At 36.6% G+C, this 72,089-nt stretch overlaps 6 protein-coding genes across 7 annotated transcripts in view; 2 read left to right on the top strand and 4 right to left on the bottom strand.

The window, feature by feature from the left end:
• The window catches only part of LOC143566351 (calcium-dependent protein kinase 28-like), a 3,964-nt gene extending 3,892 nt beyond the window's left edge, over positions 1-72 (bottom strand). The window contains exon 1 of the mRNA XM_077053082.1: positions 1-72. This exon is cut by the window's left edge and continues 327 nt beyond it. The gene's annotated coding sequence lies outside the window, so the exon portion shown is untranslated.
• Positions 73-2,665: 2,593 nt separating this feature from the next.
• Positions 2,666-19,002, bottom strand: LOC143566350 (uncharacterized). Its single transcript, XM_077053081.1, has 33 exons — positions 18,731-19,002; positions 17,214-17,977; positions 16,979-17,104; positions 16,806-16,891; positions 16,347-16,455; positions 16,131-16,226; positions 15,933-15,995; positions 15,759-15,818; positions 15,490-15,558; positions 15,104-15,185; positions 14,809-14,960; positions 13,490-14,722; positions 12,411-13,412; positions 11,979-12,314; positions 11,630-11,888; positions 11,310-11,532; positions 10,824-11,211; positions 10,591-10,740; positions 10,261-10,482; positions 9,920-10,141; positions 9,112-9,765; positions 8,771-9,031; positions 8,344-8,691; positions 7,852-8,264; positions 6,033-7,773; positions 5,692-5,952; positions 5,321-5,611; positions 4,816-5,238; positions 4,325-4,756; positions 3,967-4,245; positions 3,331-3,882; positions 3,030-3,239; positions 2,666-2,933 (listed from the first exon to the last, which is right to left on the bottom strand). Exons 1-33 carry the CDS (start codon positions 18,786-18,788, stop codon positions 2,814-2,816), a joined length of 11,685 nt encoding a protein of 3,894 aa, XP_076909196.1. The 5' UTR covers positions 18,789-19,002; the 3' UTR covers positions 2,666-2,813.
• Positions 19,003-28,503: 9,501 nt separating this feature from the next.
• Positions 28,504-29,821, bottom strand: LOC143566337 (uncharacterized). Its single transcript, XM_077053071.1, has 4 exons — positions 29,734-29,821; positions 29,394-29,578; positions 29,062-29,311; positions 28,504-29,006 (listed from the first exon to the last, which is right to left on the bottom strand). Exons 1-4 carry the CDS (start codon positions 29,819-29,821, stop codon positions 28,504-28,506), a joined length of 1,026 nt encoding a protein of 341 aa, XP_076909186.1.
• An 18,844-nt stretch (positions 29,822-48,665) lies between these two features.
• LOC143566329 (WEB family protein At1g75720-like) lies at positions 48,666-49,826 on the top strand. The gene is made up of 2 exons (XM_077053068.1): positions 48,666-48,893; positions 49,370-49,826. The coding sequence occupies exons 1-2, from the start codon at positions 48,699-48,701 to the stop codon at positions 49,805-49,807; spliced, it is 633 nt and encodes a 210-aa protein (XP_076909183.1). The 5' UTR covers positions 48,666-48,698; the 3' UTR covers positions 49,808-49,826.
• A 1,439-nt stretch (positions 49,827-51,265) lies between these two features.
• On the top strand, positions 51,266-54,649 carry LOC143566328 (endoglucanase 24-like). The gene is made up of 6 exons (XM_077053067.1): positions 51,266-51,716; positions 52,098-52,384; positions 52,961-53,398; positions 53,481-53,625; positions 54,029-54,195; positions 54,304-54,649. The coding sequence occupies exons 1-6, from the start codon at positions 51,491-51,493 to the stop codon at positions 54,634-54,636; spliced, it is 1,596 nt and encodes a 531-aa protein (XP_076909182.1). The 5' UTR covers positions 51,266-51,490; the 3' UTR covers positions 54,637-54,649.
• A 5,968-nt stretch (positions 54,650-60,617) lies between these two features.
• On the bottom strand, positions 60,618-67,153 carry LOC143566349 (kinesin-like protein KIN-7E). 2 transcript variants are annotated; one of them, XM_077053079.1, is made up of 14 exons: positions 66,772-67,153; positions 65,338-65,635; positions 65,179-65,268; positions 64,431-64,531; positions 64,234-64,347; positions 64,071-64,152; positions 63,913-63,980; positions 63,766-63,831; positions 63,570-63,694; positions 63,142-63,478; positions 62,466-62,570; positions 61,450-62,367; positions 61,040-61,341; positions 60,618-60,941 (listed from the first exon to the last, which is right to left on the bottom strand). In XM_077053079.1, the coding sequence occupies exons 2-14, from the start codon at positions 65,516-65,518 to the stop codon at positions 60,620-60,622; spliced, it is 2,811 nt and encodes a 936-aa protein (XP_076909194.1). In that variant the 5' UTR covers positions 65,519-65,635; positions 66,772-67,153; the 3' UTR covers positions 60,618-60,619. The 2 variants fall into 2 exon arrangements, with proteins under 2 accessions (XP_076909194.1, XP_076909195.1); XM_077053080.1 differs by having other exon boundaries at positions 61,040-61,323.
• Between the last annotated feature and the right edge of the window lie 4,936 nt (positions 67,154-72,089).

The raw sequence follows: 72,089 nt of genomic DNA, 5'->3' as shown, positions 1-72,089 counted from the left end.
TTTGATATGGGTTTTGCGGGATTTATCATAAAATTCATTACAGACAGCAATTGGGTTTATTATGTTTGGTTATGTAGATAAGAAAATCAAGAAAATGTGAAGTAAATGGGAGTAGTTGTGGTGGACGGTGGTGGTCAAAGTCAGACTTTTTCTCAAGAATATGAGAGATGAAAGAGGACCCCATGTTGATAGGGTCCAAAATATAATTTGTTCAATTTTGCCTTTATAATTTAGTTTGCTTAAATATTATTATTAAGGAATTTAAAGTTTATAGATTTTTCATGTGTTCTCCATATTCTTTGCAATGGAAATGGCCCCACATTTTGCATTATTATCATGTCTTTATTCTCATATATTTTCTAGATCCATCACTAATTCAAACATTCTAACACTAGGCACTAATGACAAATCATGGTCGCATGATTTGTCATTAGCGCCTAGTGTTAGAATGTTTGAATTAGTGATGGATCTAGAAAATTTTTTCAAGCATCAGTAAGGGTTTCCTTTTTAGTGGCTTAGGGAGTGATGGTTTCACGGTCGGGCAGACTGCTCTAAAAGCTGCTTCATACAAATTGACTAACTTGAAAATGTTTGTCTTGACAACCAAGGCGTATTTATATCGTTCGTATTTGACACTTTTGGTTTCCTCGCACATGAAGTTGTGGGGCTACTTAGTCGAGTCCAACGGGTCATGCATAGTAATGTTATAACTCCAAGATCTATCGATGTAACGTTTAAAAGATTGGGTTTTGTTATACAAAAAGGAGCTTGTAGTGCAACTTGTTGCCTGTTTGCCTTCTTTCTTGATGTAAACACTATATTTTAAAAAAAATAATTCAACGTCGATTGTATGTCGATGATTTTTAAAAGCAGACTGCTCACATTTGTTTTCACAAATTTACTGATCACGCTTGCCACTTATGTACCAAGTTGTTTTCACAAATTACCACTCATAATCAATTCCTATTGAATCTTAACTTCATGCTTATTTTTATCAATCATGCATTTCTGAAGTAATTTTTAACGCGTTTTTAATAAGAAACAATGAAATTTATTTTCACCAACCAGGCAACACGACTTCTCTCAAGGGCGGTGCCTTTTATACCATGTCCAGATGCCACATATCATATCAAGAGGGCCATGCTCCCTACCCTTGATCACTGACTTCGTCCTTTTGAACCATCTGGTTTAAAGGTGTCTGAAATGAGATTACCTTTGTACAAGTGCATGCTCCACATACTTTATGTCATTAGCCATCCTCACATGTTTCACAAATGTTAATTAAAATCGCATTTCAAATTTCTTATCGAATAAAAGGAACTGAATAACCAAAAGAACATATGAAAGCCTCTACAATTCTAAGTTGTTTTATTTAATTTTTATCATAACTTTGTTGAAGGGACTTTGTATCACTTTCGTGAGCTAAAACAAAATGTATACTAGTTTTTTATGTGTAAAAAGTTTCTTATAGAATAAAAGGAACTAAATAACCAAAAGAACAGATGAAAGCCTCTACAAATTCCAAGTTGTTTTATTTAATTTTTATCATAACTTTGTTGAAGGGACTTTGTATCACTTTTGTGAGCTAAAACAAAATGTATACTAGTTTTTTATGTGTTAAAAGTTGTTAGATGATTTTATGAGAAAAATCCGAAAGTATATTGGTTTTACACGATATTTGCCCTCTTTTAAACTAATTAGGTATACTTATTTTTATTTTTTATTATATATGGGATTTAATCTCTTAGCTCTTGACAATATAAAGCCTAATCTAATGTATATATTAAAACTTGAAATAATTTCTTACTTGCATAAAGCCAAATAATAGAGAAGGCTCCACATTATTGGTTGTAGTTTTCATTAGCGTGCAACTAGCATCATTATTTATTGACAAGCAATCACATATATAGTATCCCTATTAATTTATAATCCATAAACAAAACTAAACGTCTTAAATGTGAGACATTTAAAATATTGGTTTTGCTTTTTTTATATTTTACAGTTTTGTTTTAAGTTTTTATGATTATAGCAAAAGTCAATAGCTTTTTCTTTTTGAATAGTATATATACGTGCTAATCCAACCGTCCCCTTCGAAATTTTGACACTGCCTCCATTAACACGTGTTGAACAACAGAAGAAAGAAGACGAAGAGAGTAAATGAATAAATAATTTATACAATTTCTTCAATCCTTGTAGAGAGCATTCACAACCCATTCTCTATAATTAATATTTCTCTAAATTATGGAGAACAAAACATTCCATTTTATCAACTTTATGTTGTAACTCAAGTCAAACTTAAGACGTATGTTTTGAATTGGTCTTATAACATACAAGTATATAATGTGACCAAAAAAAAGAGAAACACACTAACCTTATACCCCAAATCAAAAATCAACATGCAATAAGAAAAATATTAAAAATAATGTAAGTTGGTTTAGTAAATGCTTGCTCATCATATCATCTTTTGACTTTGATACTTTGAAGGAACGAAAACAAAACATAAAATATAGATATAACCCAAAATTTTGTGAATAAAATATTAAGACAAAAAAATAAATTAATATACATACAGAGAAACATGTTAAAAGAAACTGAAGGGTAGGAAAGCTTCAACATAAAATATGTGATTAAAAGGATTATCATCAAACTACTAATATTGTTCGAATTAGTTACCGAATTCCATGCAACCAATTATAATTTAGTCAAGCTCAAAACAAGAGTTGTAGTTGCTTGCATATGCATAACTTAAAACTAAGATGCTGCATACCGCTAATATTACTAATGCCTTCATATCTACCAGCCTTCTTGCCAACTCAAAACCAGGGATGCCACGTAGGATCCATCATGCACAAGTTTCTTGGAGTTAAAGCTGCTTCGACAAGTTCCGTTACACCTCTTTGCACCGACTGCGGTGGATCCACCGAGTTTTCCTCCTAAAAATCCAATCCCACCCAATAATTAACATCAAAATTCACATGTAAACTACCGATAAAAAGTTAAAATGGTTCAAAACACACACACACACGTACCTCTTCTGATATGAACTGTGGGGCGATCTCATTGATCCGACCAATAACTTGCTCCACATTTGTGGTTATCTTTTGTCGAAATTCAACAGGGTTCAAACTACCGCCACCGACAACCGGGGCCAATGGCATTCCAAGTGGTCTTCTCCATGACCAAGACAACAGCTCATCACGGAAAAACATAGCTAAATGATGCCATAGATGTTGACTTTGCTGCATTTCACATGTAAAAGTAAAACCATATTAGACCCAAAACATCAGTTCTTTCTAGCCTGCCTGATAATATTTAGAAAAGAAGAATAACCTTTGGGGAAACAACAGCTTGAGCAGCTGCACACATGGCAGACACAATAAGGCCCTCGACACCAAAATGTGAGAAAAACGCCTGCAAGTTTCTAGTCAGCCGAAAAGGCACGGGTTCGTTAAACTCAATCATGCCATTGGCGTCGTAAGCTGGATGAAAATCTGTTTGGAATATTTTCCCGGTGTTCTTGGCAAACAGTATTTTATTAGGCGATCTTCCGCCTATCTGCAGCATGAAAGATGTGAAACTTGAAAGTGCCAGCTGGATGGCAAACTGCTTCTTGAAAGCCCACATATGATTCCCACTTAACAATGTTTTGTACATGTATTGTGAGAATATGTTGTCAAACACGTAATCTTTTGTGATGTGGTTGTAAGCTTGAAGACGAAGATCCACCACAGTTTCTGGTGATATTTGACCCGAGATTGCTTGGTTTAACTGCTCCTTAAAATAAGCGATCGGTTGGTCAGCCTCTTTATTGTTTCTTGAACAGTGGTTTTCATAGACCTCAAGAAAAGTACTATATGTTAAGTCATCTTCGACCATCCGCACCTGAAGTGGGGCCCATACATGCGAGTTTAGACTTGCGTATGAAAGAATCGTAAAAACATCTAATGTAGAGTGGCTCAAACATACCTGAGACCAAACAGGGATGATGATGGGTGTGTGAATGCTGATGTGGCGGCGTCTTGACTCTTTGTGCTTATCGAACATGCGATTCATCACACGGAAAAGTTGTAATATTCTTTCATCACTTCTAGCATTTGGTGTCAAAGACGTTTGGACAATAAAATGGCGTTGGGACCCATCTGAGCCAATAAGAGTCAAACGACGGAAACTGCTACCGTGTCTACGCACGATTGGGATATCGGCTCCTACCCTATCTAACTTAACGGTATGATCCGGTGCAACTTCCTGAAATGCGGTAAAAACAGGATATGAGTTAAAATAGATATTGAAAATGGTGAAACACGGAAACCGTATTTTAACTTACTTGATCGGTGAAGTACTGTCCTGGAACCTCGACCTCGACCACATGGAAGTCACGCAACACGCGACTTTCTTCCTCGAGTTTTAACACAGCTGGGAACCGATCTTCAACATTGCTTTGAAGAATGTTTTTCCAGTGTTTAAGTCTTTCGGTTAGGTCAGACAGGGTGGCGGGGAACGTAGCAGCGCTTTCAGGATCAAGATCGCGTTCAAAATCCTGCTTGTATTCTCTAACAAACTCAACATGTTTGTTAACAGCATCTGCTGAAAAACATGCCCTGCAAACACCTGAGAGCTCCCTTTTGAGAGATTGAGGAACCTCTGCAGTTGTGGCGGTTGGATATTTGTAGCAACGGTGGAGCAGAGCGTTAACCACCGCCAATAACCGCTCTTCTGGTAGTGTCACAAATCTTGAACCGATTTCCGTCAGCAAACTCTGCAAATGTCAACAGTTAGCAAACTGGATTAGAAAATAATTTGATAAAACACTTATACCTCAAGTTCACTAGCTAAGTTGGTGTGTTTGCTTCTAAGTGCTTCCATAATATCTTTAGCAGCATCAAAAGCACTAGCAGCAGAAGCAACTAAACCCATAGCATAGTTACGCCTTATAGCACTCTGAGCACTATCATTTATGTTTGTATGATTTTGCTGTTCATCAGCAACTGTGGACCGTTCAGGCTCTTGACTTTGCGAGCCACCACCATCAACAAGACCAGTTGACTGGGTTCCTTGATTAAGTTGACTTTCTGAGGCTGCAGAACCGCCAGCACCACCAGCTTGTCTAGCATTCCCATCAGGTCCGCCATTCATGTTTTGTTGCATCCTTTGTTGCGCCATTGCCATTCTACCAAACTCAGATTTATTTGCCACGTCACGCCTCTCGAGCAGATACGTACGCAGCCAGTAATATAAGGCCTAAAAGTCACAATATGATTTAATCAAATTATAATGAGTCTAAGAACCAAGAGAATGGAGAATGTATGGTGACATGGTCTACCTGAGGATACACAGTTGCGACTTTTAGTAGGACGAGTTTGCAATGTGGGGCTTCAGATCTTTGTAGGGATAATAATAGTTGTGGAATCCAAGAAAGCCAGACCCAGTGAGGTATTTGGTCAACATACTTATCAAACGCTCGTCCCACAGGCTCATTAGGAGTGTCAAAGCTGAGAAGGTAAAGAACACGAGCTAGATGGCTTCTCGAATTAGTAACACCAAATTTAATTCCGTGAAGAAAACAACTCACAGCATACTCCAACCAAATCTCATCATGTGTCTCTTTGAAAGCCTGTAAAAATGATGCAATTTAAGCTTTGACTGATGAATTAGCAACACCGGAAGTTAATAAAGTAACTAATAAATGGGTACCGTGTCACAATAGCTTCCCCAACTTATCCACCCTTTAGGAAGGTTCTTAAAAAGGCTGATGGCATTTGAATATGAAAGATTGGCGCCTTCACAATCATTTAGCTTCAACAAAAAGTCACCTTTGATGCGGAAAATTTCTGCTTTGTGTTTGACATGAAAGTATTCCAGATTAGTATTGTTAATTAAATTAAGACCATGTGTAAGCTCTCCCTTCATTTCCAGATACGCCTTTGCTTGCTCCCTGATCTTAACAAACGCCTCCTACAAACATCACAAATTGCTTATATTCAGATTCTATATCTGTAACAAGAATTAAAGTAACAAAATGCATATCATTATACCTGCACTTCCATAGTAGAGTGACCATACATTTTATCCAAAACGCTCACACAAACATCATTAAGACCCTGCTTACGTGCAATGTGGGCAAGTTTATTAACATTCCATGCCTTGTCACGGTAACCGAGATGATGAAGTTGTTCGTTAGTGTTACTGTTAGTGTTGCCAAAATCTTTGAATGCATCAATCACTGCATTATACATTTCATTTCTCCACTGAAGCAAGTCACACCAAACAGACAACTTATCCCATTCGTTTGGAGTTCTAAGCCTCCATGTTTCAAGAATGTCTTTTAAATCAGCATAGAGACCATTATGTGCGCCAACAGGAGAATTTCCAGTTTGTTTGTTTCCATTAGCAATATCTACTATAACTCGGGTTGATTCTTGAACCTCAACCAATTGTTGGAATTGCTGCAAAAGAGGAATCTTTGCATGAATAGACATCTCAGGTAATTGCCACCATTGTTCCAAAGCAAGGTCAACACCTTTACCAACAAAATTTTCAGCATCACTAACACCATTTGTATTCTTTTCATGTAGAGAAAAATACGCATGGATTATACGAAGCTTTGGAGTTTCTCCAATTTGAGCGTTTGTAATCACATGATCTTTCAAAAATGCCCAATCAGGTTGTTTCCAGAGACTATCATATAAAACTTCGTAATTATCAACAAGTTTACCAAAGTCTGACAACACGTCCCACTGACTGAGTTGACTCGCACAGAGTAACCATTGCTCTTCCCAAAGACACATCTCTGCTTTTGGTACAGTGTTATTGTAAGTACCTTGGGTTGCCTTAACCATGGCTTGGTAAAACAGACTTTGAGCCCGCTGCCAGTAACCATGTTGAACAAGTGAGAGCCCAACCCGTGTTTCACCAGTAATCGATCGTTTCTTCCATAACCCATATCTCATATCTTCCTCATTCAGCAAACGATAAAGTTCAGCAAGAGATTCAGAGCATTTTGTGTCATTCTGAAACAGCATCACGTGACTTTCTAGAAGATTTAATGCAATGTGCCATGCATTGTAAGTCTTTCCTATGTACTTTATTAGCTCACTAGGCATCCGAGGTTGAGGGTGGCTTAATTGGAGTCCTTCCAGAAGAGCTTGCACCACATTTGGCCTGTTACCTTGTTGTTTCTTATGGTAATCTTTTGATAACAGAGAGATTATCGGTTTAGCAAGTTTCACTTGTTCATCTTTGCATAATGTCACCCAGACAATTGGAAACACTAATACCCATAAATGATATGCCACATTTGCATCCGTATGTGCGAGCTCTCTCAATGGAATCACAAGATCACCAACCTGTAGCCGGCTCATTTCACTCATAAACTTGGCATGTTTTGTGACAAGGGAATCAATTGTTATTGGGGTATCTTCTGCCACATCAAACGAATCGGTAACCATAGATTGTTTTCCAGAATGTTCTGGAAGAGAACCTGCAGCCAGAAGAGAGGTAACCTTGGCAGAATTTGGAGGAAGTGTAATAGGCTTATTCTCAACTAAGATGGCAAGAAGAAGATCAAGCCCTTGTTTTAACCAGAATACATCACTCAAAGCCTCCCAATCTTGAACTTGAATAATATACTGCAGCCTTGTGAATAATGTTTTCTGAAGAGATTCGTGATAAAGAGAGAAAAACTTCATCCTCATTTCAGGATCCTTTGCCCTTAAACCGAGTAAAAACTGTCTCTCTACCTTCTGAAAAACTTCTTGGCGCAAGGATAATGGATACCTGCGAAACAAATCATCAATGAAAAGATGCAAGCTTTAATGTGTTGAACTTTATATAAGATTCAAATTTTATGCTTACTTATTCGCATCTGAACAAAGCCCATACAAGAGCTCAAGATACTTCCGGTCCCACTCTTCAACAGAACTTGTGAAAAAACTCTGCTTATCAACTTGAGAAAGCTTTTGAAGGAAAGCTACAACTTCTTTTGGAGGAAGAAAAGAAACTGAGGTGGCAGTCACTCCAGGCGTACCAAAATCATTATCAATCCATCCCTTTATTACATCAAGGATGCAAAGAAGCACTGTATGATCAGTTCCTTTTTCAGAGAGCAAGGAACTTAAAATCTGTGTTATTGACCTTTTGAAATCAGGCCCAGGTATGACCCTTTCACCAATGAGTTTAATGATAGATTTAAGATTGGTGATCACCACTCCAATATCAGAACCTTGACGAGATGAACTGACTGCAGAATCTGGATCTGTTCTTTGGCCCTGAAACATGAAGTTGTTACCAATTAGCTATACACAACATAATAAAGTACAAGTATTGTATCAAAATTCAAAGGTATACTTGTCTTGCGTGAGATCCAGGTGCAGATGCCGAGTCACGTGCTAAACGTTGAAGAACACGGGCCAGATTGAAAGGATCAATGACATTCTTTTGAACTTCTGCTAACGTTTGTATGATATACAGAACAAAGCTAATCATGGAAGCAGAGTTATCTTCACCAGCTGTTTGAGGAGCTGCAACAGATTGAAGATGCTTTTGTATAAGCTCCTCAACTTTTTGGTACAATGCTTTAACATCCGGTGGAGTACTAGCTGCTTCTGAAGGAAAAGCAACAAAAACCATTTTCAACAACGAGCATAACGACTTCCCAGCATCTAACATCTTGTACTTAAAGCAAGGCTCGAGAATCTGCAAAACATTATTGCTTAGCAAGTTAAGATGATTAGACCTTTTATATAAATCTAGACGACGACATTATGATACTTACTTGAGAAATATGAATAATATTATTACGGATGAACAAATGTGGTTGTTTCTCTAAAACTTTATTCATCACATCCAAACCCTGTGCCAGAGCTGTGGACGGGTCCTTTGACTGAGTTGGTGGGATGCTGTTTAGGAGCTTCTCTAAATAATTGAATTTAACATTAGCGTTTGGCCACACTTCCAAAGCTTGTGATAAGAGCTCTAGAGCTTGCTTATACATGAGACTTGCTTCCTTGTCCTTCGGCTCTATCACCAAGGCTACCTGTTAAGCATATATCATATTAACCAACTGCCAGCTGGCCTTAAGTTCAAAAGTTCATATTATATAAAGTAAACACTTACTCTTATCAGAAAGTTGATTATCATTTCCTCCATTGCAGCATTTGGCTTAAATTCTTCATCAGGATGTCCAGTAGATCCTGGTGTTTCTATATTTGGAATTGAGGGTCCACCAGGTGACATGACACCAAGAGATTGAAGACCAGGCTCAACCTTTAACCGCTTAGTTGAGTCTTCAGAAAACGCGGATCCATCCATAGGCCGTGCAGAGTCCGCACCAGCGGAACCCAAATTTGACCCGTCATTATTCTGACTAGTGCTTTCGTTATCATTGACTATTTTCATCTCATTTTGTCTTTGCTTTTCCCAATTGACGACCAACCCAGCAAGTTCAATGGCAAGCCGGCGATTCTCGGAAGTAGTAGTATAAGGTAAACCAAGGCGACTGAGAGAATTAACCATTTGAGGTACAAACTGGGCCCTACAACTGTAGAATAGATCTGAATGGCGAACAATGAGTTGGAATATATGGATGAGATTAGGAATTGAGTGTCCTTCCTCCACAAGAATCTTTTTTGTGTAACGTATCCAAATTGGCATACGGGAATTGTCACCAATTGGCAATCTACGCGGAAGTGCTGGCATTAATATGTCAAGGGCTTGTTTGACCAACATTTTATTCTCTGGTTGACAAGTCCTCAGAAGGGCAACAAACACCTGCAAGTTTAGCTGTGCAATTAGTAAGTTCCTAAAAGTGATATGAGATCTAAAGTAGCTAGATTTAAGCTAGTTTTACGACTTTATCAACTTGCTATCTGTGACAAAGATTCGTTTATTAATCTCAATACGTGTCTCATTTTCACGAATATACCTGTAGTATGATCTTTTCTGGAGCTTGATAGGCCTCCAAGAAGTGGCATACGTTGACAAAGGCCCACTGCTTACTAGCACTCTCTTCACGTTTTAGGTGATTCCACCCAAATTTTATGAGTTCCTTCCTATGATGAACAAGGTCATTTTGGAGATATTTGAGAAGTAAAGTAGCAAGTTGTAGTAGCTCTATCCTCAAAGGCTCATCATAATCAGCAGATACCTATGCAAGATGAGAGAATCAAAATAGAGAACTTAACAACATGAGCTGGCATAATTTATATCACTTACAGACACAGAAAATACTTAACATGAGCTGGCTCATCATAATTTATAACTCACCTCTTCAGGAGGATCCAAAAGCTTGTCAACAATTGTTTTGATGATAGCAGTATCTATAACTTCCCATGTCTGTTCATTCTGGAATGCATGAGCTAGCATTGGAAGAATCAGCATTTGCATGATGACCACCAAGTGATCATGGCCCATTTGTTTTGACTGGAATATGTCTAAAAAGTGCAAAAGGAGAGTTTTCTTCATACTGGGAGGGTAGCCCTCAGCCACCTGGATGAAAATCGCACAATTAGATTTAACAACTTACAAATAGACTTGTTTCTATTCTTAACTATATGAAGTTGCATAAGCAAGAGTCCTCTTTCAAAATACTCATACGTCAATGATGTAAAACTCCTTCAAGAAGGTAAAATCAATGCGTGTGTGGTATAAGAAGATTGAGAGGATTTCAAACAGCACACCGACTTCAGTTTTATCATGGCGTAAATAGTTTAAGAAGCATTTGACCAGCCATTTGCTCTCTTTCACCTGCATTTTGTTACAGTAGAAAAAATATCAGAATATCACACACTATATGATAATTGTGTTTCGAAGATGCATATAATACTCACTTGAACCAAACTCTGTTCCTGCTTATTCTGCAGCCGTGATATCCTTGCAGGGGACTTCCACAAAAGAACCAATGAATCAAAAACAATACGGTTACTCTGCAACCATCCAGGAATGAGTTTGACCAATGTTTTTATAAGAGCAAGGCCCTGGAAATAAGCATCTGGCAAGACATTTGGGGCAGTGGGGTTGGGTTGTGCTTGTGCTTGTGGTTGAGGTTGAGTGTTATCATCACCCCCTAACGAAGAAGTTTCCAGAGACCCCTGGGCCGTTGATGTCTCAGCCTTTGGAATGAACTCAGGAAATGCACTTAAGAGTATCTTCTCTGGTGACTTTGCAAGTTCTTCTCTTAATGGTTGACCAGCATCTGACCGAATGATGTACATTAACCTGGATCATGTCAAAAGAACAAGTTAGATGAGAACTTTACAAAGAAAAAGGGTTTCAAAGTTCAAACTTATAAGGTAAACATGTATTTTGAATCCTACCGGCGGAAATATTTAGGCTCGCATAATCGAGCAAGAAAATAATCTACAGCAGCTTGTGGATAACGATTTAAGAATTTAGTCAGTGGAAGACGATACGGACTATTGATCTCACTATAAAACTGTCCAGATAGAAGAGCTGCTTCTAAATCGATAGTCAAAGTTACAAGTTCATCAAGGAACTTTCCTGCTGCATTGGGGAGTAAGTGAAAAAGCTCGATGATAGCTGCATTAAAAGTTGATAGGAGCATACTTAGATATCAATTACAAATTTTACATTATTTAAAAAGAGAGAGAAAGGGAGAGAGAGAGAGCATCTTCACCAGCTGCTATTTTTGGTTCTTCACCACTTTTCCATGATTTTTGAATCTGTTGAAGCTTTTCTGGTTCCAGCCATCTCTTCAAATGCTCCAAAAGTTTGCCTCCCAAAGCCACATTAAACCAATTTGCTAAGAGTTCGAGAAGGCGGGCCAGACCTTGCAGCAGAGGCATATTGAGGTTCTTGGTATGTGCCAAGTTAACTAGTATAGGCCTCAGGCTGCTCTGTAGAAGTTCCATAGGCATTCGTTGCTGCAAAATAACCTAAAAGGCAAAGAGTCAACAGCCAAATAAGACACATACTAACCACATATAACATAACATTATTAAAATGCACAATAACTAAGGAAATACCTGTCTCAATCCCTCTTTAGCAACAGCTACAATTTCTGGTGTCCGGCTAGTCAAGGACTTGAAAAACATGGAAATGATTTTCGCACGCAGCTCAGAATGATTTTGAGTCTTAAAATCTGCCCATGCCATTGCTGTACATAAAAGTTCAATGCACGCTGTGCGGAGTTTAGTCAGTGACATGGCAACTTTTGGGTTCATAAACTTTGCAACCCAAACAGTCTCATCAGCCTCAGCAATCTGTAATGCTTCTTGAACAAAGTTAACTAATTCCGGAGTCAACTTGATAAGAGGAGGCCTCAAAGCAAGGCAAAAATTCAAAGCAGTCACAGTCCCAACCTATAAAATACAGACAATTAACAAGCATTCTAACAAGCAGTATGACAAAGAAGTTGATTAAGTTAATTAATTACAGGAAGCATGGTGTTTGTTTACCTGTTGTTCAACATTCTTTGACCTAAGAGGGCGCATTAGAAGAGACTGAAGCAAAGGTTGGTGTAACGGTTCAAGCAACTCAGATACTTCACTACCGGTTCGACTAGCCAAAAGTGCCAAACAAGACTGCACTGTTTTACTGACTTTTACAGTTGCATTTGTATTTAACAATTCTGAAGCAAGAAACTCAACAACTCCTTGAAAACTATGCCTGCGGGCTTCACTGTTTGCCTCATCAACATTATTCACCACCCGGAGGACCTGGGTCAAAACCTGACTAGTTTCTTCTTGTTCTTTTGCAGCATAGACAGGGAGTCTTTTAAGAACATATATAAGTCCTCTTACAACACGCACTTGGAAAACACATAAAGTTTCAACAGTGACTTTCCCGACTAACGCACCAAGACCAATAACCCCACCCATTTGAGCTTGCCAAGTGGACCCATAACAGCAGTGCAATAAACGAGGTAATAGATGATCAAAAATGGGAATTCTGACACTAGGAGGAGGTGAATAAACAGGACTCATTGATGGACTGGAAACAATCATAGGTGTACCAGGACCTGATCTTGACATGATTGCATCAGCATGCTTGGAGCGTGCTAGTAACAGAAGGGTTTCAGAAAATATGTTTAAAGCATTGAGGGCGGCTTTGGCATGGAGCCTGTTTTCATCCGCAAGCACTTCCACAAGAGCATCTAAAAAGATCAGAGGGTCCAGTTCCTTTAAATTTGAGCTGTTACCGTTTCTTTGTTTCAAACTGTTACTTGTGTTGGAAGACAGTAAAGGACCACCAAGAGGAATGGCTGAAACAGGGGCATTGGTAGAAGAATTTTCCAAGTGAAATATGATCGCAAAATGGCGACAAATATTAGCAACATATTCATCCTTGGGATCAATTAAATCAGGCTCTGCACTTGCAGCAATTATGGTCATGAGAAGGATCTTGAATACAGATTTTTCAGCCATTAGCTGTGTTTTGGTCTTGACCCCCAAGTCAGTCTGCAAGAAAAGTTTTTTAAGCATCAAATGAGAAGCAAAACATAATGAATCGAAATAGAACTTGTAACTAAACAAACCTTTACTTCGGATGCATCAGATCTTCTCCAAGATGGATCAACTGACGAGACCAGAACGGTTGATAAGTGCTTAGATATTAACCCATCATCAGTTACACGACCAGGCAAATCAAGCTGTGATGATAAGCATACTCGAAGAAACTTCAAAGCTTGTTTCCTATAAAAAGCATCCATGCTACTGTTCTTATTCATAACAGCTGATATAGCAAGATTAATACATCGATCCAAAGGTACCAAAAACGGGGTTTCAGGCTCAAACGTAAGAATTAACCGGAGCCCGTGTTCTGGGTTTTCCTTGCACTCAAGTGCAAGTGGCTCTTTAAGAAACCGTCTATTACGACCACCCAACTTGCCAAGAAGTTGTAAAGATTTACCACCCCATGGGTAGGGTGCGGGCCTTAAGTGGGACCATAATGCTAAAATCACTTCAGACATCACATTAGCCATACTTGGTTCCAAAAAATCAGGATTTAAACTATCAATCCAGAACTCGAGTGTTCTCAATCCTAAACCAACAAGTTCATCACTCCCGTTAAGACACATTACAAGTGGTTTCATCAATCGAGGAAGATGAGGTAACAATGAACTTAACCGTGCAGGGAGTGTTAAGCAAAGCTCTAGTAAAAGGTCTCTCATTTCTTCAGCTGTGGGGCCCTCAAGCATTGCCAACAACATATTCAAGCAGGGCTGTAATGTTGGAATCAAGTCTCTTAACAAAAGCTCAAATTTCCCACCACCTAATGCACGGAACATTGTTCTAAGCAGTTGTAAATAACCAAGTGGTCTCTCAACTTCACTGCCACTTTTCATGCACGCTTCCACAGTAACGAGAACATGAGGCTGTAAAATGCGTTCACAGTCTGCTGGAGCTTTGGCTACAGCACCAAATAAAAACCTAAAAAGATGTAGAACAAGTTTTGCTGCAGGGGAGTCTGGATGTTTCAGAACATCAAGTTTACTGCTAACTAGAAAATTAACCAAGACATCTGCAAATGGTCTGAAAACCTTGGGTGCTTGAAGAAGAGTAGAAACTATGTGCACAAGCTGTGTGTTGGATATCATGCATTCAAAAAGTTCTGGCATGCATAATGAGAACATATCCATAAGGTCTCGAGGTTCCATGATAGCGAAAATCTGGGAGAAAAGATGAATCATTTCTCTCTCCTCATCTTTCTCTTTGAAGAGAGCTAAGCAACGGACACCACTCTTCAAGACACCAGAAGCTCTCCATACCTACACAAAGCCATTTCTTTATTTAGTCTTAATTATCATGGTATTCTATAAAAGCATTAAAGTGTATAAACAATAAACAATAATACCTCTTCTTCTCTCAGCCCTTTAAATGGCTGTCCTGTGGATGAATTAGGCGTGCTTGCTGGAAGCATCTGTGGAGGTGTCCCATGAGTGGAAGGTGGGACCTGTGATCGGGGTAGATGTGCGTGTGTGATGCTCCATATTATTGTTTTCATTCCTGGTAATATAAAAAGATAAGATTTTAAACATTAGAATGCTCATTTTGCAGCAAACTTTTAAAGAACTCCACGGGCATGACAAAATCATTCAAGATAATGCTTAAAATGACAGATCAGATATAAAAGAATTGAAGAAAATTACCCATAACCAATGTCTTGATCAAATGCTTACAATCACTGACTTCTTTTGAATGTTCCACCGGAACCTGAATGTTCAGAACAGCCTGCGAGATAGTTTGTATGTGGAATATAGTGTCAGTGTGTCACGTGCTATCATAAACATGTATTTATAACTCAAATTCTCACTAGATATAACTACCAAAAAATTATATAGACAAAATATGTTTCATGGCTACTGTCTTCTTTTACCGTCTAGTGGGATTTAATCTAGTGGTAACTTGAAGTATTTATGGTAAGAGTTGAATTATCTAGCATTTTCAAAGAATTCTAAATATGTACCATGTACGCCTCATATCAAAAGAAAAACTTGATGCTCATGAAAAAAAAAGGTTAGTTAATCAGTATAACCTGTACTGGTAGCTCAAGCTTTGATTTTAAGGTAGATCGATCCTTTCCTTCCTCTCCATCTTCTAGTAGCTATCAGAGAAAATGAACAAAATTATTGGAATGATGCAAGAGTAATAGGACAGGAAAAGAAGCAAACATGGTCACGTATTTTTACTTTCATTTAGTTAATGCTATTATGCAAGAGTAATAGGACAGGGAAAGAACCCATAACTCGGAGATGGTTATTAGCTAAAAGAAATAAAACAAGGCTGTAGCCATGTAAAGTATACCTGAGGTATAGTACGTTTAAAGGTGCTAAACTTCCCGACAAAAGCATCCAATATACGCCCCTACACGTAGAATAAGAACAGGCTATCATTACTCTAAGAGAAAGGCCTATCTTAATTACAACTCCAGAATGAAGGGAATAGCAAACCAAGTCAAGAAGCCATATAAAATATTACCAATAAAACCCTTGCTTCATCCATGGATGGCAGATCAACGCCTTTCTCAAAAATTGGCTCCACCTAAAAACATATTCATGAAGTACACTTATGATTATTAGACAATGAAAACCAAACTAGAGCTCTGACCCCTGAAGAGGAGAAAAAAATATAGGGATAAAACAGTATTGGTCATTTAAACTGAGACCCAAGATGTACCAGATTTAACATTAACCGTGCACACGTGGTGTGGATGCTGAGAGATAATGATGCATCATGCATATTACTTGAGAATAGGTAGATAATCCTTGACAACTGTAGAAAAATGATAAAATACAACAGTAAGAGATGTAATACAAGAAAACATCACATAACACCTTATTAATACATCAATGCCTCAATATTAATGCATAAACTTTTCAGTAAGCTTCAAACCTGTGGAAGTGAGAGGTCTCCACGAACATGATGAACAATTTCTGCTAAGAGACTATACGCCAATGGTCTCAGCGTCTCAAAACAAGCCCGTCCAATTCCCACGAGAACCCTAACATAGTTCACAAAACTCTTAGAAGCTGTTTTAGATAACATATCGTACGCAAAACACTATCTAGAGAGATCAAAAGTAAGTAATTTTATTAAAAGCATTTTTCACGTATGTCCTGATCAGCGGCAGAATCAAAATTCCAAATACAATTACACCTCTTTATCTCATATTACAATAAGTGCTTGAAAAAATGAAGAGAAAAACACGTCTTATCAAATCCATCATCTTATTTTATAACCATGGACAGATAATGAGTCACATTTCAATTTGAATGAACAATGTCACTGTTGAATTTCAGTAACAAAGAGAGAGCAGATGATGAAGTTAGCAAACTATGCACAAAATATTACCTTTCTTCCAAGAGTGTATCAATCAGAGGAAATAAACCCCTCTTAAAATCTGTTCCAAGGACATGTTTCAATGCTATTAACAACTCCTGCGCATGATAAGTATATTATATATACCAGCTCACATACATATGAGAAGCATTTAACTGGGGACAAACAGATATAGTTCATACTACCTTTCTGATGGAAACAGAGTCTGAACAAGTAACAAGCAGGTTCACGATGCTTTTACATATGCTGTCCTCATGTGCCCTAATATAATCAGCAAAGCTCTTCAATAGGTAAGTCAGGAATGAGACCGTCTGCAACAACAGAGCCAGAAATAGATAAGTATACAAGATAATATTAGCCTTCACAAATGATTCGGTAAATGATTCAGTAAGACGATACAAAGACAATCTCAAAAATTACCTTAACCTGGGCCCCTTTTAGCTCAGTGAAGTGAGTCTTCAAATGTGGAGGAACCTTATCAGGACCAGGGACTGAGATAGCAGTAACCATCAATGGCAATAACTGAGGGATATTGGTTTGGACAAGCCGGTTATACAGCTGAAAGAGAAACATAACCACCAAAGGACTCTCGGTCACAATCTTGAATGACCTAGTACTTGGATTAAGTTGACCAGCCCCAGTGCTTGAGGCAGTGGAAGACCCAACTTGATCTGAAATCTCCATTGGCTTAATGTCTTCACTACCGAGCGAAGGTAATGATGACATTGATGAAGGTGGTGTTGATGGAGCCACAAGTGCACCACTTTCAAAGAAATGAGTAACTGTGTGTCTAAAGTTTTGGTAAATTTTACACACGAAGTCAAGGAAAGGCTGCACTTCAGTCTCTTGGTTTGGTCTGAAATTCCTCAATAGATCAAATATGATGCGAATGCAAATCAAACCGTTCTCCTCATTGTCAGTGGTAAGAACATGCATTGCAACTTTCAGTAGCTCTTGAACAAAAGGCCTCAGCACTTCACTGTGAGGAAGACGGTTTAGAATTTCAATAATAACGTTTCGCAGCTTATGCTCAGGGTTGTCAGTAAACTGAGGCTTTGTTATTTGATATAGGATCACCGAAAACGGGCGGAAATAACACTTAAGGAAATTCAAGTACTCCCCTGTATGTGTTATCTCTAAACTATCCCGCACCTCCATTGCCATTTGTAGCCTGTTTTGAATAGCTGTACCAAACAAAACAAAGATTTAGACTTCAGCCAACAACATAATCCAACTTAAGAAAACAGACTTCTAAAATCTAAATCACAAAACACAACCATCACATTTCTCGAGTTGTCATCACTGTAAACAACGATTCACTATCTTTCAGCCTAGAAAAATAATCTCAAACTTGTAACAAGTTCTGCATATTAACTCTAGCGATATCCGATTCATATCAATTTTAAACTCAAAAGGTCCCAAAAAATTACAAGTTCAGTAAGAGTAAGTGTGACTCATATACAGTGTTGCAAAAATTAGGACTAGTCCGCGATTAATCGCTATTCGGCCAGTGACTGACTAACCTACAGCAAATCGGCCAAATTTATCGCTAACTGGCCAAATCACCCCTAGGCGAACCAAATTGCCAACCTTTGTAAATTACATATAAAAATGTGTGTACGTGTGTGTGTGCGCGCAAAACTGAAAATTACTTAGAAAATATGTGTGTGTGTGTGTATAAAGACAAATTACATAAAATTTCCAATCCAACTAACCGCGAGTAGTTCTACAACAGTGCTCAGTTTGTCTCGTAACAAAACGCCCAAAACAATTAATAATAAAAGTAATTGAAACATCCTAGGGCTAGAAAAAAAAAACTCTTCTATAAATCGTACATCAAAACATTCATCATACACAACTGATCGTCCAAACATCACAATTAACAGAAAGTAAATAAACTAATAGTACAATAGGTAAAGAGAAAGGAAGTGTAATACGGAGGTCGGGTTCCATGAGAAGGCGAGAATGCTGCTCGAAATTCTGAATAGGACTCATGACTCCTCAAACCCTAGCTGAGGATCAAAACTGTACTTGATGATTCAAAGTCAGATTAAGAATAAAAACTGTACAGAATTAGGGCTTGTATAGTGAATTTGGGGAATTAGAAGAAGAAGAAGGCTCATGTAACTGTGTGCGTCGGAAACCTAAGCTTGATTGATTACGTGATCGGTTAGTCAAGCAGGTCTCGCACTACAAACTGCCTGCCTGCCTGCCTGCGTATATACAGCACACACCAACGGAGTTTCAGTTTCACTTGGGGTCTTATTTTATCAGGATTCTTTATATTTTTTTTTTTATTCATGAGTTTTATATAATTTACTATCAAACGATTACAATAAAGTGACAGGCAAACGGGCAACAAGCTGCGCCGCAACCCCCTTTTGAACAGCAAAGTCAATCCTGCTAAAAACGAAGCTTTGGGACTTAGAAGCTGAAGAGGTTCCGTGTACGACGCGCTGAACCCTACTCAAAAATTTCACAGCCTCTGGAGCCAGAAAACCAAATGTATCAAAGGAAAATGATAGAAAGACATGTTGATTATCTAAACAAGCTTTCTCGTGTTTAACAACTTTGCCCGATTCAGCCTTCAACGCAACCTGACCCACAACAAACCCACGGTCCCTGAGCCCAACAAGAGGAGACACTCCTGTAAGATCCACACAGGCGTGTTTCCCCCCTGCCCACCCGAACACAAGAATATCAGCTGGTCGTAAAGTAGACCTCCCTTCAATAGGATCCGTGAGAAAGTTAACAGGGGCCTCTTTATATTATTATATTAACTATTTTAAATTATGAGATTTGGTTATTTTTATTTGTGATAATAAAATGAAGTAATAATAATAATAATAATATTGTAATTTTGCAAGTCTATATTAGTATTTTGTTGAATTTTTGCTTCGTATTGGCGATTTTCGGTATCAAACTCATCCTAATAAAGTTTAATAAATATGACTTTTATTTAACATAAAAGTTGTAATACTTCTGGTATGCTCCCAAATTTCAGCACATTATACTCGTTTGTTAGAAAACGTTTGCATTTATTGGAATGATACTCTTACCGATATTAATGTTTTTCATTATTTGGCCAGCTTTATTAACTATTATGTTTTTTTCTAATAATGACTTGCACACTTATTTATGTCTTACTTTAACTCTACACCATAAGAAAATTTCTCGGGACCAGGATCTGAACCCTGGTATTCTTCATAAAAGGTAAGAATCTTTAACATCCAGGCTGGAATGACTAATAACAATTCTGTAAAGTTTTTAGGATATATTAATCGAGGTTTAAGTTCAAAAAAAAATCAAATTATTGCAATAAATGAAAGAAATGAATATGAGCCACTAGTTTTATTTTAGTTTTTAAATATTTAAAAATAAATAAAAAAGATGTAAATGCAACAATAAATGCACTCTCTCTCTTTAATTAATACAACTAATATAACCATAATAAATCTCTCTCTAATTAATATATCAAACTAATTTAACTATAATAATTAAAAAGATAAAAATGCTACTTTAGTTTTATTTTTTATTTACACATTCTTCATTTTATTCAACATGAATACAATTTATTCATATAATATTATTCTTCATATTAAAAAAATAATTTCCACTCAATTTATTAGCATGTTTTTTAACACTAAATATCAAAACATAATATATTTTTTTCAATTGGTATGCCTATAAAAATTATTGTCATAAATAATAATAAAAAAAATATCATACAAATGTGTCCATTAAATGTAAACAATAAATATATAACCTACACAGAGTTATATAACTTACACTTGTTTTGAGCGATAAAAACGTACAACATATAAAAAGCATACAACTTACGTAATTCGACATCAACAATTATATAAACTACACAACGATACACATATCCTACACATGTGTAGGTTATATGTTTTTCGTATGTAAGTTATATGTTTTTTTTATTTTTAGAACAAGTGTAAGTTATATGTTTTTGTGTAGGTTGTATATTTTTTATTGACATTTAATACAAACATGTGTAAGATAGTTTTTTGTATTATTCATTACAATGTAACAACGTGTTGATGGATATTGATATGTTGAGTTTGAAGATATTGGTTTTGAATAAAAAGAATTAATGTATGAATAAATTGTAGGTTATATATTTTTCGTGTGTAGGTTATATGTTTTCGTGTGCGTGTTATTTCATTGATGATAAATTTTGTGTGTAGGTTATATGTTTTTCGTGTGTAGGTTATATGTTGTCTTATTCTTAGAACAAGTGTAGATTATACGTTTTTGTGTAGGTTGTATGTTTTTTGTTGATTTTTAATGCAAACACATGTAAAATAGTTTTTTGGTATTATTCATCATAATGTAAGTATGTTTTGATGGATATTAATTTATTGAGTTGGAAGAAATTAGTTTTGGATAGAAAGAAATTTTAATGTATGAATAAATTATACTTGTGTAAGATAAAATTCAAGACACAAAAAATAAGTTATAAAAATAAATGAGTTATTAATATTTTTCAATTATAATAATTTAATTAGTTATATTAATTAAGTAGATAAGTATTATGGTTTATTAGTTATATTAATTGAAGAAAGAGAATGATTAATACCTTCTTTATTTAGCTTTAAACATTTAAAACTTAAAAATAGTGATCCATATTCATTTATTGCGATAATATCATTTCTCTCTTGAACCATCCCCTATTAATCGATATAGGTAAATCAATAAGATATATTGCAAGTACGTTTACATTCTAGTGATAATAAAATTGTTAGCATAAAAAAAAGGTAAATTGGAAATAAATAATCTCACCCTTTTTTTTAATATCCGATAATAATCACACCCTTAAAAATCACTACCAACGGTCTAACATTTTAACTAGTTTTGTCCCATTAGACCTCTGTTTAAAAACACTTAACGTCGTTAAGATTTTTTGCGAGTTTCAAACTAATGTTATGGGGCTTTTGATCGGAATAATGATACGAATCGACTGATGCAAAACTTATCTCTAAACAAACGGTAATCCAAACAACGAAACATTATTTCAATTCAGGTGTTTGAATTTCCAATTAACAAAAATCAAGTCATTTGCAACACTGTTTCGAGACCAGTTTTACATCAGTTGACTCGTATTCTTCTTGCGATCAAAAGCCCTAAAACATCGGTTTGAAACTCGCAAAAAACCTTCATAACATTACGTTTTTTTTAACGGGGTCCATTAAGAGAAAAGTAGTTGAAATGTTGGATCGTTGGTAGTGATTTTTAAAGATGGAATTATTATCAATCAATACATAAAAAGTGGGATTATTTATTACCAATTTGCTAAAAAAATGTATGTCTAACAATATGATTAGTCACTATGATATATAGATATCAAGCATTATGATGCAAACAAAAATAATCACTTATTAGAAGTAATACAAAATATAGCTTAAGGGCACCATGACAACAATCTAGGTGTGAGTATGGTTCGGTTCGGTTATTGGGTGAAACCCAGACTGAAACCGAAGCTATCAATTATTTTAGAATACCAACCGATTTGTTTTCAGTTATTCGTTTATTCCGTTTTTGGTTATTTTCGGTTTCGGTTATTGTCGGGTTTTTTTATTGTGAGTAGACGTTACAATAGAAAAAAGATAGTGCCTCATATATATTGAAATGAAAATACAAAAATATGCACGTGTTACGTGGAACCAAATAAATACAAAATTGTTTGAGTAGTAAAATTTAAAATCCAAAAAAGTTTTTAATCAAAAAAATACTAAAAGTTAGGCCCGAATATTTATTCATTATCTTATTTATATCTAAAATTTAGACCAAGTATTTATCATCTTCATAATCTTCATCACCGTCAATGATAGATTCTTTTGGTGTTTTGTTTTCGGTCATAACATCTTAAAAAACACGTAAAAAATATAGGTTCGATTAATCGGTTCGGTTCAGTTTTTTCGGTTTTTTTAAAATTGATAACCGAACCTAAACCCAAAAATCGGTTTTCGAAATACTAAAAATTAACCGTCGGTTAATGCTTCAGTTCAGGTTTTTTCAGTTCAGTTTTTTCGGTTATTAGGTTTCGTTCAGTTAATTCAGTTTTCTGCTCACCCCTACAACAATTTAACTATACTGCTAAAGTAAAAGCATTCTCAATCCATTATCCGTCTTCATCTTTATAATTAAACTAAAACACCATCTTTTCTCTCCCATTTTTAATTAAATAATACTTATTTTTATACTTTTATCATTACATTTTCTTTCTCGTTAACTCACAACCAATTTCAAAAAACATTAAAAATTATAGAGGTGAAGTATGTTTCTACAAATTTAACCATGAACAATAAAATTTTCGTTGTCCTCCTTTCACAACCACTTTTAACTATCTTTAAGAAATGAAGAACCCCCTCACATAATTTGGAGAATGATTGGGAATGCTCTAAGATGATTTTTTTCATATGATATCATTCTAGGGTCTTCATATAGGATGTTAATTAGCAATTTTATAAAATAGTAACCAAGTTTTAAAATTGTTTAAATTAAGTCACTCACTTTAAAAAAGTGTTATAATTAAGTCACTCAACTTTTATATTTTGTTAAATTAGAGGTTTTAACATGTTTTTAGTCTTTTTTTTTGTTTCACTTAGGTTATACCTTTGAATATGATTATATATTATGATCTTAACATTTATCCTAATTACACGGGTGATGTTGTATTTAAAGAGGTTTTAGAGATTTACAAATTGTAAAAAAAAATTCATTATTTATATCTTATTAATTCATAAGGTATGTTATTATGTGCATTATTAAATTTGATTTTTTTGTTGTATTTTTTAACCACCCTTGTATTACACGAAGATTATCCTAGTTATATAAATACAATGAATTATTATGTATATCATTTATTCTTTTAAATGTTAGATAACTAAATATTTAAAACTCATGTGAGTTGGGTTAAAACTCATGTAAAGGAAAGAATGCGTACTTATTATTATGATTTTATTTTTATTATTTTAATAAATGTTTTTTTAATTGTGTTAATTTGGTTATCGATTTATGTATAATGATTTAAAACACATTATGAGATGTTACCATGATAGAGATAGTAGTGGCTTCACACAATCACTCTTTACGCTCACTAAGGTGTGTAATGGTCTCCAAAGATTTGTTATGTGCCTTGATTTACGTCCATGCATGTCATATTTATTATATTTTATTTATTTGTGTTACTTAATGGAGTAGTGGTGATAGTTATTGAGTAGTGGGTCTAACTGATTAGTAGTTTTCATGTAAGCCTATAAGAGACACTTTTCCTTTCACTAAATTACGAACGCATAAAATATAAATTAAGTCTATTTTCTTTCTATTATTATAATCTGGATTCCATCTTAATTTCTTTGGTCAACGATTAGTTGTTGGAACCACAATAGTGGTATCAGAGCTGCCGTGATCCCCGGAGTTATGGCTGCTCAAACACTATCCACACCCGAGTTCCGTCAATGGAGAGAATCCTTTGCACGACTCGAGTCCCGCTTTGAAACTGTCTTTGCCGAGCTCCGATCGACCCGACCCGCGTTCGAAGCCCGCCACACCCATACACCGCCACCACCGGTTTCCGCTTCCACGCCCACAATGCCAACACCGGCCACTATCGCCTCACTGCCACAACCACCACCGGCCATGAAAGTTATCACACCACCCGCACTCAGAACCATCCCGAAACAAGCATTTTCAACCTATTTGTTTGTGACCCAAACCATACCAAGCCAGCCTACAACCTCCCGACCACCAAAGCACGCACCATCATCTCTCGTTTTGGCAGAAAGTACTAGGCTTGGCAAGCCACCAACAAAGTTAGCATATATCACCATCAGCATCCCCCTATTGCACCAAGATGTGAATTATGTGATCTCAAAGGAGACAACCGAAAGGCTAATCAGAAAACACAAGTTGCACCCCCTTGGCACTTTGTTAATAATTCACCAAATGTTGTTGGACGAACCGAGTGGTGTCCGCCGTGGCCTATCACCAATCATCTTTCGCTTGCATCCTTGAGGACAAGGATTATTCAAGCGGGGTGGATTGTTATGTGCCTTGATTTACGTCCATGTATGTCATGTTTATTATATTTTATTTATTTGTGTTACTTAATGGAGTAGTGGTGTTAGTTATTGAGTAGTGAGTCTAACTGATTAGTAGTTTTCATGTAAACCTATAAGAGGCATTTTTCCTTTCACTAAATTATGATTGCAGAAAATATGAATTAAGTCTATGTTCTTTCTATTATTCTAATCTGGATTCCATCTTAATTTCTTTGGTCAACGATTAGTTGTTGGAACCACAACAAGATTTCACCTTTTTTAGTTTTCATAAAAAAGAATGGTGATTTGGCTCCACTTTCTTCTTCTTCTTCTTCTTCTTCTTCTTCTTCTATTATTATTATTATTATTATTATTATTATTATTATTATTGGGTAATGAGAAATGAATCAAGCAACAAAGTTGATTCACAAGTTTTCCATGTTCACGGAGAAGGGGCAATATCCTCTTCACATATGAGGATGCAATGTTTGGGGCGTTAAAATATATGAGGTGACAAGGCATTGAAGCATTACACAAGCATTTTGTAAATCCCGTTATTGGGATATACACTAATAGGTTACGTTCGGTATAAATGAAACAGTTAGATGTATTACATGTATGTCCCGATTTTAGTAATGATAAAAAAATATCGTCGGCACAACTAAGCAATAAAAACATATGACTTACAATATATATAAAAAAGCTAAACAATTAAAGCATATGATTAATGACATAATTAGTCATCAAGATATATAGAAATAAAGCTTCACGATGCAACTAGCGAGGAATAATGAAAAATATAACTAATCAAGGGCAACATGCGATAAAACTTGTTGAACCGGCTTAGTGTAACCATTAACAAATGTATTTACACTATCACAAAACTTGGAAACTATTGTGTGTCAATGGCATCTATATTGTCAATATATGAAGGAGCGACTAACGTAGTTGTGGAAAATATGAACAATTATGTATAGCCATTCACGTGGTAGATAGAGGATGAGCTAACGTGAATATTAAGAAATAATGTTGGAACCTTATGATAATATAAAGCAGAGGTTATAGATTATTCAATAATACGACATTGAGGGGGTGTTTAGGATTGCTTATTTTATCTCCTTGTTGACTTATGACCTGTAAGTTGTGAGGTGTTTAGGAAAGTTAAAGGTTGTGAGTTGAGAAGTCGTAAGTTACAACTTTGTAACTTATGACTTATGTAAGTTATAAGAAGGTTAAGTAAGGAATCTCAAATCAAACACCCCTTAAGAATATAATGAAAGCAATGGAATCATTGTGGTCCTTATTCCCCTCCATACATTAAGAACGATTTAGCCATCAATATAACACCATTCTCAAGATTATATTGAAAGAGGAATTCAAAGCTATCAAGACATGTGGAATCACCAACAAATTGAATGACATTATGAATAAAGATCATGTTTCAAAACTTACATCTTAAGTCAGTGGGTATCAATGTTGTGAGTTGACATTAGTATCAACAATAGAACAGTCTCATAGGTGATGAGTGTTATTTTGCAAAGGTCCTTTAGAGGCGACAAGTTGGTGTAGATTTTAAGACCTTCATGAGGAAGGCGAAGAAAACATAATATTGGTCTTTTATTCAATGGTAATATATTATTTTTATATATTAAAGTGGGGTCGCCTTAACCAATTTTGAGGCCTAATGTAATATTAAAATTTGATGTTTTTTCATAGCTTTCTTTCACCATAACAATTCTATTGACGTTATCAAATCCTTAAGTTGTCATTGATAAACTAATGGAGTTAAAAAAATATATAGAAAGAGATGAGGAATGATAGTGAGAAAACCGCTTTCTTTTGAGAAAAAACAAAAAAAAACCCATTCAAACAATACATATATACACACATACACACCTACATATACATACATAAATTTGAACCGCTAAAAAAAGTAAATAAATAAATAAACTCATCATGATTGTTAGCCATAATTATAAAGTCAACTTTTATTATAAGTTATGTGTCATTAGTGTAAATAGTTAAAAGTTAGATTTAGAGTATACAGTGTATTATGTTCAAGTTAAAAGGTTTAGAAACTTGTGAACGATTGTAAAAGGGACGCGTGTGTTCATCAAGAAACACTGTTTGTTTTGTTATCATCATCATTCATTGAATACCGGTCCTACACTAGTGTGGTCTGATGTTCAAGGTTTCAAGTATCAACAGGGTTGTTTATCGGTTCGTTTTTTGGGTTTTTCAATTTTAATTATAAACTAAACCGAACCAAATCCAATAAAGTTCAAAACGAACCAAATGCAAATTTGGATCGGTTTTAGGTCTCGACTTAATAAATTAAAGAGTTAAGTGTCATTTTAGTACCTGTGGTTTTAACAACTACGCAACTTTAGTACTTTTTTTGAATTTTTCGCAACTGGATACCCCATGTTAAAAAAACTGGCCATTTTAGTACTTTTCGTTAACCCGTTAAATTTGTCCGTTAAGTCAAGGGCATAATAGTAACTTTAGTATTTTTTTTAATTTTCGTTTTTCTTTTAACTCCTTCCCTTCCCTTCCCCCTTTATTATCATCTAAACCCTAACTCCATTCTTTCACTCTCAGCCTCACTCTCAGCCCCCTCCCTCCTTTCTTTACACCTCTCATCCGCCTCCCTACCATGGTGGTTTGCTCATGCGGCTCACCAACCATTATTCGAACCTCATGGACATCGTATAACCCTGGGAGATGATTTTATTATTGTGCAAGACCGGTATGTTTCTAACCTACTTATTGTTCATGTACTTGGTGTTGTTTCTAACCAAATTATTTTGAAATTGGAAGGGACGAAACTGTGGATTTGGCCTATGGCTTGATCCTCCTATGTGTCAAAGAGCGAGTGCTATTATACCGGGTCTTTTGAAGTCAATTAACGAATACAAAGAAAAGGCAAGAGTCATGGCTAACAAGAACTCAACACTTGAAGAAATTATAAGAAAATTGGAGATGGAGAACAAAAGGCTCAAACAAGTGTTATGGATCTCATGGCTATTTTTCATTTTCTATTATGTATTTACTTGACAATCTAATGCAAGTATTTCTGCAAGTTTGATTATTATGTAGTTTTGCTGTTTGTATTCTATGTAAAAGGTATGTTTGGTAATCTAGTAGAATCTATGTAAAAGGTATGTTTGGTTTAATATGATGTAACACTTGCAACAACCAAACTTTGTTATAGCAGCCAAAGTGCAATAGATGCTAACCAACCAAAACAAACCAAAACATTTAATACCAACCACACATCAGTAGCAACAACCAAATTGTGCTGCAAGATTTAATACCAAAACAAACTTACCAAGTTATGCAAGATTTATACCAACAAAACAATAATAAAACTTGCAACAAACCAAAACAGTAACAACTTATGCTCCAATTTACAAACCAAAACATGAATCATGCAAGACTAAACAACTTACCAAATCAATACCAAAACATAATACCATTAGAGTAACGACTTTTTAAGTGTTTAAAATACATCCACAACAAAGTTTTAAACATACCGTTACAAGCAAAGTTTGATACTAAACATTCAAACACTTAACATTAAACAAAATAACATAGGTAAAATAAAGTTTTAAACTTCCAACCACTAACCAATTAGACTGCATCTTCTATTCTAGCCCGTTTTGGTGCCTTGTCAGCTTGTGTTCTAACATCCCCACCTTTTTTCCCTTTGACTTAGCAACCTTCCTTTTTCCCTTTGACTTACCAGCCTGATCTCTTTTACCCTTTCCCTTTGACTTAGCAGCCTCACCTTTGCTCTTGCCATATGATCTCTTGTTATGTCCAATTTGTTTGCAATTATCACATTTTACAGAACCACCTTCCCTTGTCAATTTACCACCTTTTGAAAGTTTCTGGCTCAACTCCTCAGCAGACTTCTTTTTATATTTCTTTGGTCTACCTATTTGCTTGTGATATTTTGGGGCTGTTAAGGTAGTTGGGCACTTAGACATTGGCCATAAGTCCATACTATTGATTGGGTCTAAGGTTTTTGAATATACTTTTTTCCATGTCTCTAAATAATATGCTTCATCCACCCACTTCTCTGGTATGCTATCACCTATCCCTTTCATGGCCATATCATAAATACAAGCTTCATCCACCCACTTCTCTGGTAGTTCAATTCAATGAACTACATCTACTCTTTAGCTAATGAAAATACATACCACTGAAATAAGCTCTGGACCAATGCTTTGGTGGAATCTCTTTCAACCAATCATAGAGTGAAGTATCTTTGTCTTGGATTTCTTTCATACTCCTTTCAAATTCTTGTGGTGTGGTTGCAAAGGCACATTTTTGAAGCATGTTTTTGAACACAACACCTCTCCACCTTGGCTTCATGTTCTCATGTATATGTATTAAACAGTACCTGTGTTCAGCACTTGGAAACACCTTTTGTAAAGCTGGAATTATACCCTAAATACAACAATTAAAAGCATGAATAATAATCAAACAAAAAAATCATATATATGTAAAAATCAAGAAAGCTAAAACAAACCTTCTGCCTGTCACTTATGAAGGTGAAATTACTATTTGAATGCAGATCCAAATCATCCCCCAAACATTCTAAAAACCAGGTCCAGTTATCAGTGGTTTCAGCCTCCACCAATGAGTATGCAAGTGGATAGATTCCATTATTTCCATCCATTCCAACTGCTGTCAAGATCTGTCTTGGAAATGGCCCTTTCATAAAACACCCATCAAGGCCAAGTAGATCTCTCCCACCTAGCTTAAACCCCTCCTTTAGTGCACCGAAACATATATATATATTCTTCTAAACTGCCTTGATGGACTGCTAGGGTTGCAACAAGGTTCAACATCTAATTTGACTGTTGTACCTGGATTAGATCTAACAAGTTCTTCAATATAATCCCTTAGACTGCCATACTGAGCTTTATAATCTCCAAGAACCTTTTTTTCAGCCATGGCCTTAGCCCTACTAACCTGATATGGAGAAACTTGTATTTGAAATTTCTTTTGCAGATCTTCTAAAATATTTCTAGGCTTCTTATTTGGATCACTTTTAACTGTGGGTTCAATTTCCCTAGCCAACCAATTGATGGTACATCTCTTGTTTGCAAACAAGTGTGGTCTTTAAAGTATGTTTTCACAGTCCAAGTCCCATCTTGTCTAACATTGGATATGTGTAAAGTCCAAGGGCAAGAGGGTTTTTGGTCCTTCTTTTTAGATGTTGATTTTACTAAACTACCCTTTGATTCATCTACTTCTTTGGTCCCACTTGAACATGCTCCAGATCCCCCCTTGGATGTCCCTACATTTTTTGTCCCAACCCATTTACTTTCACACCTAACAAGGCTTGGGTCCACACCTAAACAATTCACCCGATATCTACGTTTATCATTTAGCATAACATGCAATTGCCTTCTTGAATCAATTACATGTTGTTTAACCAACCACTTTTTAGAATCCTTATCTACAAAAGTTTGGCCAACATAAAAAGGGCTATTAACATCTTCTGCACTCATTTTCTTTTTCCTATTGATCCTAAGAGCTTGTTGCAAAGGAGTCTCATCACCACTAATACTATCAAACTCCTCTAAGTCAATATCTTCTAAAACTTCATCATCCTGCTCACTATCATCACTTAAGTTAAACTCCACAGCAGCTCTGTAATCATTCATATCCACATTAATAGCATCATCTAAATAATCTTCATCTACTATGTAATCCGAATCATCCTCCTCACTATCATCATACCCCTTATCACTACCAACATCAGTTTCATCATACCCCTTATCACTCCCAAAATCCTCCCCCTCATCACCTTCATCAGACCCATTTTCACTCCTATCGGATTCCTCAACATTATTGTCAATAATACCCTCATCACTGCTAACTGATAATCCTCCAATCCAATATTCAAATCTTCATCAACCCCCTCTCTAACTTCATCATTCCCCCCTTTAATATTCAAATATTTCTTAGGATGTGTTTTAAAATGTTCAACATATACCTCTATAACTCTAGTATTTTGAATCTTCTCTATCAGTTCAATAACATCCTTATCACTACCTAAAGGTCTTAAACCATCTAACTCTTCTCCAGGAAGCTTGTAATGGTATGATATTACATCTTCAGCTAAATAACCAAGTTCTTCTAACATGTTCTTTAGAATAATAACTGAGAAATATTCAGAATGAACCTTATCAATATAATCAACGTGACCCAAAACGTATGTTCTCCCACCTGGACTATTGTCAAACTTGCCACCATGGTGAATTTCTAATGTAAAGTTGTAAGGGTTGTCTGTTGAAATTTCAAGGTAAAGAACATGTTAGAATTGAGATTAAACATTAAACAGATTAAACATTATTAACTAACCGTATTCATCATCTGCTTGGAAGTCAGATTGTTCTTGCCGAACAACCCACAATTCAGCCATTATCGATGATCGGATTCCTCAATTGCAGATGATAACTTGATAATTAGGGCTGCTTGTTGCAGGTCCAGATGGTCGATGACGATAACGATTGACGTCTGGTTGTTTATTAGGGCTTTTTAGAATGGATTTGATAATTAGGGTTGTTAAGATATTGGAAACGATGTAAAAATGGATTTTATTATTAGAGGTTAAAAGAGAAAATAAAACTAAAAAAAATACTAAAGTTACCATTATGCCCTTGACTTAACGGACAAATTTAACGGGTTAACGAAAAAGTACTAAAATGGCCAGTTTTTTTAACATGGGGTATCTAGTTGCGAAAAATTCAAAAAAAGTACTAAAGTTGCGTAGTTGTTAAAACCACAGGTACTAAAATGGCACTTAACTCTAAACTAAATTTCAATCTAAACCAATAAAAATGAGCGGTAAAGAATCAGTTTAAACGATAATATTTTTTTTCCCAATTTGTTACTTGTAGGTTCCCAACCGGATCTACACGAGATATCGCGTACTACGTAGGTGCGGAATCCCTACGTAAGACGTTACGAGTATAGAAAACAATACGAGCTAACACACGATACGATAACCAAACACACGTTGTATTCCAACCGTAAACACGTGATACTATAATCACTGAATACAAAACTCTCTGACTCGAATACACGAATAAACTCTTAATCTATTAACTTCTAATGAATAAGCGTTATACAAATGGCTTATATAGACACGACAACTTCGCCTGGTATGTTCAGGCGAAGTTGTCCCTAACTTCGCTTGTCTAACAAGTTCGCCCATATAAGCGAACTTGTTAGTAACTTCGCTTACATACAACACTCAAATCTAACTAACACGATTACAAATACTCGACACTGAACTACTGACATCATGCACCAACAGACTCCCCCTTGGCAGTAGCTTCATCTCTTTAGCTTCAAACACGTGTCTTGTAATCTTCAATCTTCTATCCTCAAGCATGCACTCCTTCTCGAACACAAACCGAGACAACTCTTTGATATTTCCTCGCTTCGTCTTTCCAAGCAGGAATATAAAATATCTTCTTGTCATTCAATACCTGCAAATCAGCTTGCGATAAGTTTACCAAGTGCATCGGATCGTACACTCTAAGCAGCTCTTGTTCATCTACGTCTTCCATCACTGCCTCAGCTGTCTCACAATCTACAAACCACCACTTCAGGTCTTTAAGCACATCCTTGGGCATTAGCTTCATCGGTACTTCTTTCAAACACCGGATCGGTTTATACTTCATGATCATCCAAGGCTTTCCATCAGCTCTCAAACCTCTATCCTTGTCTTCAACAAGCTTTCCCTTTTGTGGCTTCAACAGCTCAAATTTCTTCTCTTTTATACTCTCTTTCCACACAATTTTCCCAATGACTCTAGCCATATTATCGTCACTTCTGTTTATCAATCCCAATCTGGCTAAGTCTTTCACTTCACATTCTGGCAGTGTATTCAACGATCTTAACATCCTTCTAAAGTACTGAACACCGTCATACCTTTTAATCACGAAGAGCCTCAACTGCTCATCATATATCCAGCATATAATCCCTTTCTTCGCTTCAGCATAGCCTTTAATGTTGTAACTCTTCTTAAACATTGTAGGGACCGCCGGTTTCTTCGTTTTGACGAACCACTGAGCATAGCCTTCCTTCCATCTAGGCTGCTCTTCCCATTCAGACTCATCATTCCCAATCTGTTGACTCATATCTACGTTCTCGACTTGCGGTATCTCATGCTCCACATTCTCCTCTTCTATCTCTGTATCCATCACAATCTCTTCACCAATCTTCTCTATCACATCACTCGGTAGTACATCATCATCACCAACCAAAACATCATCCATCTCCTCTACATCCACCACCACCACATCATCACCACCAGCTGCAGTTGTCGACTCCCCCTGAGTTGTGGAAGTTCCAAGAGCTTGATCAGTTCTTGGCAACTCACCACCTGCATCTTTCGATGCATTGGGATCATCGTCTCTAATATTTAGTCTCTTGGTCCTCAACTCGTCGCCTTTACAGCTCGTCTCCCCCTGAGATGCCAAGAACTCCTTGAAAGCATCTATGATTTTTCCATGTTGTATCAGCAGGGACGACTGCATCTGATTCTCTGTAACTAGGCGCTGAATAGCCTGGGTCTGGATAAGATTAATCCTTGACTGCTCTGCCACGACCCGTTCCAGTGCTGCTATTCGTTCTGAGTCTGATAGGGTTGCATCGAAATCGAACATCATATGTGATATATCTTGAGTGTACTGAGGAGGGATTTCCGATGTCACCGGGACCTCAGAAATAGAAATAGACGTAACCGCAGGTGGTATCGTCACCGATAGCCCTGCAGTGGCCACAACAGTCGACTCTATAAATTGTGCCACGACCTCCGATGGAGTAACGGTCGGAGGCGGCAATGAAACGATCTCAGGAGTCGAAAGTTGGAAGGTAATGGGTGGGAGGCCAAAAGTAGACGAGGTAGCCACCACGGGAACACCCGTAGCGCTTGGCCTTGTAACCTGTAGTGATGAGGGAACCAATGTCATACCGGATAGTGCTGGTGGAGTGAAACGTACCACCCTAGAGCTCTCACCGGCTCCTGATCCTGCACCTATCCGTTCCCTTCTTGACCTCCGGATCAACTGTTGTACCTCTTCCTCATAATCAGACTCACTATCATCATCTGTTCTCTTTCTTTTCCCATGTAGTCTTTCTCGAGTCACCATAATCCTTCTGGCCTCTGCCACTTCATCATCAGAATCTGAGCCAGCTACCGTTGTAGCTGCCCTAGTAACATTCACAGTCGAAACACGTTCAACCGGGACCTGTACGATTTCCACTGGATCCACCCGATCCATATTAAAGAAGCCTTGACCACCAAATTCTGCATCAAGGTCCACGTTCTCCTCCGGTGACACAACAGGAGCAGCAGGTATAGCTTGAGGTGCTCCTGCCTGTTGTGGTGCCGGGTCCCTAAACTCGTCCCCTCGAGCAGGCACATACCCCGGGTTGATCAAGTACCCAAAGAGTGGAGTATGTCGAGGACGGAGCTCAGGTTTGCTCCTCGCACTGGAGGATCTACATTGGGCGAAGATCCGTTTGTTCACACTCTCAACGTATCGGATCGGACGGCGCTGAGGAAGCGTTGGAGCAACATGATTCAAGATCATTTGTAGGAATCTTGGATACATGATGAATCGCTCACGCGCCATCGCTCTTCTTTGACGATCAATCTCATAAAAGACCATCTGACTAAAGCTGAATCGCTTGTTGTATGTCAGAGCAGTCATCGCTGACTGCATGGTCGCGCCCATGCCATCAGTGCCCGCCTTTCTCCCTGACATGCAAACGATCATAACATGCATGAGAAAGCGCCACTGGTCAAGTAAAAAGCCTTTCCTCCTCTGTGTATCCCCCAAGGGACCAGAGTATCCCATCCTCAAAAACGCTCCATCACGGAAAGGAGCTACAAACTCGGTTGGGTCATCCCTTGTCTCGTTCCCAAATCGTAAAGCCGCCCGGATTTGTTCAGAAAAGAACTGAACAATCTGATTGTTGACTGTTGCGCGCATCACCGGGGGCTCGACTCTACAATCGTATTCCACTGTCTGCCAGAAATCCTCAATATTGGGCAAGGATATTGGCAGAGTTGTTGTAATCGCGTGGAATATCCTCGAGCGTAAAAGAAATGTGATGATTTCGCGGAAATCATCAACTCCGCTCGCCTCCGGGTCTAATGTTATGTACATGTTGTGACCCGGGAAGAACTGTCTCCGGTGATCACCTCCATCATCACCGCCTGCACCACCTGCTCCAGCAACAGCAGCCATATCTGCAATAAACAGGTTAAGTTAGATAAACGTCAAAGCGAATCACAAGTTCGCCTGTTACCATGAGCGAAGTTGTGATCAATTTTGTATAGGCGAAGTTAAAGGTGGGGCGAAGTTGGGAAACAACTTCGCTTCAACTTGAACTTCGTCTGATAATAGTTAAGTAAAATGGTCCAGGCGAAGTTAGTAACTTCGCCTAATCACAACATCGCCTCATAAACTGTTTCAAAATCAATAATCAGGCGAAGTTAAACCTCAGGCGAAGTTACGGATAACTTCGCCTAAACTGTAACTTCGCCGAATTTGAATCGGCAACAGTTAGGGATTTTGAACTATGTGTAGAAGATGATTTCGGAGATCGAGGACTCCGAAATACATGAATTTATGAAGTTTTAGACGTTCAAGTAGTTTACTATCACGTAAAAACAAGTTTGAAATCGGGTGTTTAAGGTTTCGAAAGACGAGGTCGAGAATCGAGTCGAAACGACCGATGATTAACCTCAAAAGACATTGATAGTATGATAATCGAACCCTACACACCTTTAATTTGATTTAAATCGAAGTAGGTTAAACACAGAAGATCGAGAAAAACTGATCGATAAGTTCGCTTAGGTTGACAGAGAATAAGTTCGCTGGTTTTTGGAAAATAAGAAATCGTTTGACCCTAAAACTTCTTTATATAGGGTTAAAGTTAGTACAGGCGAAGTTATCGATAACTTCGCCTATTCCAGGCGAAGTTATAAACAGGTTCACCTGTATTTACAAAACAAACCCCTATACTTTTAACAATTTTCAATAAAGTTTTAAAAACATCCTTTAAAGCGTTAAATGATACGATCAAGACCAAGTAACCAGGTATAAAATCAAACAATTACAAAAGTAACAAAAATTTGAAAAATTAAAGTACACGGGATCAAATTTCAGTCTCGACAGGGACTACCATGTTTTAGAAAAGATCCGAACAGGAATCATACTAATTTCGTGACTGTCACACAGATCCGTGTTCAGCTGTATTATGACATAAAGAAACAGGTTGTATGCAGGTAATCTACTTAAAATGGTTTTCATCATTTCTGTGATACGAGTTAGGTTCAATTAAGCTCAAAACTTAAGTGGGCAGCAACTCAGAGATTATGATGCCTCCTATCTATTCTCAAGGCGTATTTGGCTTTCCCCAAGTCACCCCGAATTGACCTCGACCCGTAGTGTCTGATTAAGTAGTAATTACTCTTCGATCTTAGACTCCGCTTCCTGTTCATCTTCTTGCGTCTTGATTGACAATCATTAACATTATGAACTATAGAAGTGTTTTTTTTTTTAACATGTATATACACAACTTCAAGTAGAAAATAACTGCAAGTCCCGAATCTGGATCACTGCAGCGTCTTGACACTCTATCTTCACGGGAATCAGAACACTCACGGGCTCGTGTATGACTGGGTAATCGCTTTTCTGCCTATCATTCGGAAAGATATGTATGAAGACATGCACAACTCTTAAGGAGTTTCCAACTAAAATCGAGTAGATTTAGTTAGTATCACTTCTACTTTTACGCACCATAAAAAGCTACCATGACATATAATGACTGTTCTAAAGTCTTTTAGGCCTTATAACTTCACTAGTTAAGCACACAGAATCAGTATATCTATCACTTTCCAAGGTTAGATCAATTTTCTGTTAAACATAGTAAAGGTACTTCTTACGAAGTAGTAGACTTGAAAAATAATTTCATCTCCCAAAAAGAAAAATTTTAACATCAATCGCCCCGACCAAATCAAAGTCTTCAGGGAAACGGCTATCCCGAAGATCCAATGGATCAGCTGGACCGACCACATACTAGTATGTGTCCTTCTAACTAAGTATGATCGACTAATTTTCAGCGAACGAATGAAAACTCATCATAAACCGCCCCGGTCACTTTCAGTCATCTGGTTAATGGCTATCCTCATATTTTACAAGTAGAAATGAGGACCAAACATATCCGAAGACATGTCCTTCAAACTGAGGCAACCAACATAATTCTAAGCGATAGCGACGTTTTTTTTTTTTTTTTTTTTTAACACAAACATATGACATGGTTACTCGGGATTGATCATCCCATTCAGCTCAACAAGGTTTTGAAATCTAGTTTTGTCAAACGCTTTCGTGAACAAGTCAGCGAAATTATCTAACGTGTCAACCTTTTCGAGCTCAATCAGCTTCTTCTCAGCACAATCCCGTATAAAATGATGACGTATGTCAATATGTTTAGTTTTACTGTGCTTCACGGGATTGTTAGTTACTGAGATAGCAGCAGTGTTATCAATGCAAATAGGAGTAAGTGAGAAATTCAGACCATAATCGCGCAACTGTTGTTGAATCCAAAGAACCTGGGAGCAGCAGTTGGATGCTGCCATGTATTCTGCTTCACAGGTTGAAATTGCGACTGAGGTCTGCTTCTTGCATTGCCACGACACTAGTCTGCCACCAAGAAACTGACATCCACCAGTTGTAGACTTCCGACTCTGATTGCACCCTCCATAATCAGAATCTGTGTAAGCGACTAGCTCCAAGTCTCCTCCTCTCGAGTACCACAACCCCAGCTTCGGCTTCCCTTTAAGATACCGCAGTATCCTCTTCGCACCCTTCAAATGAGATTCTTTTGGGGTTGCCTGAAAGCGTGCACAAAGACAAACAGCAAACATTATATCAGGCCTAGAAGCAGTTAAGTACATTAAAGAACCTATAATAGCCCGATATTGGGTTGGGTCCACGTCTGCATCGTTGTCTGAATCAGCACCCAATTTGTGATTGACGCAGACTGGTGTATCATATGGAGTGCTGTCCTCCATCTTGAAGCGTTTGAGAACATCATGGACATACTTCGTCTGATGAATGAACATCTCGTCTTTCTTCTGATCAACCTGCAATCCTAAAAAGAAAGTTAGTTCACCCATAGCACTCATTTCAAATCTCTTCTTCATGACGGCCTCAAACTCCTGACACATGGCGACCTTTGATGCAGCAAAGATAATGTCGTCCACGTAGACTTGCACCAGCAGAAAGTCGCTACCCTTTCTCTTGAAGAACAATGTGCTATCAATTTTACCTCTTTCAAACTCATTCTCAAGCAAGTAATCTGATAAGGTTGAATACCAGGCACGAGGTGCCTGATGTAGTCCATACAGCGCTTTACTTAGCTTGTACACGTGATCGGGAAAGTCAGGGTCAGGAAAACCCGGAGGCTGCTCAACATACACAACCTCATCGACTTTACCGTTTAGGAACACGCTCTTCACATCCAACTGAAAGACCTTCATCTCCTTATGAGCAGCAAATGCCAAAAACAAACGAATGGCTTCCAATCTTGCTACAGGAGCAAACACCTCATTGTAATCAATCCCCTCTTGTTGATTAAAGCCTTTAACAACCAGCCTCGCCTTGTTCCTGATAACATTCCCTTTCTCATCTCTCTTACATTTGAAGACCCATTTTGTGCCAATCGCATGCACATTACGTGGTTTTGCAACCAAGTTCCATACTTCCATTTTCTTAAACTGAGCTAACTCTTCTTGCATGGCTTCGACCCACGAGCTGTCCTTAAGAGCCATTTGATAGTTCTTTGGTTCAATCTGGCTGATAAAGCAGGTGTACAAGCACTCGTTGATTATGCTTGATTCTTTAATGCTTGTGTAAACACAGGTGTGCTCATTCAAGCTTTGTCTTGTTTGTACACCGGCAGACAGATCACCTATCATATTCTCCAAAGGATGATCTTTGTGAATTCTCGTAGTCGGAACCGAACTGACATTCAGATTATCTTCCAAGTTCGAAGAGAGCTCATCATTGGGTGATTGATGTTGAGAGTGAAACGGATTGATGAATTCCTCTTCAGTAGAGGCTGCAGGGGTATTGATGGCATTTGACGAGGAAGGCTGACATTCATCATACTGTGGTCGTTGCACCAAAGTGTCTTCCTCATCGCAAATCATCTTCGTAGCAATTCTTTCCTCAACTTAGTTAACACTCTATTAAGGATATAACAGGCTGTTGCAACAGCTTCAGCCCAGAACACCACGGGAAGTTTCGAATCAGCCAGCATGGTTCTGGCTCCTTCAATTAAGGTTCTGTTCTTCCTCTCAGCCACTCCATTTTGTTGCGGTGTATACGGTGCGCTGTATTGGTGTTCTATCCCCTTCTGTAAGCAGAAGATCTCCATCTCGTAGTTCTTGAACTCAGTTCCATTGTCACTCCTGATGAATTTAACCCGTTTCCCCATGATATTCTCAACCTTGGTAATCAAATTCTTTACCATCTGCACTGTTTCATCCTTTGACTTTAGGAAATATACCCAGGAATATCGAGAGAAATCATCAGTGATCACCAAGCAGTAAGATGTTCCTCCTAGACTTCTTACATTCACGGGACCGAAGAGATCCATGTGAAGTAATTCTAGGGTACTGACAATTGAATTGACCTTCTTGGTGTGATGGGAATTCTTGTGTTGCTTTCCCTTTTTGCATGATAAACATTTGTCTTCAAAGTTGAAATTCTTCAAGGGAACACCCAGCACAAGCCCATTTTTGACAAGGTAGTTCATTTTCCGAAGATAAATGTGTCCCATTCTCCTATGCCACAACTCGGACTCCGATTCAGTCGCTTTTGACAGAAGACACGATTCTTCTGTGGCCATCTCAGTCGATCTCATATCCATGATATACGTATTCTTCACTCTTGGAGCCTTCATAACAATCCAATCTTCTGGTATCTTAAAACCAGGATACAACACAATCGCTTCATTCTTTGTAAAATGTACGGTGTAGTCTTTGTCACAAATCTGCGAAACACTCAGCAGATTGTGCTTCAGTTCTTCAACAAAATTTACTTTCTCCAAAGTCATCTTTCCATTCGACACCGTCCCTATTCCTGTAATCCTTCCACCGCTCTCTCCTGCGAAACTCACTCTTCCTCCTTGAACAGGTTTCAAGTCGTGTAACAATTTCTTGTTACCCGTCATGTGCCGGGAACAACCGCTATCCACAACCCATTGATTGTTGGCAGCCCTGTTCAACTGTTCCTGCACGATTAAAGCAGATGATTAAAATCTGGGGACCCAAGACCGATTGGTCTTGGGTCGATACATCCCGTACCTTGGCTGTCCAAAGTTTGTATCATAATAATTTATGTGAGTCCTAACAGGATACCTTCTTGTGGATTGACTATGAGGCCATCCAAACCTTCGTGAATTAAAAGAATTATTACTTAAGGTTTGGTTGTTAGCAGTGAAAAACTGAGATCTATTTCTTTGAAAACCTGAATTAGTCCATTTTCTGAAAGTTGATGGGTTTTCATTTTTACCATTATATTGATTACCGTTAGTTCTTTTCTCAGATTTTGAAGTCCTCACACCTCTGAATTTCTGCTTCAGGGGGCAATCAGCAACAAGGTGTCCTATTTGATTACATCTAAAACAACTCCTGTGTCCAACATTCTTATCAAAAGTTGTCTTAGATGTTGAGGCTGTATTACTGCCCATTTGTCTCACATATGGTGGGACATACGGGTTTAGTGGAGACTTCTTTTCAGGTGTTTTATTTTTCTCTCAACTTCTCGGTAACACTTCCTCTTGTTTTGTCTCACACGACTCAGAGGACTTGTCTGAGTTAGATGAGACATGACTCGGAGCAGAAATCTTAACACTTGCAACAGGCTTACTAACTTCTGGTTCTTTAGTAGTAACTTGAACTGGAACTGTCTGACCATAGTCAACATCAACAGATTTCTGATTACTAGGGTCATAAGTGTAATTATGATTTAAAGGTGGTGGAACTTCATGATAACCAATTCCTCCCCTTTTTGGGGAACCTTGATCACTAACGAGGTGATCAAGTATAGCGGAGGAATTTATGAATTGCTCCAGTTTCCTGTTAAGTTCCACCACTTTTACCTGGTGATCAGCTATCTGTTTTTCCCTTTCAGCTATTAGTTTGGTTTTCTCTTCTAGAACCTCATAGCTAAGATCAATCACTTGAATTTTTTCAGCAAGCTTTGCTTTAAGACTTTTAATATCTTTCTCGCTAGCTTTAATTTTTACTTTGTAACTATTTTCTCTAGCTTTAGTGAAATGATGATCTTCTTTTAAAGTTTTAAATTGCGTATCCAAACTAACAAACTGATCAGTTATAGTTGTCAGTTGTTCAGACAGATGTTCACACTTAGTACAAGGGAGTTCGGTACTTACCTCAGAGAGCTGGTCTGCCACATCTGCCATGTAAGCTTCATTTTCACCAGTTCCCTTCTTCTCACTATCTGCAGTTTCGATGTTTGCCAAATTGGCCTGTTCAAATACTTCTTCAACATGCAGATTCCAGTTGTACTCCTCATTCTGTCTGGAAATCATGGCTCTATAGTCATTACCACTACCACTTTGCTGTGTAGATCTGTTTTGACTGCGTTCTACACGTTCATTTTTGCATTCTTTTGCAAAGTGGCCATTCTGCTGACAGTTGTAACAGCGTACCTTCGACTTATCAAACCCTGGCCTCTCTCCGACAAACTTCCTGCCAGTCTTCTTCATGAACCTCTTCACCCTTCTGACAATCATAGCCATCTGCCACTGCAGATCCATCTCCTCCAGATCATCAGCATCGATCTGATCATAGTCTTCATCCAAGATTGCAGGATCAACAATCTTACCCTGAATGTAGTTCTCATACGAAGCAATAAAAGATGCATAGAGAGCAAACTGCTGTTCAGCAGATTTAACACTCATGGGCATCTTCGAGTAGTTGTTGTTTGACACACTTGGGGAAAAACTACTCTTGGTCGCTTGAGGTTGAGAAGCATTTGATCCTCCAGCTACAAAGCACACATCACCGTTCATGTTGAGAGATACATGTCCTTCATGTGTTGAGCTAGCGCCTGACTCTCCCTTAGAGTAATAAGCAGATGATTCAGTTTTCGAACTTGATCCAGAGTTAACCTTTGCACCATACATACCCGGATCTTGAACCTGATCGGTAGGTGTCTCCTTTCGTACCATGTTTAGTTCAAACGTTCTTAGCTTGTTAACTGTTGTCTCCAGGTCATAGTCAGCAAAGTCTTTATCTTCTCTCATCAACACAGTATACATCTCCCATTTCGGTGGGAGAGCATCAAGAAGCTTTTCAACAATCTCATCTTCTTTGTAAACAATTGAATAGTTGTTGAGTTCAGTCATCAGATGATAATATCTAGTGATGATATCATCAAGTGATTCATTCTTCAGATACTTGAAGACCGAGAATTGGGTTTTTAGAAGTTTAATTTTCGAGGCACGAATTCCCACATTGCCCTCAAACCGGTTCTCAAGTGCTTCCCAAAGCTCTCTAGCAGTTTTATACTTTCGGAAGGTGTGAAGTATCTCTTGTGGAAGAGCCATTGTAATTGCTGCATGAGCTTTGCTTTCTGCCTCATACATTTTCTTCTCCTCTTCTTCCATCTCTTTGTATTTCTTGATCTGATCACGACCCTCATACTCAGCAGTAGGTGGAATGTAACCATCTTGTATGCACACCCACATCTTGGCATCTTGATACTTGACATATTGTTCAAAACGATCTTTCCACGCTACATAATCAGTTTTCTTAAGCATCTTAGGTGCTTTTGTAGCCGAACCTGCTTCTTCTTCCATCTTTACTAGTTCGGTAATGTTTATCGAAGACATCTTTTTCTAAACTCAAAGAAATCCGAAAATAAAAAAAAAATTATTTTCAAACAGCACTGTAGGCGAAGTTGTGGATAACTTCGCTTAAAACTTAACTTCGCGTGAATTTGTAACTTCGCTCACTTTCTTAAATTCGCCGGATTGGCGAACTTGAGAATAACTTAACTTAAGTTGAGCGAACTTGGGAGGTAGGCGAAGTTGTGGGTAACTTCGCTTGAGGTAAGCGAACTTGAAGAGGTAGGCGAAGTTGTGTGCTTAACTAGTGAAGTTGTGTGCTTAACTAGTGAGGTAAGCGAACTGATACCACTTGTAAGTCCCCCGCCCCGGGGCGTCGCCGATCGATACGAGATCCGCACGATGTCTAGGAGTGCGGAATCCTCCTAGTCTCGTTTATGGTGTAGAAGACGAAGAACACGATTACACACAAACACATACACGAACAAACACACGAATGGATAAACACATCTGCAGATCTTTTATATAATAACCGAAACACTTACATACCAAACATGAAAACAAATGACACGGCCGACCCGAGGTGAGCTCTACCTCGGGTCGTCCCACACGACTCTCTCTCTCGGTTTCTCTCTAGCTACTTGAACTTAACACACAAAACTCTTAATTTCTGGATCTCTAAACCTAAACAAGACACACATATATATATATAAACTTCGCGGGCTTGGGCCTGTAGGCGAAGTTGTTACAACTTCGCCTATGGCGAAGTTGTTCTAACTTCGCCTATGGCAGAAGTTGTTACAACTTCGCCTATGGCGAAGTTGTACTAACTTCGTACATCGTTTCGGCTGAACAGAATTGCATAGCGACGGTCACAAAACATGCACCAACAGACTCCCCTTTGACCGTTGCTCTCAATTCTAACAAACACAAAAGATCATCTGTTACAAAACATGCACTAACAGACTCCCTCTTAACTGATGATCTTCTGTTTGCTCTTCAACCAGCCGTGTCTGAAACTGTCTTGTAGCTTCACAAATCTACCAATCACCCAGCGTCTTCCATATCAGATCTCCCCTTCAGTGTAAGCTTCTCCGACTATATAGGTTGAGGTCTTTGAAATGCATGCATCCCCGTGCCTAATTAATCATCTCAACCAATCACGTGAGTCCTTCTGACTTCACAACACGTGAAGTTCTTCTAACTTCACCAACACGTGAAGTTGGGCTCCCTCCACAACTTCACCAACACGTCGGCATACGATAAGGTTTAATCTTCAACTACTGAACATCAAGTGATCAATTTCATCACAAAACCACCTTGACAGAATCTAACACACATGACCATTAATTAATCCGAAGCATCTTCAATCACCAGGGATAACGATCAAGAACATAAACACTTTAATTCCCGATTAAATCCAACTTGTTCCAGAATTTTCACTTTAATAAATAAGCATCACGTTTCAGGATCCAATTCTCGAACGCCTTGAAAATAACATAAATAATATGCTCTGACCGCAATCCAGTAATGACGAAAACCTTCAGTTCAATTTGACTTTCTTCAGTTGGTCAACCTCGAACAACAACAATTTCATTGCCCACAAACACCCAAATATGTGTCAATATCCAGTTTCACTTAATATCCCATTCACAACCTCAACTCCATATCCAGAGTTGACACGTATTTGTTCACACGTAAGACCCAGAGATAACAAGTTTCACTCGTTGACGGAACAACATCTCCGGTCTCACAATAATCGTGTACACCTGGCCATACAGACGAAAACTCCAAAACACTCTTTTTTTTTTCTCGTTAACTTCGCCTAAAGTCAACTTCGCCTGTCCATAACTTCACCTGGCTAATAAGCGAACTTGTGAGGTAGGCGAAGTTGTGGATAACTTCGCTTAACCTTATATCTTCGCCTAAACCCTAAAATTTAAGCGACAACTTCGCCTGATCCCCATAACTTCGCCTGCGGCGCTGATCGGCCAGAAACGTGACAGAAACACCAAAACGCAGATCTTGAACCATAGCATAAGAGCCTAAGGCTCTGATACCACTTGTAGGTTCCCAGCCGGATCTACACGAGATATCGCGTACTACGTAGGTGCGGAATCCCTACGTAAGACGTTACGAGTATAGAAAACAATACGAGCTAACACACGATACGATAACCAAACACACGTTGTATTCCAACCGTAAACACGTGATACTATAATCACTGAATACAAAACTCTCTGACTCGAATACACGAATAAACTCTTAATCTATTAACTTCTAATGAATAAGCCGTATACAAATGGCTTATATAGACACGACAACTTCGCCTGGTATGTTCAGGCGAAGTTGTCCCTAACTTCGCTTGTCTAACAAGTTCGCCCATATAAGCGAACTTGTTAGTAACTTCGCTTACATACAAAACTCAAATCTAACTAACACGATTACAAATACTCGACACTGAACTACTGACATCATGCACCAACATTACTGCTCAATTTTACTGTTTTTCAAGCTTAAAGAAAATCATCTATGTTCAAGGGTTGCTTAGTTGTATCCTTGTACATATTCATAGACTAGACGATTGCCAGAGCAGTGCAGCGGGAAACACAGACCTTAGTAATCATGTAATAGATTTATGGGTGTTTATTGTTTATTTAAAATCGTGAAACCGTTTGTCGCTATATTTGGGTTAATTATTCTTATTTTAAACTCAAATTGTTATCAAAGTATAAACCAAATCGTTGATAATGATTCGGTTTGGTTGGTTTCAATTTTCAGCGCTTCGGTTTCAGTTTTCGACGACAAAATAGAATTACTAATGACTTGGCTCACGGTTTAATTCAAAACGATCAAAATTAGACCACAAAAAATGTCATTTTTATAATTTAAACAAACTATAGCAATACCATACTCAAATTAAAGAGAATAAAACGCTCATTTTTATAGTGCATTTTTTTAAAAAAAATATTATCGTACGAAAAAGTTATGACCGTTTGAAAATCGTGGGAGGAGTTGGGTTAAAAGTGAAATTAAAGAGAGTAAATAGGCAAAAGATAGAGGTTAAATTTGTGATTGTTCTATAAATTTACAAAAACTTGCATAAAGTTAAAGGACTAAGTTTGTAACTATTATAGAAAATATATGTAAAACACGTGATATTTAAGTGTTCAATTACCACTTTGTCTCTCTTTATTGTTGTATCATGTGCTTAATCAATTGTAAATCCCTTAAAATCTACCGTGTTAATTTGCCCTGTGTATTATATATAGTATAGACTAGACGGGTGCCCGCACGATGCAGCGGGTGTTTGACCCTATTAATCACGTAACAAATATGAGTGTTTATGGTTCGGTTAAAACCTTGAAATCCTTTAAACCGGTCATTGGTTTGGCTTCTTCTTCTTTTTTCTTTACTTTCGGTTAGTTGGTCGGTTTCAAATATTTCAAAATGTAGTGAACGATTGATTCGCGGTATATACTGGCAACCGACCATATGACACCAGGCCAGATTGTAAATGTTAAATGTATTTTAATCTTTTTTATTATTAATTATTAGATATGTTTAGTTATATATATTAGATATAGTTAAAATGTAATTGAATATAAATCTTTTTATAACAAATAACTTGGTCACACAACTTTAAATTAACCTAATTGCAATATGATTCTTTTTGTTATATTTGTTGTTATCATTTCACGTCCTAGATCTTTCATTAGTATTTACCATTTATGTGGCTAAAATTATCATTCTTTATTTATGATCCTTTCAAGTATCATATTATGTTGGTGTTTAGTTTTAATTGATGGTATATTTAAATTAATAGTTATTTTAAACTAAATTTATTATTAAAGTTTAAACTGTGAAACCAAACTAGAACCAAGCCGTTGGTAACGATTCGGTTTCAACTTTCAACGGTTGAGTTTGGTATTGGATGACAAAAAATCAGTATTAACGGTTGGGCTCACAAGTTTAACTTAAAACCATCAAAACCGACACTAAACACCCATACACAACATATTAATTTATTTAAATTGAAAAAAATTATAACAATATCGTATTCAAATTAAAGAGAATAAAATGCTCATTTTTATGATGTAATTTTTTTATAAAAATATTAACATATGAAATAGCTATAGTCGTTTAAAAATCATGGGGGGGGGGGAGTTGGTTTAAAGTTTAAATAAAAAACACAATATGGTTAAAGATGATGGACCAAACTTGTAAGTTGAATGAATTGTGTTTAAAAGACAAGTTTACCCTTACCAACACATGTAGCTTACGCATTAGCAATTACTAGAATGGTGCCCGCGCGATGCAGCGGGTGTTTGAACCTGTTAATCACGTAACAAATATAAGTGTTTATGGTTCGGTTAAAACCTTGAAATCGTTTAAACCGGTCATTGGTTTGACTTCTTTTTTCTTTTTCTTTTTTTACTTTCGGTTTGTTGGTCGGTTTCAAAATTTTCAAAACGTAGTGAACGGTTGGTTCGCGGTTTATACTGGCAACCGGCCATAAGAAACCATACCAGACTGTAAATGTTAAATGCATTTTAATGTTTTTTATTATTAATTATTAGATATGTTTTGTAATATATATTAGATATAGTTAAAATTTAATTGAACATAATCTTTTTATTACAAATAACTTGGTTATACAACTTCAAATTAACTTAATTGCAGTATGATTCATTTTGTGATCTATGTTGTTATTATTTCACGTCCTAGATCTTCCAATAATATTTACCATTTATGTGGCTAAAAATATCATGTTTTATTTATGATTCTCTCAAGTATCATATTATGTTGGTGTCTAGTTAAAATTGATGGTACATTTAAATTAATAATTATTTTAAACTAAATTTATTATTAAAGTTTAAACTGTGAAACCAAACTGGAACCAGGCCGTTAGTAACGATTTTGTTTCAACTTTCAATGGTTGAGTTTGGTTTTGGACGACAAAAAAATCAGTATTAACGGTTGGACTCACAAGTTTAACTTAAAAACCATCAAAACCGACACTGAACACCCCTACGTAATATATTAATTTACTTAAAATGAAAAAAAATATAACAATATCATATCCAAATTAAAGAGAATAAAATGCTCGTTTTTATGGTGTAACTTTTTTATAAAAATATTAACGTTTGAAAAGGCTATAATCGTTTAAAAATCATGGGTGAGAAGTTAGTTTACAACTTAAATTAAAAACATAATATGGTTAAAGATGAGGGACCAAATTTGTAAGTTGAATGAATTGTATTTAAAAGACAAGTTACCCTTACTAACACATGTACCCCATGCTTTAAATGTTGTAAATTACTTAAAAATGAGTGTCTTAGTTTGCCCTTGTTTAGTGTATTATATATAGTATAGATAAATCCCTTAAAATCAAGTGTACTAATTTGCCTTGTTTGATATATTATATATAATATATAATATATAGACATAGATATAGATTGGAAAAACTCTTTTCTTTTCTCGTTTAATTCGATCAATATAATTATCCTATATAATTATTTTATTGGTTTTAATATTTTATATGGACCCAATGACCCAATGACCCCATATATTATCATATATAATTCTTACAGAGAGAATTTAGAAATGGACCCAATGACCCCATATATGTTGGTGAGAACAAATCAAGGTAGATTTGATTCGTCATTTCGATGAATTATAACTTAGTTATTGCCGTAAACATCTAACACACTATCATATAAATAAATGATTAAAAAGAATAAGATGGTGCAACCACCAAAACAATAAACATCAACTTCAATTAACAGAATTCTAGTGAAGTGGAAGCCAAGAAATGTACATATATAATTATATCTATTTCCTCTCTTATAAATCATTCATGCACATCTACAATTATTTCCCCAAATTAACTCCTTGCAGCGTCTGTTCTTGTTGCATGCATGTGGTTTTAGAGTCTTATATTAACTTTTTCAAACTTGATTTTGAGAAGGAGATGGAGGCCGAAGGCTTGGTCGTCAACGGAAGGGTCGCAATCGATACACGACAACCGTTTAAGTCTGTGAAAGAGGCTGTTATGCTATTTGGAGAAAAAGTTTTGGCAGGCGAGGTTTACGCACATAAGCTCAAAGAGGTGATGTTGCTCTCATTAAACTTTTCCTTAAAAAGAGTAATTTTTTTATAGCTAAATAACCTACTCTTATATCTACTTAACCTGTTTATTACGGGATTTGAACCCGGATACCATTGGACCAAAACGCGGTTGTTCTTAAAAAGGATAAATGAGTTTGAGATTCATTTATGATTTTGATATGTTAGTTATAAAATATATAAAACCATTTTAAAAGCTAAAGCGTAATTTCTTTTATGATATTGAATAAATCTCCTTTTGGTTTTCTACTTTTTAAGTACATTCATTTTGTCATTAAACATCATGATATTGATAGGCCATATTATGCTAATAAATATACTAAGTTTAACAAAAGATGCATTTTAGAATTTAGACATTGTTCTTTCTTTTTTAATTAAATGCACATATAATATCATGGAAAAAACTATATATGTCATTTGCTATAGATACATTGATGCATATACGTTGTATATTGATAGATGGAGAGCAAAGAAAGGGAAAACAACCAACATGGAAATGCATTTGGCCTTGAAGAGAAGAAACAAACCATCGAAAGTTCGAAGGAAGAGAAAACCCGAATGGCACACTATCTTATGTCACTTAAACAACAACTTGAAGAGACAAAATCGGAACTCAGCCAATTAAGGTCGGCAAGAGGACCCTATCCGTTTAATTACACGCTCTCCGATCCCGAGACAGAAGAGATCAAATTTATGGAGAATCCAAAACCAGAAGAAGATAATTTGTTCAAACTTAAAGAGGACAATCCAGACAAGTTTCAAACTCCACCAACCAAAGTGATTGTTGAAGTACCAAAAGTACAAGACAAAAGTCCTCCATCCTTCAAGATCAAGAAGGCTAAAAAGAAAACTTTAATTCCATTACTTAGTGGGATTTTCTCAAAAAGTAAAGGGTAATCAAGAGATAATCAATTTTTCAGAGTTTTTACATTCACCTAAACACGAGTTTTATATAAAACTTGGAATACCAATACGACTCCATTCGGTTTGTTTTGGTTTTATGTTGTAATTTGGTAGCCTCGTTTCAAGAAAACTATGGAACTTGAAAAATGAAATGAGTTAAAGCACACAAAAACGTGTTATATTTTGTTTATCATAAATTTTAGTATGAACCAAAAGGCTTGACATAGGCATAGTCCATTAATAACAAGGTGTTAAAAAGGGTCTCTCTCAAATAAAAAGGAGTTCAAAGTTATGGTTTGTTTATTACCCCCATAGAACATACAACTTTATATTTTTTGCATCTTCATTTTTAAACACCCTTCAATATTTCATAATTCTATAAATTGATGATGTGTGATTTGTTTAGAATGTTACAGATATACTAGCAACAGAGGTCTCTATCTACTTTCACTGCCAAAACTTAAGTATCTACTTTCACTGCCAAAACTTAAGGGATCAAGGGATCATTTGATTCGTAGAAAGTTTAAAAAGATATTAGAATGTTTTAGAGAAATTATAATTTCCATGAATTAGAATAAATTCCTTAAAAAAATAGTTTTTCCAAATTATTTAAAAAAATCCAACCTTTTGTAATCATCTGTACGAGTAAACGCATATGAATCTTATACAAGTAATGTAGTATTTTCAATATTTATCATTAATTAATGTATATTCTACATCATCAATCACTCTCTTAATTAGCATTCGATTAATATACTCAAAGTTCACTTGCCTTGGATTTTTGCCTAATAATTATATGATTGAAAATCACATCAGTAATAAGAAATTAATGAAGATTTATGAATCGAATTGTTCTCATTAATATTTACAATTTTTGATTTGTCATATTGTTACAAGAAGAAGTTGTAAAATTGTCATTACAATCAAACCAACCAAAGAAACAAAAGTAGACTCATAGCCGCACATTAAGAGACATGCAATATGTTTATCAGTGTGTGTTGTTTTGGTGTTTTGTGATCGGACCAGCTGATTCATTACACTGGATCAATAGTTATACCGGATTTATTTATTTTTTTACATAACCTTATTTTAATTATGTGTTTAGTATATATTTTATGCTCTATATTTTGTTACTATCGCAAATATATATCAAAAGATAAATTAGTTTTACATTTTATTTTAAATTAGCTATGAGTCAAGTCGAGCCATGCCTTTGAATTATATTTCTAAGGCTCAAGCTCAGCTCGTAAATAACCTTTTAAGCTCGAATTTTGCTCAATCTTGGCTCACAATCATACTCAGGGTTGATAAATAAAGCTCGGGTTTGAACTCATCTGTTAAACAAACTTATTTTACTAACGGATTGTCTTGTTTACACCCTATCAACGCCATAAGGCTTTTAAAACCAGCTTGTCAAGTGAATCAGTAAGACGACCAGACTAATCGGTTTTCGTCATGAACATGTAAAACATTGTTTGTTTCTTTCTACAAGATGTTAGAATATCCGTTAATATAACTCTTTTAGATTTTCTTCAACACTTGTCTCTCTTTGGATTCGTTCCAAACATCTCTTTGTCTATGTTGACAAATGGAACAACTTGCCGGCAACTAAAGATCCTACAACTTAACCTTCATCTACTAATATGTTCACCAAACAACCTATAGATTAATCCACCCATGGAAACTAAAACCAAATCAACTTCTGATTCCAGCGAGTGGCATGTGTGGCTGTTAGTCGCGGCGATGGTCGTTCTCGTTGCCGGAGCTGCCTTCGTTACTATATGGAAAAACTTCCACGAGCTTCAAAACAATGTTCATCGGATTCGAAAGCCACCCGATGGTGTTATACCCAAATACCGCAATGCTCTTCGCATATCTACTCAATTCTTCGATGTTCAAAAATGTAAACTTCGGTTTTTGAATTACTGATAATTAAACCGTCTGGCTTGTATTTTCCATTTCAGTTTTTACAATTTTGCTATGTGAGCTTGAAAGTTTTGAGCAGAAAATTATTATTTTTTACCCAAAATAATGAATTTCAGCCTAAACCATTTTGTTAAATAATAACTAATTAATTGATTATTATACACGCGAACTAAAATATATGAGTTAATATTTATTAAATTCTCATAAACTAGTTAAAATGAAAGATGAAAATCTATAAATCGTTTTTATTAGATGCAAAACCATTACAAAATTAAATATAAAACCAAACCGTCAAGTTTTTGTTGCGATTTTCATGCACACCCCCTTGCTATATATGATTTGGTTCATGAATTTGCAGCTGGGAAACTGGAGAATAATTATCGGATTGCATGGAGAGGAGATTCGGGGTTAGAAGACGGAAAGGATGAAAACTTGGATCTATCCAAAGGGTTGTATGATGCCGGAGATAACATGAAGTTTGGTTTTCCGATGGCTTTTACGGCCACCGTTCTGGCATGGTCAATTCTGGAATATGGTCAACATATGGAAGCAGTTAATGAGCTTAAACATGCTCAAGAATCACTCAGATGGATCACTGATTATCTCATTAATGCTCATCCTTCTGATAATGTCCTCTACATCCAGGTTAATCAATTCAGAACTTGTAAATGAACCAAACGTTCAGTAAACTATTCGATGGGGACTTCATTTATATATTAATTTATTTAGTAATCTAACGAACAGAAACAAAATGTTTTTTACTTAACTAAATGAACGATCATGAACATATAATATCCCGTTGGGTTAGTCTCATGAACATTAGTTTATATATGTGTGTTCATCTACGTGCTTCACATTCGGTTTGCTTATGTTTGCTTTTTCACGTGCGCTTGTTTATGTTCGTCTCTTATTTAGTGAGATTTATTTATGATAGTTATTAAACATATTAATTAATCCCATCAACCCAAATAAATGTTAGGAACCAAACCTTGAAATGGTCATTTAGGTTAGTATAGAATATTAATGAACGAATATAAAGGAATACCAAATCATTTTATTAACGAGCGGGCATGAACAAGAAAGTATGCCCGTTTAAGTGTCTGTTCATTTGTTAGGTTAAAACTAAATGAACAAGCAATTAAAAAAGGCCTCGTTCCTGTTCATTCGATTCGTTTACAATACTCTTCCACTCTGAACCAAATTCTCGGGTAATCTTCTCAGGTGGGTGATCCAGAAACCGACCACAAATGCTGGGAACGACCCGAAACTTCAACCGAAAAAAGACCAGCAATCCAAGTGAACACCACACATCCAGGCTCGGACGTTGCATCAGAGACCGCAGCCGCGATGGCCGCAGCATCTCTAGTTTTCAAGAACCAGGACCCCGGTTATTCCAAACTGCTTCTTGATCATGCACAAAAACTGTTCGAGTTCGCTAATAATTATCAAGGAGTTTATAGTAAAAGCATCCCAAATATACAAGATTACTACAAGTCTTCTGGATTTGTAGATGAACTGTTATGGGCAGCATCATGGCTCTATCACGCCACAGGAGACAGTTATTACATTAATTATGTAACCGTAATGCATGGAAATGCGTTCGCTAATTGGGGTAACCCGACATGGTTTTCTTGGGACGATAAGTTTGCCGGGATACAGGTAATTTCAAAAAGAACAGTCGAAATAGAAGGTAAACGAGCAACAACCTTTCGTAAAATTTTGGTTTTTATTGTCCATTTAGGTGTTATTATCAAGAGTGAATTTCTTGGGCATGGACACAAAGATATCGATCGTAGAAAATATGAACCTTCAAATGTACCGGAGAACTGCCGAGGCTCTTATGTGCACGATATTATTGCCACCACCAACGGAAAAGAAAACTAATGGTAAGTTATCAAGCTCAAATTCTAACAAAAACAGAAAAAAATTGGATTTTTATAGTCCAAACTATAATCCGTTGGTGGATAATAATTCATATTTAGAATATGATAAGGGTAAGTTCTAATTTTCACTTTAGTTGTTAAGTGTCATTCCAATGTATTAGAGAAGTAGAAGACTTGTTCTTGAATCAGAATGATAAATGAAATAGGGGCATATAGAGTTACTTATCCGTCGCCCGTCACAAGGAAAGTGTCATTGATAATCAAGGTGAAAGTTAGGATTACTCTTAGTCTTAGTCACATCATCATCATAATTGTTTAATAGTCATAGCTAGTAGTTTGGATTATCATAACCCAATTTGTTGCAAACAATTAACAATCATGGATGAAATCGATTAACTTATTGCAGGTGGTCTAATATGGGTGAACGAGTGGGACTCGTTACAATACGCCATTGGCAACGCATTCCTGTTAGTCGTTTTTAGCGACTACATGTTCAAATCCAACACACCATACTTATATTGCAATGGGAAATTATACGAGCCGATGGACCTTCGTGAATTCGCTGTTTCACAGGTATCATGATCATTAAACCTATATCCAAAACTTTAATTACTTGAATAGTGCACTTAATAAAGCAGTAGATCATGTTAAATACAAGACTTGTATAATGCGTATATACAGGCTGATTATGTGTTGGGAAATAACCTGATGAACATGAGCTACCTAGTCGGCTACGGGCTTAACTACCCTCAATATGTGCATCATCGTGGTGCCTCAATGCCCGTTGATGCGAATACAAGTTGTCACGATGGTTTCAAGTGGCTTTACTCGACAAAACCTAATCCTAACCTAGCAATCGGGGCAGTCGTTGGTGGACCGTTCCTCAATGACACATACATCGACTCACGAAACAACTCAATGCAAGGCGAACCAACTACGTACAATAGCGCCTTCTTTGTTGGCCTTTTGTCAGGATTAGTTACCTCATCTTCTGTGGTTCAGTCTTTCACATGATACTACTAGCTTGATGCATTTGGGATGGCTTTTTGTAGTGTTAGTTTGTGTTAATATAATAGACCAGGGTGGGTTACATTAATGTGGTATATTCCATCTTGTACAAATTAACTATATGTCACTATTTAAGTATGTTTTGACCTTCAATACAACTATTTAACCTTTTTTTATGGTTTGTTAATTACTCATTTGAGTCGTTAGAAATTAGAATATATATTGTCCCATTTGTTAGTGAAAGTAAAATAATTAAAAAAAAATGTAAGAAAAAATTAAAACGGCACACTTGATAGAAGTGTCTATCTAATATCTCTTTTTCTTTTTTTTAGCAATTAAATGATAAAAAAATTGATAAAACATTGAAACATATAATTTACACAATATTTTTCCAAGGGTGACACCACCACATGAGAAAAATAGAAAAAGTTCCAAGAATTACAATGTTTTTCTTCAAAAAAACATTGTATAAAGATGAGTAATCCGAAGAAAAAGAAAGAATTTGATGTCGTCGATCAATCTGGTTCGATTGGTTGCATGATAGTACTTTCATCCCATGACGGCCATGAGGGACAAGAAATCTTGTTCTTGACAAGGAATGGTTAACCCCATTTCATGGTTGAACCCAAACTCTTCCGCGGCTCGTTGAAGCAAGCTTTGGAAGCACTTGTTATGTAGCCATGATATAGGTAAAACGTACCGGCTTCTTGTTTCTCCTATGTAGAGACAAAGTGTCCTTTAGGGACGTCGGTTGGGTAGTCGTTTTCTTCTCTATAGTTTGAACCTTTCTTGATGAACTTCTTAAGACCCATTATGGTTAATTTGTTTTATGTAAGTATGAAAATGAAAGGAAAAAAAAGGTGGTGGTGGCGGCGGTTGTGGTGGTGGTGATGATTAGAGGAAAAAGAGGTGGTGATGGTTGCGGTGGTGGTGATTAGATGGAGGGTTTTATAGTGAGGGTTGAGAGGCAAATGCATGTGGAGGGTGCATGAAGGTGGTAAACAAGAAGGTGTGATTGTATAATCATGGGTTCATACCACTTTGGGCTAACCCTACCATGCTACTTATGTCGAGGACACCATGACCCATTGGACCTACTTCCATTTATGTCTCGATGTAATATATATTAATAAAGTATGCAAGTACGTTTGTTACCTATCCATTAATACCCATTATTCATTTCAAATTATTAATCACATGTTAATTACCTAGTGAGTGTCATATGCCAAAATTAGGAAAAGGGTTGAAATCCAAATTTGTAACCAAAAAGGTTTTAAATTAAGAAAATATTCATAGATCTATGTTTGAAGGTTGGAAATTTAGATTACCCAAGGCTTGAAATTAATCATCGACATCAACAGATCTAAAGAGAACAATAGTGAGGTGGTGCGGCGGCTGCGTTGGTGGCAATTGTTTGGATGGTGGTGGCGGGTGGAGGTGGCTACACTCGTGTAGGATTAATGGACAAATAAGACAGATCAAGATAAGAGTTCTAGATTCCAAAAGTACCCTCCGTGTACAAACGCATAGGCTTCAATTGGTGGAGCAAAACTTAGGTAGAAATGGAGGTACAAAAAGTAGCCTTTATTCACCTAATCCATATTTGGACATTGACTTTTGGCTTTTGGCTTTTCTTTTAACCTCATTTTGACTCTTAGTAACACAAGCATATGCAAACTTAACAGCCTTGCTTTTATACATGTATGTTCAAACAGCTTCTTTTATGATTAGATAACTTAAAGATTATTTTATTTTGGTGATTAGAGAATATAACTTATAGAATATTATAGATTGTTATGAAAGCATAAAACAATTTAAGAAAATTACATAATCTTCTGATATTTACTTTATTATTTAGTTGTATATTCTTATATACTTAGCATCCAAATTACCATCAATATTCACATGTTGACCGGAATATGGACAACTCAATACAAAATACAAAAGTAGAAATATGTATGATACAATATTTAAGACATATCATTGTCGTTTTAAATGGGGTGGGGTTAAATATGTTGACAAGTTAGGTTCCATGAGTTGGTTGATTGGTTAGATGGACTACAAAATCTTGTGGGTGCAATAAGAAATTTAGAGTAACATGTTTGAAAATATTAACATGTTTAATTGAATAGGTCAACTCTCAAAATTCATTTCATTTAGTCTAAATTGGTCGACTAGCCAACCCGTTCAATCCTATATATTATTCATGTCAAAGACATCAACCATATTACCATAACACATACACTTACATTTATAATTATAATTATAATTATAATCATGAAACCCAAGTACAATATCTAAACGTTGTGGACCCACCCATGTCATTAGTCATAATGATGCAATCTTGAGTTACTTATCCAAAATGCAAATTCAAACATCAGCAGATTTGGATGATCCCATGTTCCATAAGTGAGGATGGACACATCAGTACAGCCGATGGTTGATATAGACGCATTTGTCATTAAATGATAATATGATATAGTTAGGCCTAACTAATTAATTAAGTGATCTCCTACTCAATAATGCATGGCCTTTAAGCTACTTTCACATGGAAATGTCACAAGGACAATCAAGGACATGACGGCTTGAAATCAATCTTACGAAAAAAATAGCGTAAAAGTACAAGCTAATTAACTTACCTTTATCCCTATAATTACGGTTCTCTGTGTGTTACATGTGCAAGGAGCACATACATACACGAGTACACAACACATTATATATAGAAACATAGAGAAAACCCTTTTTAAGAGGAAACGTAGCTCAATTTCTTAAAAGAATAAACATTCGGTAAGTAACATCATGTGTTGAAATTAAAATTGACAGAAATAATTAATCAAATAACAATGGGAAGACTAGCGGGACATTTCTAAGTCAGAACCATGGCTCGGGATTAATTGAAGGAATTCGAGTTTGAGAGTCACACAAACATGTGAATTAGTATGTTTTGAGTTAGGAGGTTTCCATCTCTTTTGATTCTATCTAATCAACTTAATTTCTATCAATAAATCAAGCAACATGCATTACAAACCGAAAGTGGATTATAGTTTTAGTGATTATTTAAAATTAAAGCAAAATAAAACAATATAGATGCGCTAGATTACCCTTCGCTACTCAAAACAGAAGCAAAAAACTAATCAATTACAATAAAAGGATATACTTGATGTGAAGATTGGTACATTTCTAAAGGTAAATTGATGTTTTCAGCCATTGTGGTTTATATCCCATAGTTTAAAATGAAACTTTTGACATTTGATTTTGATTGCAGTTTTGACCTCTTAGACTAAACTCATCCAAAAACATAAACAAATTTAAATGTTGGGGGACAAAAAGGCAATATAGTAGTATACTCACATATTGTTATATAGGTAACATGCACACTGCAACGAGCTCGCAATGAGAACTCGGTGCATATATAATACTTCACACTTGGGGAAAAAAAGCCTAGGTTCAAGGGTTAATTGCAATCATTCAGGGCTTGAAGCATAAAATGATATAAAAAAGACAAAATTATGGTCAATTTAACCAAAAAATAAAATAAAAATCGGCTTGGAAGAACTATTAACTCAAACTTGTAAATGTTATTATTAAAATTATACATGCGAGAATATGAGATTTAGTTTATATATTACATCTTTTGTCATGCCGCCATCAGGCTTTTAGTCTAGTAGTTAAGGGGTTTTCTCGTAAGGGTCTCATCTTGTGGTTGCTCGGGTTCAATCCTGACCTTGGAAAATTTGGACTAGAGGCATGGACGGAACTTTAAAGGGGCGAGGAGGGGTTGTGGCCCCTCCTATTTTCAGGCTCAGAACTTCTAAATATAACTCATATATTTTTGATAAATATAGCTCTTATATTTTCAACAATATTTTGGACTCAAAAGTGGAAATATATGATAGCCCAAACTAAACCAACTAAAAAAACTGGTTATCTTTTTTTTTTATGATTTATGATCTTTGTTTTGTGAAAAATATTGGTTTTTTTTATGTGTAAGTACTTAATATTATATTCATATATTTTCGGCCCCTCCTATTTAAAAGTTCAAGTTCCGCCACTGACTAGAGGTTTAGCTGTTAACGTATGTACGTACGGGTACAACACCTAGAATATATAAGAAATAAAAACAGATAGACAGATGATCTTGGACTTGATATACCCGATGAATCTAGCTAGAATTAATGAACGTGAGACGTCTAATTGCTGTCGCAGATCTAGGGACAAAAGATTGGATTCCAATTTTGTGGTGGTACTTAAATTGGGCTGGGCTGGGCTGGGCTGGGCCGCTCTGTACAACTATTTTGAAATATAACACCACTTCAACCACATGGGCTGCTGGGGCCTCACCTTCTAGCCTTTTTAAATGAGTTTTTTATTTGTTTTTTTTTATGTTGATATGCATACAATTATTCAAGTTATGAAAAAAATGAAAAAAATAATGGTTTTCAAATAATAATAAACTAGGCGGAAACTCACTCGGTATAGTTCAGTTGATTATGATATCAGTTTGTACCATATTAAAAACTTGTTGGACTATTTGTGTAATTTACGGTATCTGTTTGATCGGTCTTTTATTTTCCGACTTCAACAGAAGCATAAGTAAACACCCATAGGCCGTAACATGGTTTAAAATAACTTGTTAAAAATAATACAATTTAAAAAAAAAAGGGTTAAAAGGGTGTTGGACTGTTGGAGTGAGACCAAATGCAGAAGAAGAAGCATGGTTTGTATAGGGCTTGTGAGACAACTTGTGAGCCCACATTACTGTAGCTCTCATCACTGAATCCAGATCACATCTATCAGTTTCTTGTTGGATACTTAATGCTATCTATCCTATTTACATCTACTGGTTTTAACAATGGTTTTTTTTCTTTTTCAAAAGAGTATTATTAGAAAAGTTATTTAGTCAAAAGAGTGTTGCCTTTAAATCATTAAATAAGATTGTTTAAAAATAAGGTTGAAATTTGTTCATTTTTTATGAACTTAAAATATAGGTCTTTTTCTAAATAATTTTATTTACTTAATCAAATTTTGAAGTTAACTGAATTAGTAATAATGAATGCTTGATATAAGTGACAGATTCCTTTAGAACACAGGCACGCTATTTATAAGAGTGGGCTCTGGCAATAATAGTCTTAATGGTTGAAGTATCACAACTAACACGTGTTTGAACAATAGTTATACTAAATTAACATCTCTTAGCACATGCGATATATAATTAACGATGGATTTGCTATTACGTACAGAGTATGCGATAAAACGTATTATTAGTGACACATATAGTGAAATCCTCACATGTATACATTATACTATTAACGTTTATATTTTTACTGAAATATGACCGCATTAATCTTTGTATCACGTCATGTAATCATTAATGCATAAAATATGCTAATGTAGTTCTATTTTTCACGATACTGCCTCCTAGTCATTTTCTGTGTATACCAGTAATTAACTTGCCCCTGGCGTTTTACTTAATTACAAAAATATCACCGTGTGAAAATTTTATTATCCTAACAATTGAAGTGTGCATAAATTGTTTTCAGATTTGGGGATGTTCATGTAATGATAAGTTTAAATGAAAACTATAGCTGTAAACAAGCCAAGCCCGAGCTCGCCTTACCTTAACTCGACTCCTTTAACTTAAAAAGGTATCAAGATCTACCTCGATTTATTAATTTATTTATTAATCGGTAGTTAAAATCACTTCACAGAAAATATAAAAATATATTACATAAAAGTTAGTCAATAAACCTATAATAATTATGACTATATAATAAGTCATTCATGTTATTAACTCTTTAAACAAGCAAACCAAATCATGAACAACACATAAAAGAGTTTCACCACAATATACAAAATCACATATACAGGCACATGACCCTATAGTTATACTCACAACTACATCATCCCAAAGTTAAATCTTTTAGACATCTAAAAGATGATTCCTTACTAGCTACAGCAAATCCATAAACATGTCACCCGGAAAAGCCCTCTACAAGAGCGGAATCAAGCCCCTTTTAAAACTGTAACTTTTCTTGACCTGTGGAGTTGTCAGATTTAACCCAAACATCTCTTTCGGTGCATGACCCGGGTCCGATATGAGTCCAACCAACTTAGCCACAACCACAGCACTATCAGCCACATGCTCCATATCATCAACCTGGCTCCATAACTTGTTAGCCAACTGAATCCTTCTGTACTTCGTGTTCAACGCGATCCCCCACCTTAAAAACAAACTCTCCCGTTCTTGTTCGGTTAGTTTCTTGTACATTTGCTTAGTCAGCATCTCTCTTTCACGCCGTAAAGCTCGTTCACTTTTCACATAAATATTCACCAAAACCAAATTAATATAAAAAGTTAACAATTTAAGATATATCACTAAATAATTAATTAATTAATTAATTATCCTTACGTGGAAGAACGTGTGATGGTTTGACCATCGTCTACGGCTGCATTGACCCGTGCAAACATGTCCTTTACAAAGGCTAACCGTCTGCGTTCAACCTCCAAGTAAATCGAGTCGGCCGGGTCACCATTAAATAGCAAAAAGAAGTAAGTTCTGTGCACTAATGACACATTGCATTCATGCCAAAACTGTATGATTTCTTTCTGCAGCCTTTTAAACTCTGACCGCCACGAAGTTGCTCTGAAACTATTTACTATCGGGTCCAATCCAACGCTTTTCACACTCTTTATCTGCTCCATAGTTGTAATCTAAAGTCACAAAAAAGTAGACACGTTAGGAAGTTAGTTAGTTAGTTAGTTAGTTAGTTACAAGAAGAATCGAGTTTGTCTCAAAAATGTATGAACGATTAAACTCACTTGAGTATCATGATCAACTTGCTTATCATTCTGAGCCTCGGTTGGTTCCTCTTCAATTAATATCTTCTTTTCCGGCTCGTTATCGTTACTGTTATTACCAACAGTACCCTTTTCAGACTCGACACCATAGTTGAAAGTGCAACTCTTTATTGGGAAAACGAGTGGTTGACCCGTGTAGCAATTCTCATCACCGTTCGGTGGCGTGTTAAGTTCTAGCTTGTTAAGCCATGTGGCGTGTATGCCTTCATTGTAGCTTCTACTCTTTCTTAACTTGAAGTTTTGTGGAATCGCTAATTCATAATCATCTTCCTTCGATGGCGATTTCACTGTTTCATCTTCCTTCAATGGTTCATCCTCCTTGAATGGCGTATCGGTTTCGGTTTTAGTTTCTGTATCTTTCTTTAATGGCAGTTGGACCACTTTATTATGTTCATTCAATTCTTCCTCCACACATGACTCAGGTGACATATTGTGATCATCTTGAAACATTGGTTCAGAAGCAACCCGAATCTTGATATCAGGAGACGAACAACACGATTCAACATACGCTTTTGGAACCAACTTGTCTGACCCGATGCACCGAACCACCTTGCATGATTCCTCATAATTTCCATTACTTTTCTCATCAACATCATCCCAGTCGTGACACGAGTCGGTTTCACTAGGTGGAGCTATTCTAATCATGGGCCTTATTGGTGTACTATCAGGAGGTGAGTTTTCCTCGAATTCCGTCACGTGTATGTAATTTTCTTCAAAACTACTCTCGCTTCGCCTTGGAGAGTATCGGCTTGAACCGAGAGTTCTAATACTTCCATCGAATGACCGACGTGGGTCCACCACAGTCGATGTCTCCGCCATGTAATTATCAGATTCAGGTATCATTTGTACTCGAAGCTGAGGGTAGTTATCTGAACCTAACTGTAATATGCAAAAATATAATATAGAAATGAGGTCCTTCATATAATAAACAAATAAGCGAATAATTTTTTTCTTGTTGTTAAGAATTTCAGTTTTACCCGTATTAAAGAATTTTCATTATCTTCAGCCGCACGTAGCAAATCCTCAACTTGCGATCGAGCATCGTCTCTTTCAGCAGTTAATTCTTCTATTTGCTTCAGCAGCTGCACATCATATTACACGTAATTATAGGCCAGTAAACGAAGTAACGAACCGAACGTTCAGTCACAGTTTGTGAACCATTCAGTGGGAAGTTCGTTTATGTCCATTTATATAATAAACAAACAAACGTGAACAAAAAAAGTGTTCATTTAGTTAAACAAACGAACATGTACGCTCGTTCATTTATGTTCGTGAACTTTCGTTGACATTTGTTCATCTAAATTCATTTATGTTCATTAGTTTCCACTCGTTAATTATTTTTTTGGCCCATTACAACTTAGTCTAGTTTTAATAACTTTTTAGGCCCAACACGTTGTTCTTATTACCTTCATCTAGTTTTGGCTCAGCTGCTCAGCTGTGTTCGTTCATCTAAGTTGAGTTATGTTCATGAACCGTTTATTTATACTGTTAACCGAATATATACGATAACGAACATGTTCATCTTCTTGAGGAACAAACACGAACAAGAACATGCTCCTTCGTGCTCGTTCAGTTCGTTTACAATCCTATATAATTACGTAAACCACCTTGGTTTTGAAAATTGAACCAGAAAACTAAGTGATTAATGATTACCTTTTCAATTTGTTGGTCTTTTTCACGTATCACCGTGGCAGTATCCAGTGATATTTGATTAGAACTTGGAGATTTTAACTCATTTTCTAATCGGTCCAATTCTCGCTGCAGATGCTTCACTAAAGCTTTGTCTGACATGACCGCATTCACCTGTGCATTAGTACTCACCTCCTTTGCACAACTTGCAAACAAGAGGGTGTTTCTTGATTGTTCAACATGGCTTCTTGCAGGGCTCATCGTACAGATGATCGCAGTTCTTGAATTACCTCCCAAAGATGACTGCAGTATGCGTGTTAGCTTTGAATCTCTGAATGGTATGTGCCCGCTTCTTCCCTTGCTGCATCCAATCACAAAAATGTAAACTTTATTCGTCTATCAATGAATCAAGACTGTATTATATAATAAAAGAGAATAAAAGTTTAACTAACCTAAGCTTTCGAATTACAGTTCCGAGTGTTAATAGGCTGCGGTTTATGTGACATCCCTCTTTTAACCGTGCACCTGCTGTTAACGACTGAGATGCGCGTTCACTTCCAGCAAGATCAACAAAGTTCTATAATAAAAGACAAAAGTGAAAAGGGATACTATTATATCATTTATATCATAGATTATATTCATGCATACCAGAGTTGAAACGAGTGTAGTTGTGCTGTCTCGGCCCATATAGTTTTGGGGCGAGCTTTCAATTGTCTGCATCGAATAATTAAATCATTAAATCATGAAAAGATAATCTTTCAGACATAATATTATCCAATTAGAGTGTTCCTTTACCAGTCTAACGATTTGATGTGATCTAGAGCTTGTTTCGTTTAGTGTTGTTTCTCCAATTTGTCTCTGAGCTGTAAAGATGTATCTTCAATTAGAAACTAAACCAAAAAAATATAATTCGTTGAGATTGCTAAAATTAAAATTGAGAAAGATGTTGACACCTTCACAGACAGAAAGGAGCTCCATCACATGATCCCAGTCCCTAACACTTTCCTCGGTGAGGTTCTCAACAATTGTCCCTCTCTGTTATAAGAGGTCGTGATTATTGTCACCAAAATAAAAGACATGTTAACTGATATTCATACAGTTTAAAACAAAGTTTACCTCCGGATCATCCAAAAGCCTGAGTGGATAACCATCAGTGCTGAGAAGATCTCTGACAGATTCATTATAAATCTCCATAGCTGAGAATTTCAAATGAAAGTCCCTGTCGGGATGCTACATTAAAATTAACCATAATTAGTTAAACTGTTAAAACCGAAACAATATGAAAACCATTATATGATGTGTTTAGTGACTACCTTTTGTACATAATCAAATATATCTGCTAAAGTATACTCAGTGATTCCAGTCATTGTGAATGTTTTCCCACTGCTCGTTTGCCCATATGCAAATATACTAGCTGTAACACAGATCATAATTTCTTTTCAAAACAATAAAACTATTATAATTAATAGAAACCTTTAATTGATGTATATGGTATGTTGTTTTAAACGATTACAATAAAGTCACAGGTAAACGGGCAACAAGTCGCGCCCGGCCGACAAAATACTATGCACAACCCGCAAAACTTTGTTCAAAAAATCCACAGCCTCTGGCACTATGCGGTGTTGGAAAAATCAAGACTAGTCGGCGATTAATTGCTAGTCAGCCAGTGACTAATTAGTTTCTGGGAAATTGACCAGAAAATTGGCAGTCGGACCTTAATTCCGACCGATTTCTGGCAATTTGCCGCAGTTTCTGGCTATTTCATATATATACACATAAAAATATGTATACGTATAAAAATTACATATAAACATATGTATATCAGCATATGTATAAAAAATACATGTAAAAATGTGTGTGTGTGTGTAAATTAGATATAAAAATGTCTGTGTATACATATAAATAAAATTAAAAAATTACATATAAAAATTCCAATCTGATTAATAGCCAGTCCCCACCGCACCGCCCGACTATAACACCAGGGCTAGAAAACCGAATGTATCAAAAGCAAAATGGATAACCACGTGAATCCGACTAACGACCACTTAAAAAAGAGCTCACCATTGATCCCACCGACAACCGAAAGCACAATATCTTTAGCTCCGTCTTGGTACACCTGCCTCGTTGAGCAATCATAGCCAAAAACCCTATCTACACAACACATCTTATTCAAATAAAGAAGATCTAAAGACAGGAAACAAACAAACACAAAATACATACCAAATGTATAAGCAGATGGATACATGGATCTCTCAGGCACAGTAAGGTTCCCATTCTTGTACACAATTGTGTTGTTATCAAAACACTCCCAATCTGACACGTCATTCGTAACAATCTCTCGCCCGTTCAACGGCCGCAACCGTACGGACACAAATATCTTCTCACCACCACTTTCCCCCATTTCCAATTATAGATGGTACATTAACAGTAGCAGCAGTAGTAGTAATAATAATATATGAAATTGGTAGTAGATGAGGGGCCAGCAAAGCGGTTAAGAAGCAATCATCATCTGAAACAACTGGTAATCAACAAAATCAGGTTCAACGCGATATATGAGTCGCAAATTATTATTATTATTATTATTATTATTATTATTATTTTATGAATACGTCGGAAAGCGATAAAATACCAATGATACGCAACTAAATTACACGAAAAGTCGTCAAAGAGGACGGTGTATTTATTTATGCGCGAATACTTAAAGCTCTGGTCCCCCACCTACTACTACTTTTTCCTTGTTTGATTTTACAGACTGTTTTTTCCAAACAGATGTTATGTTCCGACACGTATAGGCTTATACGAGTCGTATAGGTCCTCATGTCTTGTATATACATGTGCAAACGAGCCGAGTTGCTCACGACCTACTCGAGATCATATCGAAACGACCCGAGCTTTTTCCAGCTCAAGCCTCCATTAAAGCTCGTTTAGTTATTACGCACAAGCTTGAGCCTTGTGTATTCATAAGGTTTATTTATTTTAGACTTCTATGTATTAATTCACATTGCACAAGCGAACTGGAGCTGAGCTTTAGCTCGATTAAGGTATTACACGAGCTCAAATTGAGCTTAGGCTCGTTCTAAGCTTTTTCTCAAAATAATTAAAACATATATAATATATTTAATAAAAAATAAACGAGCCAAGCCGGAGCTCGAGAAAATGACTCACTAGACGAGCTCGAAACTACTTGAGCTTGAGCTTGAGCTCGAGCTCAGACTTGGCCCGTTTACACCCCTGCTTGTAGCTTTAGGCCTACACGAATTTCATAGACACTCTTGTTTTGCATGTTCGAAATTCTTACCCAAGTTATACTCAGAGGGCATAGCCTCTAAGCCTCATGTATGTGCTTTTAGAATATGTTATAAAAATCCTATTAAAAGTCATTAACTCTTTTTAATTATATACCATAAAAATAACAAATATACGAGTCATGCGTGCTTTTAATATACCATAAAAATAATAAATATACGAGTCATGCGTGCTTTTATGACCCGTGCATCTCTATATGTCTATACAAGTGGTATATATGGGACGTGATATCACATTATAAGGCCTGGCGTTTGTAAAACGTTAAACCGCCATTAATTCATCTGAATTTCGTTTAATAAGAACGTTCGGAGCAGAATTAGGTTAAAATTGTACAGAATTTGAATTCACCTTCCATGACGTCATGATTCGTATAGATCTGTTAAATGTCTCTCTCCCTCCACAAGTACATAATAATAAATGTAGAGAGAGAGTAGTGACAGGAGTTATGAATTTGCAGAAGAGATGATGAAGATATTGATTCTGATGAATTTGGGAATGAAATTGAATTAGGGATTTGGGTGTTGGTGTTGAAGGAATCAAAATTTTGACATAAATTGCCGCCTGATTATTATTATAATTATTATTATTGTTATTATGGAAAAAGAGTTTTTGTGTCCACGTGCTTGAATTTAGAGCCATATAAAATAGTATACATAAAATTTCGTAAACATCACGTACCATCAAATTTAACATCAAATCTTTGTCTATAGCAAAGCTGTGAATGGTGTTAGGTGTTAGTTATCTTAGTATTTATTAGGCTGAGGGTAGTGGAGGGTGAGTGATTGGCACGGCCGCCTACGTGGCTCGCGAATACCGTTACACCCCCAGGTGAGCCGGGGTGCGGTGGTCCGGCGTGGGTGTGACCGCGGGAGCAAAATAGCCTTTGGGTTGTTTGGGTTTTCAAAAAAATAGTCGTTGGCTATTTTTAATTCCTTTTTTTTAATAAATAACACATTATAAATAACTATCTCGTTTTATAACAATAACACATCATTCTCACTACATTTCTCTCTAATAATTTCATAATCTATCAACTTACAAACCATGTCAGGTTGGGGCAACATCAACGACACTCAATTTCTCGAGGAATGTAACTACATGGACGACGATTCGTTTCAAGAGTTCATTGGGATGTTACAACCCGATTTTTCGGTCCCGGAAGCACAACCGGAGCCGGCAAAACGATCCCACAAAAAGAAGGGGAAGAAGACCGGCGAAGCGGAAGTCTACTCTGTGGTCTAAAGAAGAGAAGCTTGGATTGAAATATCCCAAGATCGGAACGCGGGTAAATTATTTCGTGAATTTTATTGTTTAATATATCTTTTAAGTTTTATGTGTACTTATTACATTTTTTGTTATTTATTTTGTAGCCGACTTTCAAAAAGCTCGAGTTTTTTGGGCCAAGGTTCGGGAATGATTTTATGATCGAGTGGGGAGTAGGGCTCGTACCGATAATATGATATCGGGTCGGTGGACCGTTACTCGTAAATATGTAGGATTGTTTACCAATATACATAACCGCAATGCTAACCAAATGCGGCCGAGTGGTTCCGATGATCTCGCGGTTTACCGATTCACTTGTGATGAATGGAAACAAGAGGTGTTGCGGAGGTATGGGGTGGTGAAGACGTTTGACGATGGCTACTTGTGGGAGGTGTTAAGAAAGTGCTCAGAATGGATTGAACTATGTGCGGAGGACATGGGCGATGGGGCAAAACGTACAAAAACTAGTGCGTCTGGCACAATCGTCTCTTCGAGCGGGTCGGAGAATCAAATTGACTTCGACCTAAACTTGTCCGAAGGTCATTTGAAAGACCAAGGTTGTAGCCGCCCTCCGGGTAGGGATCGTGGGAAAAAAATGGTTGTTGATGGCGACTATAAAAAAGAAATTAAGGAATTGTCAAGTGGCCTCCACTCGATTGGTGAAGCTCGACACAAAAGAAACTGTTTCAAGAGTTTGGCTTTTCTAGCCAAAGACTTTAGCCACCTACCGCCATACGACCAAGCGCTAATGGAGGAAGAAAAAGAACGTATTCGGAAGGAATTTGCAACACAAAAATAAAAGCGCTATTTATATGTATTTTTTTATCTTCCTTTTTATTTTTCATTTTATTTTCCTTTTTATTTATGTTTTAATGAAGTATTTTAATCTATATTTGTGTATATAACAAAAAAAATAATAAATAAAAAAAATCAATCAAGCCCCTGACCAAGCCCCTGATCACCTGGACCACTACACTCTCTGGGGCTTGGTTGAGGGGCTTGATCATGTGTCACATCAACGCCTACGGGACGCAAATATATTGGATCACTTGGGGCTCAACCAAGCCCCACTACCCTTAGCCTTAGGTTTATAAACGGGTAAATTTTTATTTTTTAAAGGTCCTACACACTCATCTATTTTTATTGTTACTCATAAACTACTTTAAGAAATAACCTATACTCATATAATTAATCTTTTCAATTTTCGTAATAATTACTATTACATTATGGTAATTAATCTTATAAGAGTAATTGTGTTACTTGTAAAACTATAGCGTAATTATTCGTATGCTAGCTAAAATGAAGTAATGTAATCTATACTTTAAGTTAAAGCTTTAATCTTCACTCCCAACTGCAACAAAACATTTTCAATTTTCGTAATAATTACTATAACACTATGGTAATTAATCTTATAAGGGTAATTGCGTTACTTGTAAAACTATAGCGTAACTATTTGTATGCTAGCTAAAATGAAGTAATGTAATGAAATTAGGCTACCTGTAAATTGTAGCATAATTATAATTACGTTAGCTGAAAAATGTCATAGTGTAATTATATAAATTACCAAATTGTCACCGCGCTTTATACGTGTGGTGGGTCCAACTATTAATTTTTTGTTTGATATTTTCGTATAGTGGACCAACTATCATACATGTCATCTAAAACTAACTGGTTACACTGTATTAGAGAAAAAAAAACCATTGGTCTACCGTGTAAGAAAATAGGTTAGAAGTTGGAATTGTTCTCATGCATTTCTTTAGTTATGATTAACACCGACAATAGTACAAAGTTTAGATTATTAAAATCCCTAATTGAAAGTATGAACTCGGAGATCATTTCTCTTATGACAATCTTGTATTACCTTGTTCAACGTTATGTTATTCATCATCTAGCTATATATGAAAATTGAATATGATATTATGATAGAATGATTTAATATAAGTCAGGTATACAAAAAAGCACTTTAGAGAGTGGGGACACTCACAGGTAAGAGGTTTCAGGTGGGGCAGAAGCAACACTTTCAGTGGTGCGTGTAGTGGGTGCGGTTGATTAATACGTACCCGAAGAAAGGGGAAGAGAGAATGAGATGCTTGTTTGTGTGGGGAGAGAGACCATGCGGGTTCACGGGTAATGGAGCGTCGGTGGCAGCAAATTCCGACTAATGATTTTTCGACCAGTAATTGGCTTTCCAACGGGGTGACGGCGGTCGACGGGTTATTCCCCAACCTCCCTTTTATCCATTAAAAAGTACGAGTATCTTACATATTTGTAATAAATAATTAATTTATATCCTGTATAATTTCCAAACAATTTAATTTATATTTTTGTATTAACTAAATATTTGGTTATTTTCAATGTGATGTATTAGTATAGTGTAGGAAGCTTGAGTTTCTTAATGCAGACCCATGTTTAATCCCCATATACAACACTTTTGGGATGATGTTAGTGGCTTAATGAAGGAAGACCAGAATGTTTGTAATATCTAGTTCAATCCCGGAGGTGTCGCTTAGGTTGGGCTAACTTGCAGTGGCTTTTTGCTATTGAATCACGGCGTACTAAGTACCTAGATAATTACTTATATGTTTGTGTTGTTTGTTTTGTTTGTGGTGGTGCCTTTTTTGGGGACCTCCAATGGAGGTTAGCTTCCCTCCCAACCCGTTTTGGGGGTCTTGGGATTTGCTCGGCTGAGGATGCCTCTTCCTACGCTTTTGTGGCTTCAAGGGCCCAATCTTGGGTTCTTCAAGACCACATCCTACGGGAGTGTGGGGTTGGGTTGTTTGACTCTGATTATAGGGGTGCGTTGGATACCCTGCATAGTTCTCTTCCTGATCTTGATCTTGGCGGTTTCGACTTTAAAGACACCGCCCCTCCTAAAGCCCAGAAAATTTTGGCGAATGCCTTATATGGTGAAATCGTCAAGACAGTTGAAGAGAAGTTCGTTTTGTCCCCGTGGCAGCGAGCCGTGTTTGAGTGTTTGCGTGCCCCTCACGCTCAGGATTTCCTGTCAGTTGTTCCCATGAAGGTTTAGGGCAATGTATGTCGGCAGTGGAATATCGGGCCATCCTCAAATACCGGTTGATGGTACCCCTTTTCCCGGTGGATGACCCGTGTCCCGTATGCCGAAAGGCTTGTTTGGATTCTTTTGGGGAGCATGCAGTCCATTGCAAAGAATTACCGGGCTTTAAATACCAACATGATCTAGTTCGAGATGTGCTTTACGACGTCCTTAAGCGGGTCGGGATCTCGGCAAAAAAGGAAGCCCCAGTGAACTTCTTAACCGACCCTTTAGATGGGAGATCAACCCTACGAACCGCTGACATTCTTGTTTTTGGATGGGAAAAAGGGAAGCATGCGTGCGTTGATTTGACATGTGTGTCCTTCCCGTTGGGCTATGGGACCACGGGTTTGTGGTGGGTCATACGATAAACAAGGCAGAGGCGGGTAAAGTAGCTAAACACGAGAAAGCTTGCCTTGAGAATCAGCACGTGTTCGTACCGTTTGCTTTTGACACCTTTGGCGCTCTCGGCTCTGACGCGGTTCAGTTCCTTAAGCGGGTTCAGCAGGTGGTCAGCAGTAACTCCGCCCATGCTAAAGGGAACGTTGTGTTTAGCAGGGTAGAGTTTGCTATTTAGAAGGGGGTAGCGGCGCAGCTTGTTGCCCGTCTATGTGCCGTTAAGATAGAAATAGAGGATAAGATGCGGGGGTCGGAATTTGCAATATATGAAGTTATATTTATAAAAAATTAAAAAACGTTAATTATATTAAAATTCAAAAATAAAAATAAATTCACGTCGCCACTCAACATCAACATAAAAAAAGATAAAAAGATTTCCTATATGAAACAAAAAATAAAAACGTAAAAAAATATGTTAAAACATTTAATTTAATAAAATATGAAAGTTGAGTGACCTAATTGGAACACTTCTTAAAGTTGAGTGACCTAATTGAAACACTTTTGAAACTTGGTTACCATTCTATAAAATTGCCCCAAAGAAGGGGATATTTCATAGAATAGTAACCAACTTTCAAAAGTGTTCCAATTAGGTTACTCATGCATATTTTTCTCAAATCGGGTCACTAAATCTTCAAATCGAGTCTCACCGATTTTTTTGTTTGTTAAGAAAGAAATAGAGGATAAGATGTGGGGCTCAGAATTTGTAATATATGTAGTTATATTTATAAAAAATTAAAAAACGTTAATTATATTAAAATTCAAAAATAAAAAATAAAATTCACGTCGCCACTCAACGTCAATATAAAAAAAAGATAAAAAGATTTCATATGTGAAACAAAAAATAAAAACGTAAAAAAATATGTTAAAACCTTTAATTTAATAAAATATGAAAGTTGAGTGACCTAATTGGAACACTTTTTAAAGTTGAGTGACCTAATTGAAATACTTT

This window comes from Bidens hawaiensis, unplaced genomic scaffold (genome assembly GCF_021521415.1).
Source record: "Bidens hawaiensis isolate Kalapana, Puna unplaced genomic scaffold, B.hawaiensis_p1.1 tig00022872_1, whole genome shotgun sequence".
Taxonomy (NCBI): domain Eukaryota; kingdom Viridiplantae; phylum Streptophyta; class Magnoliopsida; order Asterales; family Asteraceae; genus Bidens; species Bidens hawaiensis.
This window is presented reverse-complemented; position numbering and strand designations above follow the sequence as displayed.

Coding starts and splice junctions, on each gene's coding strand:
- LOC143566350 (XM_077053081.1), bottom strand. CDS start 18,788: ATGAGTCCTATTCAGAATTTCGAGCAGCATTCTCGCCTTCTCATGGAA. Junction 9,032..9,111: donor TAATCAACTTTCTGATAAGA/GTAAGTGTTTAC, acceptor TATGCTTAACAG/GTAGCCTTGGTGATAGAGCC. Junction 3,240..3,330: donor AAGCTGTTGTTTCCCCAAAG/GTTATTCTTCTT, acceptor TGTGAAATGCAG/CAAAGTCAACATCTATGGCA.
- LOC143566337 (XM_077053071.1), bottom strand. CDS start 29,821: ATGGCTGAAAAAAAGGTTCTTGGAGATTATAAAGCTCAGTATGGCAGT. Junction 29,312..29,393: donor TCATAAGTGACAGGCAGAAG/GTTTGTTTTAGC, acceptor TGTTGTATTTAG/GGTATAATTCCAGCTTTACA. Junction 29,007..29,061: donor GTCCAGAGCTTATTTCAGTG/GTATGTATTTTC, acceptor TTGAACTACCAG/AGAAGTGGGTGGATGAAGCT.
- LOC143566329 (XM_077053068.1), top strand. CDS start 48,699: ATGCATGTGGTTTTAGAGTCTTATATTAACTTTTTCAAACTTGATTTT. Junction 48,894..49,369: donor ACGCACATAAGCTCAAAGAG/GTGATGTTGCTC, acceptor GTATATTGATAG/ATGGAGAGCAAAGAAAGGGA.
- LOC143566328 (XM_077053067.1), top strand. CDS start 51,491: ATGGAAACTAAAACCAAATCAACTTCTGATTCCAGCGAGTGGCATGTG. Junction 51,717..52,097: donor ATTCTTCGATGTTCAAAAAT/GTAAACTTCGGT, acceptor ATGAATTTGCAG/CTGGGAAACTGGAGAATAAT. Junction 53,399..53,480: donor ATAAGTTTGCCGGGATACAG/GTAATTTCAAAA, acceptor TTGTCCATTTAG/GTGTTATTATCAAGAGTGAA.
- LOC143566349 (XM_077053079.1), bottom strand. CDS start 65,518: ATGGGGGAAAGTGGTGGTGAGAAGATATTTGTGTCCGTACGGTTGCGG. Junction 63,695..63,765: donor CTACACTCGTTTCAACTCTG/GTATGCATGAAT, acceptor CTTTTATTATAG/AACTTTGTTGATCTTGCTGG. Junction 62,571..63,141: donor AAGACCAACAAATTGAAAAG/GTAATCATTAAT, acceptor TATGATGTGCAG/CTGCTGAAGCAAATAGAAGA.